Source organism: Pristiophorus japonicus, chromosome 19 (assembly GCF_044704955.1).
Source record: "Pristiophorus japonicus isolate sPriJap1 chromosome 19, sPriJap1.hap1, whole genome shotgun sequence".
Taxonomy (NCBI): domain Eukaryota; kingdom Metazoa; phylum Chordata; class Chondrichthyes; family Pristiophoridae; genus Pristiophorus; species Pristiophorus japonicus.
This window is the reverse complement of record NC_091995.1, coordinates 7,785,255-7,846,202: the sequence shown is the minus strand read 5'-3', so window position 1 is coordinate 7,846,202 and position 60,948 is coordinate 7,785,255. Positions and strand designations below refer to the sequence as shown.

General features: G+C 46.6%; 1 protein-coding gene across 3 annotated transcripts; it reads left to right on the top strand.

The window, feature by feature from the left end:
• Window positions 1-1,888: 1,888 nt before the first annotated feature.
• Window positions 1,889-44,710, top strand: LOC139229691 (butyrophilin subfamily 1 member A1-like). Of its 3 annotated transcripts, none has more exons than XM_070861217.1 (13): window positions 1,889-2,087; window positions 6,848-6,968; window positions 7,377-7,724; window positions 10,669-10,950; window positions 20,014-20,142; window positions 24,656-24,682; window positions 26,069-26,095; window positions 28,093-28,119; window positions 30,015-30,041; window positions 31,755-31,781; window positions 32,600-32,626; window positions 40,276-40,302; window positions 42,955-44,710. In XM_070861217.1, exons 2-13 carry the CDS (start codon window positions 6,914-6,916, stop codon window positions 43,479-43,481), a joined length of 1,530 nt encoding a protein of 509 aa, XP_070717318.1. In that variant the 5' UTR covers window positions 1,889-2,087; window positions 6,848-6,913; the 3' UTR covers window positions 43,482-44,710. The 3 variants fall into 3 exon arrangements, with proteins under 3 accessions (XP_070717318.1, XP_070717317.1, XP_070717319.1); XM_070861216.1 differs by having other exon boundaries at window positions 1,889-2,107; XM_070861218.1 differs by lacking the exon at window positions 10,669-10,950 and having other exon boundaries at window positions 1,889-2,107.
• The last annotated feature ends 16,238 nt before the right edge of the window (window positions 44,711-60,948 follow it).

Here is a 60,948-nt window from a genome sequence, read left to right as displayed (position 1 = left end):
ACGGTGTACAACTTAGGTCAGTTTATACATGGGTACAATGCTGGTTGAATACATGACAGGAGGGGCAGTACTGAGAGAGTGCTGCACTGTCGGAGGGGCGGTACTGAGGGAGCGTCGCACTGTCGGAGGGGCAGTACTGAGGGAGCATCGCACTGTCAGGGGGCAGTACTGAGGGAGCGTTGCATTGTCGGAGGGGCAGTACTGAGGAAGCGGCGCACTGTCAAAGGAGCAGTACTGAGGGAGCACCGCACTGTCGGAGGGGCAGTACTGAAGGAGCGTCGCACTGTCGGAGGGGCAGTACTGAGGGAGAGGGACATACTGAGGGAGAGCTGCACTGTCGGAGGGGCAGTACTGAGGGAGTGCTGCACTGTCGCTAGGGCAGTACTGAGGTAGTGCTGCACTTTTGGAGGGGCAGTACTGAGGGAGCGCTGCACTGTCGGAGGGGCCATACTGAGGGAGCGCCGCACTGTCGGAGGGGCAGTACTGAGGTAGTGCTGCACTTTTGGAGGGGCAGTACTGAGGGGGGCCGCACTGTCGGAGGTGCCGTCTTTTGGATGAGACATTAAACTGAGGCCATCTCAGATGGAGGTAAAAGATCCCATTGCACCATTTCAAAGAAGAGCAGGGGAGTTATCCCCGGTGTCCTGGCCATTATTTATCCCTCAATCAACATCACAAAAGCAGATTATCTGATCATTATCACATTGCTGTTTGTGGGAGCTTGCTATGTGCAAATTGGCTGCCGCAGTTCCCACATTACAACAGTGACTACACTTCAAAAGTACTTCATTGGCTGTAAAAGCACTTTGCGATGTCTGATGGTCGTGAAAGGCGCTATATAAATCCGCCTTTCTTTGTGAAAGGTCTGGCTCTAAGACCATGTCCTCTTAGTCCTAGAATCCCCAATCAGCAGAAATAGCCTCTCTCTATCCACCCTTATCTGTTCCCCTTAATTTCCTTGGGGATATATCATGGGATTTGAACCCATGTTGTTAGAAGTGCTGATCGAGTGTGGTCAGTGCTTCAATGCTGGGGATGTTGGCCTGGTCGAGGACGCTAATGTTGGTGCGCCTGTCCTCCCAGGGGATTTGCAGGATCTTGCGGAGACATCGTTGGTGGTATTTCTCCAGTGACTTGAGGTGTCCACTGTACATGGTCTCGTCGACAATGCCTGATCTTGTTGATAGGAGACTCCCGAGATATGGGCAGGTTACATTGTTCACATGCCAGACACGATACTCCCAAAGCAAGCGCTTTACTCGGAACTCCTTCACGGCAAACGAGCCAAAGGTGGGCAGCGGAAATGTTACAAGGACACCCTCAAAGCCTTCCTGATAAAGTGCAACATCCCCACTGACACCTGGGAATCCCAGGGCAAAGACCGCCCTAAGTGGAGGAAGTGCATCCGGGGGGCGCTGAGCACCTCGAGTCTCATTGCCAAGAGCATGCAGCGGAAGGAGCGTGCGGTAAACCAGTCCCACCCACCCCTTCCCTCAACTACTATCTGTCCCACCTGTGACAGAGACTGTAATTCCATAGAAAAAAAAAACATAGAAACATAGAAAATAGGTGCAGGAGTAGGCCATTCGGCCCTTCTAGCCTGCACCACCATTCAATAAGTTCATGGCTGAACATGCAACTTCAGTACCCCATTCCTGCTTTCTCGCCATACCCCTTGATCCCCTAGTAATAAGGACTTCATCTAACTTTCCCATATTGGACTGTACAGTCACCTGAGAACTCACTTTTAGAGTGGAAGCAAGTCTTCCTCGATTCCGAGGGACTGCCTATGATCTATGATCCCCTTAATATCTTTGGGCGGATATCACGGGATTTGAACCCATGTCCTTATAAGTGCAGACCTCTGGGTGATTTCCAGTAACAGCAGCACTTGACGCGAGGAAACGCCCCAGTTCTTGCGTGCTCCGTCTCTGGACTCTTCAGCTGTTGCAAGCAGATTTCTCCTTCCTGTGTTTGTGACACGGGGGCTAAATGCAGTGGGACAAGCTGGGAAAATCCAGACAAGACTGCCAAAGAAAGAAGGAAAGACGATTTGAGGCAGCCTCCGGCGGCAGAGTGTTGGCAATGTGAGTATCAGCCTGTTGAGGTGAGTTTCACAGACTGGGAGGTTTTGAATGTGGAGTGCGGGCTTGTGGCTAGGTGGGGTGGGGAGCGTCTTTCAGGGCCTGCTAGTCACAGTGTGCAGCCCTGCACCCTGTCCCCATTAGCCAACCCTGCAATGCCCCAGCGTCAGCCAATATCCACAGAGGGTGAGAGACAGTCACGTACATTAAGTCTCCCCAAATCCCCCAAGTTCAAGTTCATTCGGACAAGGAAGGAGCTCTAGCTCTTCCTCCCCCTCCCCCCACACGGAGAACTTCTCTCTCTCTCTCGCTCTCCCTCTGCAGGACTTTTTGTGCTGAAGAAGTTAGCCTACTAGTAAGTTTTTTTTTCAATCGAATTTCAGACTGAATTTTGATGTGATCGCCTACAATGTGTGGTGGACCTTGACCCCCCCCTCCCCCCTCCCCCCAGCTCCCTCCCCCGATGCCCAATAACGGTGTGCTGGTTTGAATTTTTTACTTTCACTTTCAGCTGAAGGCCTCAAACCAGTCCTTTCACAGAATCAGAGACATTTACAGCACGGGAGGAGGCGATTTCAACCCATCGTGTCCATGCCGGCCGACAAAGAGCTATCCAGTCTAATCCCGCTTTCCAGCGCTCGGTCCGTAGCCCTGTAGGTTATGGCACTTCAAGGACACATCCAAGTATTTTTTAAATGGGGTGAGGTTTTCTGCGTCTACCACCCTTTCAGGCAGTGAGTTCCGTTCCAGACCCACACCGGCCACTGCGTGAAAAATATTCCCCTCATATATCTCTAAACCTCCCCCCCAATTACTTTAAATCTATGCCCCCTGGTTCTAGACCCCTCTGCTAAGGGAAATGGGTCCTTCCTATCCACTCTATCCATGCCCATCATAATTTTATACACCTCAATCAGGTCTCTCCTCAGCCTCCTCTGTTCCAAAGAAAACAACCCCAGCCTATCCAATCTTTCCTCATAGTTTAAAATTCTCCAGTCCAGGCAACATCTTCATAAATCTCCTCTGCACCCTCTGCAATCAGTGCAATCACCTCTTTCTTGTAATGTGGTGACCAGAACTGCATGCAGTATTCCAGCTGTGGCCTAACCAGTATTTTATACAGTTCAAGCATAACCTCCCTGCTCTTGTATTCTGTGCCTCGGCCAATAAAGGCAAGCATTCCATATGCCTTCTTAACCACCTTCTCTGCCTGGCCTGCTACCTTCAGGGATCTGTGGCCCTGCACTCCAAGATCCCTTTGTTCCTCTAAACTTCTCAGTGTCCTACCATTTAATGTGTGTTCCCTTGCCTTGTTAGCCCTCCCCAAATGCTTCCCCTTTGTTACCCCTAGACTTGACTATTCCAACGCACTCCTGGCTGGCCTCCCACATTGTACCCTACGTAAACCTGAGGTGATCCAAAGCTCAGCTGTCCGTGTCCTAACCCGCACCAGGTCCTGCTCGCCCATCATCATCATCGGCAGTCGCTCGAAATCGAGGAAGACTTGCTTCCACTCTGAGTTCTTAGGTGACTGAACAGTCCAATACAGGAATTACAGTCTCTGTCACAGATGGGACAGACAGTCGTTGAAGGAAAGGGTGGGTGGGACTGGTTTGCCGCACGCTCTTTCCGTTGTCTGCGCTTGGTTTCTGCATGCTCTCAGCGATGAGACTCTAGGTGCTCAGTGCTCTCCCGGATGCTATTCCTCCACTTAGGGCGGTCTTAAATGCAACATCCCCAGGTATCAGTGGGGATGTTGCATTTTATCAAGGAGGCTTTGAGGGTGTCCTTGAAACGTTTTCTCTGTCCACCTTTGGCTCGTTTGCCATGAAGGAGTTCTGAGTAGAGCGCTTGCTTTGGGAGTCTCTCATGCCTGACACAAATGTGGCCTGCCCAGCGGAGCTGGTTGAGTGTGGTCAGTGCTTCAATGCTGGAGATGTTGGCCTAGTCGATGACACTATCGTTGGTGCGTCTGTCCTCCCAGGGGATTTGCAGGATCACATCACCCCCCCCCCCCCCCCTGTGCTCGTTGACCTACATTGGCTCCTGGTTAAGCAACGCCTCGATTTCAGAAGTCTCAACCTTGTTTACAAATCCCTCCATGGGCCTTGCACCTCCCTATCTCTCCAACTTCCTCCAGCCCCTAGACCCCTCCCCATCTCTCATCACCTTCAGCCCCAACTGTGCTCCCCTAATTCTGCCCTCCCTGAGCATCCCTGATTATAATCGCTCCACCATCGGTGGCTGTGCCTTCAGCTGCCTGGGCCTCAAGCTCTGGAACTCCCTCCCTAAACCTCTCTACCTCTCTTTCCTTCTTTAAGATGTTCCTCAAAACCTAACACTATCTGCTCTGTTAGCGCCTGACTGGCCTCTGTCAAATTTTGTTTTTTAATGCTCTGTTGAAGCACCTTGGGATGATTTACCATGTTATAGGTGCTTTATAAATACAAGTTGTTGTTGTTGTTGTTGCAGTAGTAATGATCAAGGGGTGATTTTAGAGGTGTTCAAAATAATGAGCGGTTTTACTAAAGTAAATAAGGAGAACCTGTTCCCAGTGGCAGGAGTTCGTTCAGCAGGCGATCCAGATTCAAGATCATTGGCAACAGAACCAGAGGGATGATGAGAATGTATTTTTAACGTTGAGCAATTCTGACCTGGAATGTGCTGCCTGAAAGGGCTGTGGAAGGAGATTCAGCAGCAACTTTCAAAATGGAATCCAATATACACTAGGAAAGGAAAAATCTGCAGGGTTCTGGAGAAAGGGCAGGAGTGCGGGACATATTGAATCGCTGTTTCGAGCCTCGCTCTCTTGCTCTTTCCCCCCCCCCCCCCCCCCCCCGGTGCGCTCCACCCTTCAGTCCATAAGAACCGATCCAGAGTCAATCGACTGTTGGAAAATGATCACCAATGCATCCACTATTTCTAGAGCTACTTCCTTAAGTACTCTGGGATGCAGACCATCAGGCCCCAGGGATTTATCCGCATTCAATCCCATCAATTTCCCTAACACACTTTCCCGCCTAATAAGGATTTCCTTCAGTTCCTCCTTCTCACTAGACTCTCGGTCCCCTAGTACTTCCAGAAGGTTATTTGTGTCTTCCTTCGTGAAGACAGAACCGAAGTATTTATTCAACTGGTCCGCCATTTCTTTGTTCTGCATTATAAATTCACCTGAATCTGACTGCAAGGGACCTATATTTTTTTTCACTAATTTTTTGCTCTTTACATATCTATAGAAGCTTTTGCAGTAAGTTTTTATGTCCCCAGCAAGCTTCCTCTCATACTCTATATTTTTCCCCCTCCTAATTAAACCTTTTGTCCTCCTCTGCTGTATTACAAAATTCTCCCAGTCCTCAGGTTTGCTGCCTTTTCTGGACAATTTCTATGCCTTTTCCTTGGATTTAACACTATCCTTAATTTCCCTTGTTAGTGTTGAGCCACCTTCCCTGTTTTACTTTTACTCCAGACAGGGATGTACAATTGTTGAAGTTCATCCATGTGATCTCTCTCTCTCTCTCTCTCTCTCTCTCTCTCTCTTGCCCTCGCCCCAGTTAGTTTCCACATGCTGATGACATGCAGCTCTTCCTCACCACCACACCTCTCAGTCCCTCCACAATCTTTAAATTGTCAGACTGCTTGTCTGCCATCCAGTTCTGGATGAGCAGAAATTTTCTCCAATTAAATAGTGGGAAGAGTGAAGCCATTGTTTTCAGTCCCCACCACAAACTCCGTTCCCTAACCACTGACTCCATCCCTCTCCCCAACACCTGTCTGAGGCAGAACCAGTCTGTTCGCAACCTTGGCGTCATATTTGACCCTGAAATGAGCATTCGACCACATATCTGCAGCAGAACTAAGAGCACCTATTTCCACCTCCATAACATCACCTGTCCCTTGTCTGAGCTCCTCTGCTGCTGAAACCCTCACCGTGCCTTTGTTACCACTAGTGTTGACTATTCCAATGCACTCCTGGCTGGTCTCCCACATTCTACTCGACATAAACTATGGTGATCCAAAACTCGGCAGCTCGTGTCCTAACTCTCTCCGAGTCCCGCTCACCCATCACCCTCTGTGCTCGTTGACCTACATTGTCTCCCGGGCCTCGATTTCAAAACTCTCATCCTTATTTTCAAATCCCTCCAGCCCTGCACCCCTCCCTATCTCTGTAACCCCCTCCAGCCCCACAACCCCCCTAGATATCTGCGCTCCTCTAATTCTGCCCTCCTGACCATCCCTGATTATAATCGCTCCACCATCGGTGGCCGTGTCTTCAGCTGCCTGGGCCCTGGGTTCTGGAACTCCCTCCCGAAACCTCTCTACCTCTTCTTTTTTCTCAAGATGCTCCTTAAAATCTCCCTCTTTGACCAAGCTGCAATAATTTCTACTTATGCAGCTCGGTGTCAAATTTTTGATCTCCTAATCCTGCTACAATAACTTTAATTTTATATAGCGCCTTTAATGTAGTAAAACATCCCAAGGCACTTCACAGCGGTGTTGTAAGACAAAACTGATACATTTGACACCGAGCCACATAAGAAGAAATTACGGCAGGTGACTGGGCGGGGAGGAGTGGGGTGGGGTGGGGGGGTGGGGGAGGTAGTGAGGGGTTGGGGAGGGAGGGGTTGGGGAGGAAGAGAGGAAGAAGAAAAAACTGCCCCCCCCCCCGGGGGCGGGGCCAGGAGTATTTAGCGTTAATATTGGTGTATAATGACAATCATCTCGAGTGGCCTTAAGTACAATTCGGTCTGAAATATTTATTACAGGTTCTAATGCGAATGCGATGATGCCAATGGTTTAGATGACTAGTTTCGCTGTTGGTCCTCTGAAAGATGAAGTGGAAATATTTTATTCTGATTTTTCTGAGGATCGTACCTTTAACTGGAGGTAAGAAGCATGATATTTTTCTATCTACAGAATGATACAACGCAGTAGGAGACCATTCAGCCCCCATTGTGCCTGTGTCAGCTTTTTGACAGAGCGATTCAGTTAATTTCCACTCCCCACTCCCCACTCTTCCCTCATAGCCCAGCAAATTTGTGCCTTTTCACTTCCCTTTTTTGTAACTTATTATTGGCTCTGTCTCCACCACCCTTTCAGGCAGCGCAGTCCAGATCACAAACCCTTGCTGCGTACATTTTTTCCCCCTAATATCGGCGGGGCAGTACTGAGGGAGCGCCGCACTGTCGGAGGGGCCGTACTGAGGGAGCGCCGCACTGTTGGAGGGGCAGTCTTTCGGATGAGACATTAAATGCAAGATGATTTGTTCTTTTTGTCCCGGATGATGATTTCTAGGAAAGTTTATTATCACCACGCCACTCGATGCCGTCATTGCCACTGTCGGTGGAGACATCCTTCTGGACTGTCAGCTGATACCCTCCGAGCGCCTCGAAGATATGGAGGTTCGCTGGTTCCGAACGGAATGGTCCAATCCAATACATCTATACAGGAAAGGGCAGGATCAGCCCGACGCTCAAGTGAAGGAATATGCCGGACGGACAGAACTGTTCCACGACCAATTTGTCAATGGGAATGTCTCTCTCCTGTTGAAGGGAGTGACGGTGCGAGATGACGGAAACTACCGTTGTTTTGTTGTCTCCAAGGCTCTGGATGCGGAGGGTTCGGTGACATTGAAAGTTGGAAGTGAGTAAGGGTGTCTCTTATTCGATGGCCAGAGGCCAAGTGTTTGTGGCTCCTGTGTATCGCGTTTCCAAAACAAATCTAGTTTAAGACTGAACGTTGTGTCAGTTTGAATCCAGAGTGAAATCAGGCAGCAGGGAAGTCTTGCTACAGTTATACAGAGTATTGGTGAAGCCACTGCGTGCAATTTTGGTTTCCATATTTACGAAAGGATATACATGCTTTGGAGGCAGTTCAGCGAAGGTTCAGAAGGTTGATTCCGGAGATGAGGGGGTTGATTTATGAGCAAAGGTTGAGTAGTTTGGGCCTCTACTCATTGGAATTCAGAAGAATGAGGTGATCCTATTGAAACATATAAGATTGAGGGGGCTTGACCAGGTGGATGCAGAGAGGATGTTTCCACTGATGGGGGAGACTAGAACTAGAGGGCATAATCTTAGAATAAAGTGCTGACCATTTAAAAGTGAGATGAGGAAAAATTTCTTCTCGGAGGGTTGTAAATCTGTGGAATTTGCCGCCTCCGAGAGCTGTGAAAGCCAGGGCATTGAATAAATTTAAGACAGAAATAGACAGTTTCTTAACCAATAATGGGTTATGGTGAGCGGGCGGGGAAGTGGAGCTGAGTCCATGATCAGATCAGCCATGATCTTATTAAATGGCGGAGCAGGCTCGATGGGCCGTATGGCCGACTCCTGCTCCTATTTCTTATGTTCTTGTGTTTATCCTGCCGGGTGAGATTTTTATACTGATGGCTTTTCACACAAAGGGTATTCAGATATTGTGAATGCTTCTGCAAACCTCCCCCCACCCCCCACACACACCTTTCCACACTGCGATCGATAGAATTTTGTTTGTTCGCTTAAGGGATCTGTAAACATTAAGAACATCAGAAATAGGAGCAGGAGTCGGCCATAATGCCCCTCGAGCCGGTTCCGCTATTTAATACGATCATGGCTGATCCGATCATGGACTCGAGTCCGCTCCCCATAATCCCTTATTCCTTTATCGCTCAAAAATCTGTGTCTCCGCCTTAAATATATTCAATGATCCAGCCTCCACATCTCTCTGGGGCAGAGAATTCCACAGATTTACAACCCTCTGAGAAGAAATTCCTCCTCATCTCAGTTTTAAATGGGCGACCCCTTATTCTGAAACTATGTCCCCTAATTCTAGATTCCCCCATGAGGGGAAACATCCTCTCTGCATCTACCCTGTCAAGCCCCCTCAGAATCTTGTTTCAATAAGATCACCTCTCATTCTTCTAAACTCCAATGAGTATAGGCCCAACATGCTCAACCTTTCTTCAGAAAACAACCCCCTTCATCCCCAGAATCAACCTAGTAAATCTTCTCTGAACTGCCTCTAATGCAAGTATATCCTTTTGTAAATATGGAAACCAAATCTGCGTGCCATATTCCAGGTGTGGCCTCATCAATACCCTGTACAGTTGTAGCAAGATTACAAATGGAATCTTGGCCTTTATTGCAAGGGGGATCGAAACATAGAAAATAGGTGCAGGAGTAGACCATTCGGCCCTTTGAGCCTGCACTGCCATTCAATAAGATTATGGCTGATCATTCAACTTTAGTACCCCTTTCCTGCTTTCTCTCCATACCCCTTGATCCCTTTGGTCGCAAGGGCCATATCTAACTCTCTTTTGAATATATCTAACGAACTGGCCTCAACAACTTTCTGCGGTAGAGAATTCCACAGGTTAACCACTCTCTGAGTGAAGAAGTTTCTCCTCATCTCAGTCCTAAATAGCTTGTTGCTTATTCTTAGACTGTGACCCCTGGTTCTGGAACTCTCCAGCAATGGGGACATTCTTCCTGCCTCTAACCTGTCCAATTCTGTCAGAATTTTTATATGTTTCTGAGATCCCCTCTCATTCTAAACTCCAGTGGATACAAGCCCAGTTGATCTAGTCTCTCCTCGTATGTCAGTCCTACCATCCTGGGAATCTGTCTGGTGAACCTTTGCTGTACTCCCTCAATAGCAAGAACTTCCTTCCTCAGATTAGAAGACCAAAACTGAGCACACTATTTGAGGTGTGGCCTCACCAAGGCTCTGTACAACTGCAGTAAGATCTCCCTGCTCCTATACTCAAATCCTCTAGCTATGAAGGCCAACATACCATTTGCCTTCTTCACCACCTGCTGTACTTGCATGCCAACCTTCAAATGACTGATGTATAAAAGCAGGGAAATCCTGCTACAGTTATACAGGGTATTGGTGAGGCCGCACCTGGAATACTGTGTACAGTTTTGGCTTCCATATTTACGAAAGGATATTCTTGCTTTGGAGGCAGTTCAGAGAAGGTTCACCCGGTTGATTCCAGGGATGAGGGGGTTGACTTATGAGGAAAGGTTGCGTAGGTTGGGCTTCTACTCATTGGAATTCAGAAGAATGAGAGGTGATCTTATCGAAATGTATAAGATTATGAGGGGGCTTGACAAGGTGGATGCAGAGAGGATGTTTCCACTGATGGGGGAAGACTAGAACTAGGGGGCATTATTTTAGAATAAGGGGCTCCCCCATTTAAAACTGAGATGAAGAGAAATTTCTTCTGAAGGTTGTAAATCTCTGAAATTTGCTGCCTCAGAGAGCCATGACATTGAATAAATTTAAGACAGAGATAGACTGCTTCTTAACTGATAAGGGATTAAGGGGTTATGGGGAGTGGGCAGGGAAGTGGAGCTGAGTCCATGATCGGATCAGCCATGATCGTATTAAATGGTGGAGCAGGCTCGAGAGGCCATATGGCCTACTCCTGCTCCTATTTCTTATGTTCTCATGTTCTTATACTTCATCCACTTTGCAATAAATGGAGTTGAGTTACAGATCAGCCATGATCTGATTTAAGTGGTGGGTACAGGCTGGAGGGTAATGAGATTTTAATTGTTCCCGGAACCCATTTGCAACCAACAAAATATGTTTTACATAATAGATGTTGGCCTGGAGCCGGTGATAAAGATGGCGGAATATACAGGCAGTGGAGTAAAGCTTGTGTGTGCGTCTGATGACTGGTTCCCTGAGCCAACCATTGAATGGCTCAATGGAAATGGAGAAAAGTTGCAGGGAGTGCTTGACAAGCCAATAGTGGACTCCATAGGCCTTTTAACCGTGGCAAGCAGCCTGCAGGTATCGGATGATTCTGAGAACAGATATACCTGCACTATCATTAATGCGCTGCTGGACAAACGGCAGGAAGCCAACCTTCAGATCGCAGGTTGGTACTTCCCATTGATTGAGAATTATGTTGTACACTTTCCCATTTGTTCATCCGTCTAGGTATTTGTCTGTTCAGTGATCCATTTGAAGGGGTAAATGTACAAGATTCATTTTAAGAATTCATGTTAAGTGTTTTAACATTAATATGCCATTATATCCCCCTTTTTCTCCCCTTCTGGCCAGTTCCAAAGGTATTGATTTCTTTCTTCTTATTCCATGGCAACAGCCACACTCTGCTACCTTGACCAACTGAATATTATTTACGTCTAAGGCTTAGCAGTGTGTCGGCAGGCCATCTTAGTGTGGGAGGCATCACATCCAAGCTGAACCCTGTCGTCAACCAGTATTCACAAACATCTTTCCAGCAAAGACCTGTGATTCCTGGCTGACTGCGCACCCCCTCCCTAATCTTGAGGCCCCGAATTCTCGCCTCCCCTGAGCCCCGATAACGTCACTCCACGACATCTCACCGCTCCTCTGCCCTGACCTCGCCATTCCTGCTGTACCTGCCCACGCTCCAATCAGCGACCTGGATTATAGTGACGTCAAATCCAGTCGCCCTCTTCACAGCCGTCGCTCTCCTGCACCATAAGAACATAAGAATTAGGAACAGGAGTAGGCCATCTAGCCCCTCGAGCCTGCTCCGCCATTCAAAAAGATCATGGCTGATCTGGCCGTGGACTCAGCTCCACTGACCCGCCCGCTCCCCGTAACCCTTAATTCCCTTATTGGTTAAAAATCTATCTATCTGTGATTTGAAAAGATTCAATGAGCTAGCCTCAGCTGCTTCCTTGGGCAGAGAATTCCACAGATTCACAACCCTCGGAGAAGAAATTCCTTCTCAACTCGGTTTTAAAGTGGCTCCCCCGTATTTTGAGGCTGTGCCCCCTAGTTCTAGTCTCCCCGACCAGTGGAAACAACCTCTCTGCCTCTATCTTGTCTATCCCTTTCATTATTTTAAATGTTTCTATAAGATCACCCCACATCCTTCTGAACTCCGAGTAAAGACCCAGTCTACTCAATCCATCATCATAAGGTAACCCCTTCATCTCCGGAATCAGCCCAGTGAATCGTCTCTGGACCCCCTCCAAGGTTAGTATATCCTTCCTTAAGTAAGGTGACCAAAACTGCACGCAGTACTCCAGGTGCGGCCTCACCAATTCTCTGTACAGTTGCAGAAGGACCTCCCTGCTTTTGTACTCCATCCCTCTCGCAATGAAGGCCAACATTCCATTCGCCTTCCTGATTAGCTGCTGCACGAACTCAAGAGTTTCATGCACAAGGAACGCTCGCGGCCTTCCGCGAGAGGTGGGCACTGGAGTGCATCATCACGCCCGGCAACCAAATTTTAATTTGATTTTAAGTTTTTAAAGTTTAATTTGTTTTAATTGCCGGTGCTTTTAGTGTCCCCCTTCCCTTTTTATAGGGGGCACTGGGGAAAAATTGTGATTTTAGTGCCCAAAAAAAAAAAAAAAAACACAAAAAAAAACAAAAAAAGGAAAAAAAAAAGGGCCTTGTAAATGTCTGGTGTGTCACCCAGGTAGGGTGGCACGGTTTAATGTCTTTTGTTTTTGCAGATAAACTCCAAAAAGAGTTTCATGCACAAGGACCCCCAGGTCCCTCTGCACCACAGCATGTTGTAATTTCTTCCCATTCAAATAATATTCCCTTTTACTGTTTTTTTTTTTCAAGGTGGATGACCTCACATTTTCCGACATTGTATTCCATCTGCCAAACCTTAGCCCATTCGCTTAACCTATCTAAATCTCTTTGCAGCCTCTCTGTGTCCTCTGCACAACCCGCTTTCCAATAATCTTTGACATTTGAAAATTTTGTTAGAATACACTCTGTCCCCTCTTCCAGGTCATCTATGTATATTGTAAACAGTTGTGGTCCCAGCACCGAACTCTGGCACACCACTAACCACCGATTTCCAACCCGAAAAGGACCCATTTATCCCGACTCTCTGCTTTCTGTTAGCCAGCCAATTCTCGATCCATGCTAATACATTTTCACTGACTCTGCATACCTTTATCTTCTGCAGTAACCTTTTGTGTGGCACTTTATAGAATGCCTTTTGGAAATCTAAATACACCACATCCATCGGTACACCTCTCCACCATGCTCGTTATATCAAAGAATTCCAGTAAATTAGTTAAACATGATTTCCCTTTCATGAATCCATGTTGCGTCTGCTTGATTGCACTATTCCTATCTAGATGTCCCGCTATTTCTTCCTTAATGATAGCTTCAAGCATTTTCCCCACTACAGATGTTAAACTAACTGGCCTATAGTTACCTGCCTTTTTGTCTGCCCCCTTTTTTAAACAGAGGCGTTACATTAGCTGCTTTCCAAACCGCTGGTACCTCCCCAGAGTCCAGAAAATTTTGGTAGATTATAACGAATGCATCTGCTATAACTTCCGCCATCTCTTTTAATACCCTGGGATGCATTTCATCAGGACCAGGGGACTTGTCTACCTTGAGTCCCATTAGCCTGTCCAGCACTACCCCCCCCCCCCCTCCCTTAGTGATTGTCTCAAGGTCCTCCCTTCCCACATTCCCGTGATCAGCAATTTTTGGCATGGAGTTTGTGCCTTCCACTGTGAAGACCGAAGCAGAATAATTGTTTAAGGTCTCAGCCATTTCCACATTTCCCATTATTAAATCCCCCTTCTCATCTTCTAAGGGACCAACATTTACTTTAGTCACACTTTTCCGTTTTTATATATCGGTAAAAGCTTTTACTATCTGTTTTTATGTTTTGCGCAAGTTTACTTTCGTAATCTATCTTTCCTTTCTTTATTGCTTTCTTAAGTCATTCTTTGCTGTCGTTTAAAATGTTCCCACTAACCTTGGCCACCTTATACGCATTGGTTTTTAATTTGATACTCTCCTTTATTTCCTTGGTTATCCATGGCTGGTTATCCCTTCTCTTACCGCCCTTCTTTTTCACTGGAATATATTTTTGTTGCGCACTATGAAAGAGCTCCTTAAAAGTCCTCCACTGTTCCTCAATTGTGCCACCGTTTAGTCTGTGTTTCCAGTCTACTTTAGCCAACTCATCCCACTGTCGTTCCCTTTGTTTAAGCATAGTACGCTCATTTGAGACACTACTTCCTCACCCTCAATCTATATTACAAATTCAACCATACTGTGATCACTCATTCTGAGAGGATCTTTTACTAGGAGATCGTTTATTATTCCTGTCTCATTACACAGGACCAGATCTAAGAAAGCTTGCTCCCTTGTAGGTTCTGTCACATACTGTTCTAAGAAACAATCCCATATGCATTCTATGAATTCCTCCTCCAGACTACCCCGTGCGATTTGATTTGACCAATCAATATGTAGGTTTAAAATCCCCCATGATTACTGCCGTTTCTTTTTCACATGCCTCCATTATTCCCTTGATTATTGTCCGCCCCACCATGAAGTTATTATTTGGGGGCCTATAAACTACGCCCACCAGTGACTTTTTCCCCTTACTATCTCTAATCTCCACCCACACTGATTCAACATTTTGTTCATTAGAGCCAATATCATCCCTCACAACTGCCCTAATATCATCCTTTATTAACAGAGCTACCCCACCTCCTTTCCCTTCTTGTCTATCCTCACGCTATACCTCCTTTAAGGCCCCAGTTTGGAGTTTGGGGTCCAGGAGAGGCGAGGGCCCAGGAGCATCTTGCGCCAGCCCACACTGCGATATGTGGGCGCACTGGGTCCGTGCAGCAGAGCTGGTCTCCAGTCGTCCTAGTTAATCCTTGCTATTGGACCAAGACCAAGCTCTGTCAATCCCATGTGGTGGCTGGTGTGCAACGGCCACCACAAGTTTAAAAAAAAATACATAAATAAATAAAAATCCTCCCTCCAACATGTAGTTTGGGAATTGGAATATCAGGTCCTTCATTGAAACACCTGTGAACTTGTCCCTTTTTGGCGTCGAAGCAAGTCATCCTCGTTTTGAGGGACCGCCTATGCTGATGTTCATCTGTCCTTGTCCACACACTGAAATCTCGGGTCGAGTGTTTATTGGCAGTTAACACCACCCCAGTCCTGAACAGTTGGGGAAATTCAGCGCAGAACCTGTTGGGTGATGCTCATCATCATAGTCGGTCCCTCGAAGGAGGATGACTCGCTTCCACACCAAAAGGGATGTGTTCACAGATGTTTCAATGGAGGATCCGATATTCCAGTCCTGAACTCGAGGTGGAAGGTGCCTGTGCGTGGATTTTTTTTAATGTGTGGTGGCCATTGCACACCAGTCACCACAAGGGCTTGACAGAGCTCGGTCTTTATCCAGTGGCAAGGATTACCCAGGACGACTGGAGACCTGCTCTGCTGCACGGACCTAGTGCGCACACATATCGCAGTGTGGGCTGGCCCGTGCTGCCCCTGGGCCCTCAGCTCTTCTGGGTCCCATACCATCCCTCGCTGCTCCTCCGCCCCGATCCCTCGCCACTCCTCCGCCCCATGTCCCAAACGGCGACCTGGGTTTTGATGACTTCGCCCTCCTTGAAGTCGTCGAACACTTGTAGCGGCTCGCGCTGGACACTGCAGTGCGTTGCTTTTTTATCCTCCTGACCTGCGATTGGTGCCCTCTTGTAGGTCGGGGTGGGTGATGCACACTGCGTTCAACGGCATCTGAGAGAGAAAAGTTCCTCTTTCAGGTGCCACCCTTCGGCAAGACATCTCGCCCAGGGGCTGATCCACTTACAGAGCATTTCAAATATTTTCCATCCCACCTGCCCAGCATTCATTGCCTTCCTACCCCTTGCTAAAAACAACTTGTATTTATATAGCACCTTTAACGTAGTGAAACGTCCCAAGGTGCTTCACAACACCGAGCCGCACAAGTAGAAATTATTGCAGGTGACCAAAAGCTTGCTCAAAGGGCGAGGTTTTAAGGAGTGTCTTGAAGGAGGAAAGAGAGGTTTAGAAAGAAAGATTTTCATTTTATATAGCGTCTTTCACGCCCACCGGACGTCTCGAAGTGCTTTCCAGCCAATGACGTACTTTTGGAGTGTAGTCACTGTTGTAATGTGGGAAACATGGCAGCCAACTTGCGCACAGCAAGCTCCCACAAACAGCAATGTGATGATGACCAGTTCATCTGTTTTGTTCTGATTTGAGGGATGAATATTGGCCCCAGGGCACTGGGGATAACTCCCCTGCTCTTCTTCGAAATAGTGCCATGGATCTTTTACGTCCGGCAGACGGGGCCTCCGACAGTGCAGCCCTCCGACAGCGCGCCGCTCCCTCGGCCCCGTCCCCTCCGACAGCGCGCCGCTCCCTCGGCCCCGTCCCCTCCGACAGCGCGCCGCTCCCTCGGCCCCGTCCCCTCCGACAACACGCCGCTCCCTCGGCCCTGCACTGGGAGTGTCTGCCTAGATTTAAATGCTCTAGTCCCTGGAGTGGGATTTGAACCCACGACCTTCTGACTCAGAGTCACAGCTGACACAGCACCACCAGTGATTTTAATTGTGGCATTATCGAGATGCTTATTCTGTTTGTACTTTATGGTTTTAGACGTAAATATTCCATTTATTTTGTAGAATGAGAAACATTAGTTATGCTGTGTGGGGGAAAAGCAAGAGCTGACTGATTTTTGTGATGCGAATAAATTCTCTGAATAATCACCCTTGTCTCTTGGACATGTGGAACTGATATGTCCCTTCAATGATGGGCTTGTTCCACGTGTACATAGAAAATAGGAGCAGTAGTAGGCCATTCGGCCCTTCAAGTCTGCACCATCATTCAATATGATCATGGCTGATCTTCTATCTCAACACCATATTCCCGCTTTCCCCATATCCATTTATGCCTTTTTGTTTCTCGAAATCTAACTATCTCCCTCATAAATATATTCAGTGACGTGGCCTCCACAGCCTTCTGTGGTAGAGAATTCCACAGGTTCACCACCCTCTGAGTGAAAAAATTTCTCCTCATCTCAGTCCTAAATTTCCTATTCCGTATCCTGAGACTGTGACCCCTTGTTCTCGACTTCCCAGCCAGGGGAACCATCCTCCCCGCATCCAGTCTATCCAACCCAATCCGAATTGTACACGTTTCAATGAGATCCCCTCATATTCTTCTAAACTTTAGTGAATACAGGCCAACTCGACCCAATCTCTCCTCCATAAGACAGTCCTGCCATCCCAGGAATCAGTCTGGTGAACTTTCGCTGCACTCCCCTCTATGGCAAGTATATCCTTTCTGCACCAAAACTGCACAATACTCCAGGTGCGTTTTCACCAAGGCCCTGTATAACTAGTAAGATATCCTTGCTCCTGTACTCAAATCCTCTTGCAATGAAGGCCAATATATCATTTGCCTTCCTAACTGCTTGCTGCACCTGCAGGTTTGCTTTCAATGACTGCTCGTGCTAAAGCGATTGCACGCCGCGAGTTCAGTTTTTGGTGTTGCAGGAGCTATCGTTGGGATCGCCTTGTGCAGTAAGCTTTTCCCATCCTTGCCTTTCCGATCTGCGTGGAGGGAATTCCTGTACAGGCTGCTCTTGCACACACTCCACTTTGCCATCCTCGTCTGCCGTCCAGACACGCCATGGCACACCATCTTGCCGTCCGGAGGAGGCGGGGTCCCAAACAGAGTGCTCTCTCTAAGCGGGAGTCCTCCCTTTATCGATCGGGGACTTGGCCTGGAGGGTGTTGCACGGAGCAGTCCCGTGCAATCGGTTTTTAAGTCGGTTCACGGACTCCCAGGCCGCTTGCAATTTCTGCGTCTGGAGGAGTCCGTGTTCCACGTGTCTGTACAGTGTGAGGTTGCAGCCATTCTTCCAATATTTGAAGAGGCTGATCATCATTCTGGTTGCACTTCAGTCCCATGCTCCTGATCTATGGGCACCCTGTGTGGAGGGGAACGGGCAGGTTGGAAGGCCTCCTCATGGCTGTGCTCAGGAGCAGTCCTAAGGTGGCCATCAACTGGCCCAGGCAGCGGGCGGTCAAGGGGGTCGTTCAGCCTGACTGCCTGCCTCTCTTCCGCGGTTACGTTTTAGCCAGGGTGTTCCTGGAGATGGAGCACGCGGTGTCCACTGGTATGCTCGCGGTCTTCTGTGAGAGGTTGGTGCCGGAGGGACTGGAGTGCATCATTTCAACAGGGGAAACAACATTTTCATTTAATTTGATAATGTTCCTGTTAATATTTAATTAATTGTTAAATTGTAGGTTTAGGTGTCCATTTAAAAAAAAAAGGGGAACTTAGTGGAAGTTATTTAAAAATAGTTGTGGAGCTGTTGAGTTGAGTGGCTTAGCCAGTCACGTGATGTTCACAAGACTCAATAAAACCTCAGCCAGTTGGGTCTTGGTCATCCACGGTGAGGTATGCAGTTGTGAGCCTGGTGGGTGAACTGGTAATGTGTCGTGTGATAAACTTTTTGCTAATAAACCAACTAGTTCTTAATAGCAATGTGTTGCTATGAATTCTGAAGCAAAGAACCCATGAAGCAAATACATTACAGTCGATGTCATAAGAACATAAGAAATAGGAGCAGGAGTTGGCCATACGGCCCCTCGAGCCTGCTCCGCCATTTAATACGATCATGGCTGATCTGATCATGGACTCTGGTCCACTTCCCTGAACGCTCCCCATAACCCGTTATCTCCTTATTGGTTAAGAAACTGTCTATTTCTGTCTTCAATTTAATCAATGTCCTGGCTGCCACAGCTCTCTGAGGCAGCGAATTCCACAGACTTCTGGAGCCTCGTCTGCTTCCGCAGAAATGCCTGTCTGCACCCCTGACTATTGAATCCCCTACCACTATAGCTTCTTCCCCCCCCCCCCCCCCTCCCCTCGCCCTCCGTGCAGCTAAGCCACCCATGGTGCCATGGATTTGGCTTTGGCTGCACTCCCCAGAAGCACCATCGCCCTCACCAGTGCTCAGAACAGAGTACCGGTTGGAGCGCGAAATGGACTCTGACGCGTGCACTACCTACCCAATCCCTATCATCTCACCATTCACACCCTATCTAGACTCACCTTTTTCTAACTTTCGCCATTACCATCTTGGTCGGCTCATCATCCCCTTTGTCTCTCTCATCTCCCCTGTCTTCCACTCTATCAGAGACCTTCCCTTTCCCTTCCCACTTTGGCAGAAAAAAAATCAAAGAGCAAATTATTATTTAAATGGAGAAAGATTGCAAAGTACAGCGGGACCTGGGGTACTTGTGCATGAAACAAAAGGATAATATGCAGGTACAGCAAGTGATCAGGAAGGCGAATGGAATCTTGGCCTTTATTGCAAAGGGGATGGAGTATAAAAGCAGGGAAGTCTTGCTACAGTTATACAGGGTATTGGTGAGGCCACACCTGGAATACTGCGTGCAGTTTTGGTTTCCATATTTACGAAAGGATATACTGACTTTGGAGGCAGTTCAGAGAAGGTTCACTAGGTTGATTCCGGAGATTAGGGGGGTTGACTTATGAGGAAAGGTTGAGTAGGTTGGGCCTCTAATCATTGGAATTCAGAATATTGAGAGGTGATCTTATCGAAACGTATAAGATTGAGGGGGCTTGACAAGGTGAATGCGAGAGGATGTTTCCACTGATGGGGTTGACCAGAACTAGAGGGAATGATCTTAGAATAAGGGGCCACCCATTTAAAACTGAGATGAGGAGAAATTTCTTCTGAGGGTTGTAAATCTGTGGCATTCGCTGCCTTAGAGAGATGTGGAATGTGGGACATTGAATAAATTTATTTAGAGATGGACAGTTTCTTAATGAATAAGGGGAGTGGGCAGGGAACTGGAGCTGAGTCCATGATCAGATCAGCCAAGATCGTATTAAATGGCGGAGCAGGCTCGAGGGGCCGTATGGCCAACTCCTGCTCCTATTTCCTTTGTTCTTTCCTCCCTGCCCCCTTACAGCACTCCTTTTTAAGAATGTGGTACATCTCAAACTGACGAAGGATCGTTGACCCGAAATGTTAACTCTTGTTTCTCTCGCCACAAATACTGCCTGACTGACCCGCTGGAGATTTCCAGCATTTTCTGTTTTTTTGACTTTACTAACAGGGCTTGCTTATGACCTCTGCCTTTTACAGGTGTATTCTTCCCCAGTGTCTCGGGCTGGCTTGTGGCTTTTTGGCTAATGTTCCTGGTTGCCCTGGTATCAGTGGGTGTGGTTTTATTCTTCTATTGGAAGCAACGTGAACAGGACAAAAAAGTACGAGGTAAGGAGCAGTATTCCTGAGCCGGGCAAGCTTGGGAGTTTGAACGCACTGGTTTTATTCTTGTAAGCCAGGGTGCCGTTTATCTGTTGGACAGAGGTGCTAACTACAGTTGTGATGGTTCAGTAGATTGGTGCGGGAGTTGAGATAGGTAAAATTGACACTCCAGGGGACAAGAATGCATTCTGTACCTACCTTCTTTCCTTGCAGCAGTGAGGTTGGGGCGAAGGAGCGGCGAGAATATGTAGAGGAATGCAATCGGGGCCCGAGAGAGGCGTGAGTTCGGAGCCCAGGAGAGACGAGGGGCCCAGGGGCAGCACGGACCAGCCCACACTGCGATATGTGTGCACACTAGATCCGTGCAGCAGAGCTGGTCTCCAGTCGTCCTGGTTAACCTTTGCCACTGGACCAAGACTGAGCTCTGTCAAGCCCGTGTGGTGGCTGGTGTGCAACGGCCACCCCACGTTAATTAATTAAAAAAAATTTAAAAAATCCACGCACAGGCATCTTCCACCCTTCAGCATGTAGTTTTGGACCTGGAATATCAAGTCCTTCCTTGAAACACCCGTGAAAACTTTTTGATGTGGAAGCAAGTCATCTTCGGTTTGAGGGACTGCCAAAGGTGGTGATGATGAAAAGGAGAGACTGCATGGAGGAGAAAGGGCGCCCCTGGCTTTGTTGATGCATTGTGATAGTTAAATGGCCAGTTCAGCAAATCCGAACCTGATCTCATCCTCCCCCGCCCCGCACACCCAGCACCTGCACCCCGGTACCTGTCAGTGTAACAGTGATCGGCAGAGTCCCTGCTGTTGATTCCCAGTCAAACAACAACAGCTTGCATTTATATAGCGCCTATGAACATAAGAAATAGGAGCAGAAGTAGGCCATACAGCCCCTCAAGCCTGCTCTGCCATTTAATACGATCATGGATGATCTGACCATGGACTCGGATCCACTTCACTGCCTGCTCCCTTATTCCCTTATCGTTTAAGAAACTGTCTATCTCTGTCTTAAATTTATTCAATGTCCCGGCTTCCACAGCTCTCTGAGGCAATGAATTCCAGAGATTTACAACCCTCAAAGAAGAAATTCTTCCTCAAAGGCGGGCCCTTATTCTGAGACTATGCCCTCTAGTTCTGGTCTCTCCATCAGTGGAAACATCCTCTCTGCATCCACCTTGTTGAGCTCCCTCATAATCTTATGTTTCAATAAGATCACCTCTCATTCTTCTGAATTCCAATGAGTAGAGGCCCAACCAACTCAACCTTTCCTCATAAGTCAACCCCCTCATCTCCAGAATCAACCTAATGAACCTTCGCTGAATTGCCTCCAAAGCAACTATATCCTTTTGTAAATACAGAGACCAAAACTGCACACAGTATTCCAGGTGTGGCCTCACCGATATCCTGTATAACTGTAGCAAGACTTCCCTGCTTTTATACTCCATGCCCTTTGCAGTAAAGGGATGGCTGTTGTTACCCGCTTCCCAGTCAAACAACAACAGCTTGCATTTATAAAGCACCTTTTAACCTAGTGAAATGTCCCAAGGAGCTTCATAGGGGTGTTATGAGATTTAAAAATGTGACACCGAGCCGCATAATGGGGCTGAATTTGGGTTCGGAGGCTTCCCTGCGGGCAATTGGCTCCGACCTGAAACATTTCTGCGAAGTTACCTGCTGGTCCAGGAGGAGAGTGGGATTCTGGTAGGGAGGCCTTCTCTTCCCATGCTGTGAAGCGTGCTCCTGTCCTCCAGGTTCCCACGGAGACGGTGCAGTCATGTGTCACTGCTCAGCCAATCCGGTACAGTGTTCCACAGCTTTCTCATTAATAGCAATAACTCTATCTACCAGTTCTTATTGCTGTTAGTGAGGAAAAAAAACCCAAACACACTAAACATAGAAACATAGAAAATAGGTGCAGGAGTAGGCCCTTTGAGCCTGCAGCACAATTTAATATGATCATGTGACTTCAGTACCCCACTTCTGCCTTCTCTCCATACCCCTTGATCCCTTTAACTGAAAGGGCCACATCTAACTCCCTTTTGAATATATCTAACGAACTGGCCTCAACAACTTTCTGTGGTAGAGAATTCCACAGGTTCACCACTCTCTAAGTGAAGAAGTTTCTCCTCCTCTCTGTCCTAAATGGCTTGCCCCTTATCTTTAGACTGTGAGCCCTGGTTCTGGACTTCCCCAACATCAGGAACATTCTTCCTGCATCTAACCTGTCCAATCCCGTCAGAAATTTATATGCTTCTATGAGATCCCCTCATTCTTCTAAACACATATAATAAAAAATAAAAAAACACAACTCACATAATTAAAATTAATTGAAATTAAAGTTAATAAATGCCTTAGGGAAAAAAAACTCTTTTTTTTTTTTGTAATTCGGGTTTAAAATATAAACTTTTTAGTGGGCAGAGTTTTTAAACAATAAAATGTGTTTATTTAATATTTATGTATGCTTTTAAATTCTTACGCCTGTAACAGTAGGCTATACGCATGCTTTTATCAGGCGCAAGAATTTTGAGGACATTTGCTCGGCAAGATATGGGTAAATCCCGCAATCTTGCCCATGTAAATGTTCTCGCTCCCGAGATGCAGATGATCTGTCAAGCTCCAGCTTGACGGATCGGAAAAGCCAGTTTTTAGTGCATGCGCATTGTGCACTTGAAAACCGGCGCTTCCGATATCTTCCTGGGTCCGTAGAAATTTTGTACGGACCCTGGGAGGGCAGGTTTCCAGGCCATTGAGAAATTAGGGCAGGTGACCAAAAGCTTGGTCACAGAGGGAGGTTTTAAGAGTGTCTTGAAGGAGAAAGAGAGGTGTATAGGCAGGTGTAATAAATCGTGAATTGGAAGAAGTAAGTTGAGACCAAAAAAGTCTCTTCAGCCTGGTGTTAGAATTGAAGATTCATTCCATGGTACAATAACTAAAGCGACTTGAACAACGTGAACATAAATAACATAACGGGCAGCTCTAAACATCTAATGGCCTGTCTGTCTCCAACCTTGAAGATAAACGTGAAGGAGGGTTTCATGCAAGGGTTGAGCAAAGAACTCGACATGCCATGGGTCAAATGATCCTGTCCATATCCTACATCGTGCCCATCCCTAAAAAGAGAGAATAAAAGACCGAGACACGTTTCAGGGCAGATGGTTCAGTGAAGATAAGAACTGTTCGTCCCACCAGCCGTCTGTCCGATCGGAACTAGTACCAGCTACTGGCCGTATGTCTACTATGTCCATTCTGAATGTGTGTTGTGTTTGACTATATTTCAACTACCATTCCCTTAACAAAAATGCCTTATGACTCCGAAGACCCTTCGGGTATCTGTGTGTGACCTGTGATCCTAATCTTACACGGGGAGTTCCAGAGCTTGTGGGCTGAGGCAGCTGATGGCACGGTCACCGATGGTGGTGCGATTATAAGAACATAAGAAATAGAAGCAGAAGTCAGCCATACGAGCTTGCTCTGCCATTTAATACGACTGATCCGATCATGGACTCTGGTCCACTTCCCTGCCCGCTCCCCATAACCCCTTATTCTCTTATCGGTGAAGAAACTGTCTATTTCTGTCTTAAATTTATTCAATGTCCCAGCTTCCACAGCTCTCTGAGGCAGCGAATTCCACAGATTTACAACCTTCTGAGAGAAGAAATTCCTCCTCATCTCAGTTTTAAATGGGCGGTCCCTTATTCTAAGATTATGCCCCCTAGTTCTAGTCTCCCCTGTCAGTGGAAACATCCACTCTGCATCCACCTTGTCAAGCCCCCTCATAATCTTGTACGTTTCTATAAGATCACCTCTCATTCTTCTGAATTCCAGTGAGTAGAGGCCCAACCTACTCAACCTTTCCTCATAAGTCAACCCACTCATCTCCGGAATCAACCTAATGAACCTTCTCTGAACTGCCTCCAAAGCAAGTATATCCTTTCGTAAATATGGAAACCAAAACTGTATGCAGTATTCCAGGTGTGGCCTCACCAGTACCCTGTAACTGAAGCAAGACTTCCCTGCCTTTTATGCTCCATCCCCTTTGCAATAAAGGCCAAGATTCCACTGGCCTTCCTGATCACTTGCATACTAACCTTTTGTGATTCATGCACATAACCAGGGACGCTGAGGAGCACAGACATCTCGGGACAGAGGTGGTTGTGGGGCTGGAGGAGATTAGAGATGGGGAGGGGCGAGGGCCACCGAGGAATTTGAAAACAAGGCGTTGCTTAACCGGGAGCCAATGTAGGTCGGCGAGCACGGGGTGATGGGTGAGCGGGACTTGGTGTGAGTTAGGACACGGGACAGCACTGTCTGAGAGCAAGTCACTCATCACTGAGCCACCAGAGATGTTCTTGAATCCTTCACGTTACATAATATGGTGGGATTAGTGCCTCAGAGTCTACCCCTCAATAATATAAGAGCTCATTACTAAACCAGTACCCGCGATGGTTTCATATCCTACCTTGTATAAATCATGTGATTGCAACACAACTAAATATGTGTGTCTTATCTTTCAGTGTTGAAGTCACGACCTACAATCCATGGTAAGTCTCGTCTAATATTTATCAACTAAAATGCTCCACACTTAAGAACATAAGAAGTAGGAGTAGGCCCTTCGAGTCTGCTCTGCCATTCAATAAGATCACGGCTGATCATCGACATCGACTCCACTTTCCCGCCCAATCTCTATATCCCTCGAATCCCAAAATCTATCTCTCTCAGCCTTGAATATATTTAGAGATTTCACATTCACAGCCCTCTGGGGCAGAGAATTCCAAAGATTCACATCCCTCCGAGAGAAAAAATTTCTCCTCATCTCTGTCTTAAATGGCTGGCCGACCCCTTACCCTGAGACTGTGACCCCTGGTTCCAGATGCTCCAGCCAGGGGAAACATCCTCTCGGCATCTACCCTGTCAATCCCCTTCAGAAACTTGTATGTTTCATTCAGATCACCTCTCATTCTTCTACACTCTGAAGAGTATAGGCCTATTCTATATAATAGCTCATAAGACAGCCCTCTCATCCCAGGAATCAGTCTAGTGAACCTCCGTTGTATAGCCTCCAAGGCAAGTATATCCTTCCTTAGATAAGGAGACCCAAACAGTGCACAGTACTCCAGGTGTGGTCTTAACATAGATGGAGAGCAGAAACTTTAAATGCATTTCAATCACCTTTCAATGGTGAAACCCAACCTTTAAAACGCATAAGAACATAAGTAATAGGAGCAGGAATAGGCCATACGGTCCCTCAAGCCTGCTGCGCCATTTAATACGATCATGGCTGATCCGATCATGGACTCTGGTCCACTTCTCCACCCGCTCCCCATTATCGGTTAAGAAACTGTCTCTTTCTGTCTTAAATTTATTCAATGTCCCGGCTTCCACAGCTCTCTGAGGCAGTGAATTCGACAGATTTACAACCCTCTGAGAAGAAATTCCTCCTCATCCCAGTTTTAAATGGGCGGCCCCTTATTCTAAGATTACGCCCTCTAGTTCTAGTCTCCCCTATCAGTGGAAACATCCTCTCTGCATTCACCTTGTCAAGCCCCCTCATAATCTTATACGTTTCGATAAGATCACCTCTCATTCTTCTGAATTCCAATGAGTAGAGGCCCAACCTACTCAACCTATCCTCATAAGTCAACCCCCCCCATCTCCGGAATCAACCTAGTGCCTCCAAAGCAAGTATATCCTTTTGTAAATATGGAAACCAAACTGTACGCAGTATTCCAGGTGTGGCCTCACCAATATCCTGTATAACGTAGCAAGACTTCCCTGCTTTCATATTCCATCCCCTTTGCAATAATATCCTCTGATTGCAGCAATTGTTGTTTTGTAAAACTTTTCAGCACTCTTTGAGCTTTGACAGGGTTTTTACTTAGCATGGATGTTGGTGATATAAATCTTGTCTTTTTTTTTTTAAATTTTAGAGTATGAAGCATTAAATGCGAAGCTTGGTAAGTGACTGATAATCAAATCACACACAACATTTCTTTACTTTGAATTACTTTCCTGTCAAAGCCCCAGAGAATGGGTGTAAATTTTATGGCAGTCAACAACTTGCATTTATATAGCGCCTTTAATGTAGTGAAACGTCCCAAGGCGCATCACAGGAGTAATACAAGACACAAAATTTGACACTGAGCCACATAAGGAGAAATTGGGGCAGGTGACCAAAAGATTTGGTCAAAGAGGTCGGTTTTAAGGAGCGTCTTAAAGGAGGAAAGAGACCGAGGTTTAGGGAGGGAGTTCCAGAGCTTGGGGCCCAGGCAGCTGAAGGCACGGCCACCGATGGTGGAGCGATTTATAATCAGGATGGCAGAATTAGAGGAGCGCAGACATCTCGGTGGTGGTGGGGGGGGGGGGGGGGGAATTACAGAGATGGGGAGGGGCGAGGGCCATGGAGGAATTTGTAAACACGGATAAGAATTTTGAAATCGAGGCGTTGCTTAACCGGGAGCCAATGTAGATCGGTGAGCACAGGGGGTGATGGGCAAGCGAGACTCGGTGCGAGTTAGGACACGAGCAGCCGAGTTTTGGATCACCAAGTTTACGTCGGATAGAATGTGGGAGGCCAGCCAGGAGTGCGTTGGAATAGTCCAGTCTAGAGGTAACAAAGGCATGGATGAGGGTTTCAGCAGCGGATGAGCTGAGGCAGGGGCGGAGACAGGCGATGTTACGGAGGTGGAAATAGGCTGGTTTAGTAATGCTGTGGATATATGGTCGGAAGCTCATTTCAGGGTCAAATGTGACAGAGGTTGTGAACAGTGTGGTTCAGCCTCAGACAGGAGTTAGGGAGAGGGATGGAGTCAGCATATAGGGAATGGAATTTGTGGCGGGGACCGAAAACAATGGCTTCAGTCTTCCCAATAATTAATTGGAGAAAATTTCTGCTCATGGATGTCGGACAAGCAGATGACAAGTTAGTGTTTCAGTGTTCGAGATGGAAGTGTCAGTGTTGTAGTAGGGAGTGTTGCGAGACTGGAGTTCAGATACATCGTTATTATGAACCTGTTCTCCCTTATACCTGGGAGCACGTTGAGTGCTGTATGGAGAGAGCTTTCTTCTGCCTCTGATCTGTTCTATACAGAAACAGAGGCGATATGGGAAACATTTACAAAGCGAGTTGTGATCTGGATGATCAGAGATGAGGGCCAGCAGCAGCAGGTCAGGGCTTTAAAGGAGGTACAGCGCGAGCTGGCGCAGGAGAGTGATGGCTGTGAAGAGGGTGATTGGATTGGACGTCAGCCCCCTAGATTACGCCCCCTAGTTCTTGTCTTCTCTATCAGTGGGAACATCCTCTCTGCATCCACCTTGTCAAGCCCCTTCATAATCTTATACGTTTCGATAAGATCATCTCTCATTCTTCTGAATTCCAATGAACAAGAGGCCCAACCTACTCAACCTTTCCTCATAAGTCAACCCCCTCATCCCCGGAATTAACCTAGTGAACCTTCTCGGAACTGCCTCCAAAGCAAGTATATCCTTTTATAAACTTGGAAACTAAAACTGCATGCAGTACTCCAGGTGTGGCCTCACCAATACCCTGTATAACTGTAGCAAGACTTCCCTGCCCTTATACTCCATCCCCCTTTACAATAAAGGCCAAGATTACATTGGCCTTCCTGATCTTGCTGCACCTACATACTATCCTTTTGTGTTTCATGCACAAGTACCCCCCCAGGTCCCACTGTACTGCAGCACTTTGCAATTTTTCTCCATTTAAATAATAACTTGCTCTTTGATTTTTTTTTCTGCCAAAGTGCATGACCTCACTTTCCAACATTATATGAGTTTCCATTTCTCAGCGGGTCCACTCAACGTGATCAACACGATTAATACTTTGGAAAAAGTGTGTTACGTTTTTTTTTTAATGAATGCGTTTTGTCGGGCTGAACCAATTCCTGAGGTTTCTGCCACTTGTGGTAACATTTATGTTTTCTCTCTCTCACAGAGAAAGAGCAGGCACTGGCAGACCAAGGTATGATGGCAAAGTGGTTATGTTACTGGGCCAGTGATCCAGAGGCCTGGACTAATAATCTGGGGGACACGAGTTTAAATCCCACTACGGCGACTGCAGGGGGGGGGGAGGAATTTAAATTCAGTTCATTAAAAAATACCTGGAATAAAAAGGCTAGTGTCAGTAATGGTGATCATGAAACTACGGGATTGTCGTAAAAACCCAACTGGTTCACTAATGTCCTGTAGAGAAGGAAATCTGCCGCCCTTACCCGGTCTGGCCTACATGTGACTCCAGACCCACTGCAATGTGGTTGACTCTTCACTGCTCCCTAAAATGGCCCAGCGAGACACTCCGTTGTCATCATCCTTCATCAGCAGTCTCTTGGAATCGAGGAAGACTTGCTTCCACTCTTAACATGAGTCCTTTAGTGGCTGAACAGTCCAATACGAGAGCCACAGTCCCTGTCACAGGTGGGACAGATGGTCGTTGAGGGTAAGGGTGGGTGGGTGGTTTGCCACACACTCCTTCCACTGCCTGCGCTTGATTTCCTCATGCTCTCAGCGACGAGACTCGGTGCTCAGCGCCCTTCCGGGTGCACTTCCTCCACTTAAGGCCATCTTTGGCCAGGGATTCCCAGGTGTCGGTGGGGATGTTGTATTTTATCAGGGAGACTTTGAGGGTGTCCTTGTAACGTTTCCTCTGCCCACCTTTGGCTCGTTTGCCGTGAAGGAGTTCCGAGTAGAGCGCTTGCTTTGGGAGTCCCGTATCAGGCATGTGAACAATGTGGCCTGCCCAGCAGAGCTGATCAAGTGTGGCCAGCGCTTTGATACTGGGGATGTTGGCCTGGTCGAGGAGGCTGATGTTGATGCGTCTATCCTCCCAGGGGATTTGTTGTCTAAGGCAGCTCACCACCACCTCGAGGGGCCATTAGGGATTGGCAACAAATACTGGGCCTCGCCAACAATGCCCACATTTCCAGGAAGGAGTACATTTTTAAAAAGAGGGTATGTCATGCAGTTGGTTGGGTAAGGATTTGTGGTGTTGCCTTACGAATATTAACTTAATATTGCCTGAAAGAATGGGGCAGAAATTCTTCTGGGAGGCTTCCCGCGGGCAATTGCCTCCTCGTTGGAGAATTTTTCCGAAAGTACCTGGTGGTCTAGGAGACGCCCTTATTTCCGGTGGGAAGGCCTTCTCCTCCCGCGCTGCGAAGCACACTCCCGTCCTCCAGGTTCCTGCGCAAAAGTTGCAGTCGTGTGACTGCTCAGCCAATCAGCTAAGTATTTCACAGGTTCCCATGAATAGCACTGAGACTCGCGTATCTATTCATTCTCACTGCTATTAATGCGAACAAAACCAAACACACGCAAAAATAAAAAATAAAAAACAGACCACACATTTAAAATTAATTGAAATTAAAGTTATAACGCCTTAAAAAATAAAATATTGTCCCGATTTTTTAAAAGTTTTTTAAATTATGGTTACAAATAAACTTGCCGCATTGGGGAGGATTTTTAACAATGAACTGTGTGTTTATAATTTAATTTTATTGTGTTTGTGTGTTTTAAACACGCCTGTAACAGTAGGCTATTCGCCTGCTTCTATCGGGCAAGATTTTTGAGGACATTTGCCGGGCAAAATATGGGTAAATCCCGCAATCTTGCCCTTGCAAATGCCCCCGCTCCCGAGATACGGAGGATCTGTCCAGCTCCAGCTTGACTGATCAAAAGCTGGTTTTCAACACATGTGCATTGTGCGCTTGAAAACCGGCTTTTCCGATGTCTTCCCAGGTCCGTACAAACTTCATACGGATCCGGGAGGCTGGGATTTCCATGCCATTGTTTATAAATGTACAACAGAATTGTTAAGTTATTAAAAGAGCTGCCTAATCACCAGCTTCTCTTTCATTACAGACAAGAAGACATTGTTGCAGCAGATGGGTAAGGTGTCCTACCCATGCAATATTGTGCTATTCTTATAAGAACAGAAGAAATGGGAGCAGGCCATATGGTCCCTTGAGCCTGCTCCACCATTTAATAAGATCATGGCTAATCTGATCATGGACTCGGCTCCAATTCCACGCCTGCTCCCCATAACCTCTTATCGTTTAAGAAACTGTCTCTTTCTGTCTTCAATTTATTCAATGTCCCACCTTCCACAGCTCTCTGGGGCAGAGAATTCCACAGATTTACAACCTTCTGAGAGAAAAAATTCCTCCTCACATCAGTTTTAAATGGGTGGCCCTTTATTCTAAGATTATGCCCCCTAGTTCTAGTCTCCCCTATCAGTGGAAACATCCTTTCTGCATCCACCTTGTCAAGCCCCCTCATAATCCTAATACATTTAGATAAGATCACCTCTCATTCTTAATTCCAATGAGTATAGGCCCAACCTCCTCAACCTTTCCTCATAAGTCAACCCCCTCACCTGCGGAATCAACCTAGTGAACCTTCTCTCAACTGCCTCCAAAGTAAGTACATTCTTCCTTAAATACGGAGATATAAAAGAAGCTGACCTCTGTCAGCAATGCAGGTGAAGAAAAATAGAATTTGTGTCACTTCATGGGGGCAATTTTAACCGAACACGCCCATCAGGAATCCCCGGAATTATGTGGAACACTGTTTCAACAACCCGCCCAATGTCATCATTGATGTCCAGAGTTAAAATCGGGTTGGATGTGAAACAGTCAGTTTCCCGATGGGTGGTTTACAATAAATTGCCCCTGTGCTCGCTGACCTATATTGGGTCCCGGTTAAACAATTTCAAAATTCTCATCCTTATTTACTTATCCCTCCATGGCCCCTCGCCCCTCCATATCTCTGTAACCTTCTCCAGCCCCTACAACCCTCCCTATCTCTGTAACCTCCTCCAGCCCTGCACCCCTCTCTATTTCTGTAACCAAGCTTTGGAACTCCCTCCCTAAACCTCTCTCCCCCTCTTTCCTCCTTAAAGACGCTCCTTAAACCCTCCCTCTGTGACCCAGCTTTTGGTCACTAGCCCGATTTTCTACTTATGCGGCTTGGTGTCAAATTTTTAGCTCGATCCTCCTGTGAAGCGTCTTGGGACGCTTCACTACGTTAAAGATGTTATATAAATACAAGTTATGTCTTTGCATTCCACACTCCTAATTCATTTTTTTAATCCTCCTACCTCCCCCTCTCCTTCTCTCTACACTCTGACCCACCGCATCTCACCCTTGACTATCGTGAAGTTGCACTGTCCGACACGCGTATTTACACGCTAATACCACACAATGATTATTTCTGTGTATGGTTGTTCCAGCTGCAAAGTGTAGCGGGAGCAGTCGATAAATATGACGGTGCAATCACTGGGCTTGCTGCTCATCAGGGCAGCACAAGAAGCTGAAAAATGGATCCCGGCACCTCTGAGTTCAGAGGAGGACACCACTGGATGGTATCCTGCTCCAGATAGAGGGTGTGTGTGTGGCCCCTCCCCTGCCCCCACTTCCCTCCCGCTCCAAAAAATATAAAAGCATTGGTGCGACCGCAACACTTTGCAAGCAGCGTGTGCTTCTGGTTTGGGCCGGGGGCCAATCTTGGCCCTTATCTTTGCATCTAGTTTGGTGACCGTATCAAACGTCTGCAACCAAGCTCCGTGGCCTTGATTTGTGTTTTTTTTTCTTTTTTTCTCAGAAATGAAAGAACAAGCTGCTAAATTAGGTAGGACATGTTCTAACCAGAATTGGTATATTTATTGAGTTTCACGTACATCCAGTTGTCGGCATTAGTAGCTCAGTGTCAACACTTTCCCCCTGCGTCAGAAGGTCATGGACTCCCTCCCGACTACTGAAGTCACCCAGGTTTACGCCGGGGTAGTGCTGAGGGAGTGCCGGAGGGGCAGTACTGAGTGAGCGCGCACTGTCGGAGGGGCCATCTTTCGGATGAGATGTTCAACCGAGGTCCCATCTGCCCTTTCAGGTGGATGTAGAAAATCTGGTGGCCGCTATTCGAGGAAGAGCAGAGGGAGTTATCCCCGGCGTCCTGGCCAACTCGTCTGGCTCAACAAGCAACACCAAAAAAATAGATGATATTTATCTCATTGCTGTGTGCCATTCGGTTATAACAGTGCACTCCAGAAGTACTTCATTTGCTGCTCAAGTGCTTTAAGGTTGTGAAAGTTGCTAAATGAATGATGTAATGTATGCCCCTGTGAGGATGCTCAGTTTTGTAGAGCTGTTGAGTTGGGAGTGGCTTAGCCAGTCACGTGATGTTCCCAAGACTCAATAAAACCCCAGCCAGTTGGGTTCGGGGGATCCACGATGGGGCAGGCGGTTGTGAGCCTGGTGAATGAACTAGTAATGTGTAGTGTGATTGATAAACCTTTTGCTAATAAACAAACTAGTTCTTAATAGCAAAGAGACCAGGAAGCAAACACATTCCAAATGCAAACTCTGTTTCTGGCTGAGAATATATTGCTACGTTGCAGTGCACACTCATTTTAAAACATGAAATTATATCTCACATATTCTTTCTTGCAGCATATGAACAGCTTCTCCATACTATAGGTAAGCTGCTCTATCAGATGCACTTAAATTATTCTTTGTTAAAACCAGTTCTTCTTGTCACATCATGTGATCTTGTGATATTTAAGCGTGTGATGTTATAGAACTGAAGCCAGACCTTTTAATGGTGCTTTCTGCTCATCGGCATTTAAAATTTATCAGCAGCCTGTGGGGAAAACCGTTTCAAAGTTATATGTTGTGCCTTTATTATTGCGTAGTATTTTTATTTGATATTAACTTAATGCCTTAAGGAATGTTTATAAATTGATTTGCTTTGGTACTACTGTACAAAAGAAGATTTGACAGTACTTATAGTTAAATGGCAAAACCGAGCTGTTGAATCAGAGAATTTTACAGCAGAGAAGGAGGCCATTTCATCCCATCGTGTCCGCGCCAACCGAATCCCACTTTCCAGCTCTCAGTCCGTAGCCCTGTAGGTTATAACACTTCAAGTGAACATCCAAATGTGGTGAGGATTTCTGCCTCTACCACCCTTTCAGGCAGTGAGTTCCAGACCCCCACCTCTAGGTGAAGAAATTTCCCCATAAATCCCCTCTAAACCTCCCCCCAATTACTTTAAATCTGTGGCCCCCCCTGGTTGTTGGTTCTAGAACCATAGTAAGGTATCAGATGGGAGGGTAGATTATATAGACAAATGGCAAATTTATCTGCCCAAAACATTGCTGTGTTGTTATGTTACAAAGTCTCTGGATTGTATCCATGTTCTGGAATTCAAATTCTCTCTGCTAAAAATATAAAGTATACATGTATCCGCTTGTGATTTGGAGGAGATCTTATCGAACGTATAAGATTATGAGGGGGCTTGACCAGGTGGATGCAGGGAGGATGTTTCCACTCATGGGGGAAATTTCCTTTCCCCCTGTTTGGGGCTGGTTAATTGGAATTCTATGGTTAATTACCGGCGGAATACATGAGGTGGGGGGGGGGGGGGGGGAAGAAATAGAGGGAAATTGCCCTCTTTTCCTGGAAAAAAAAATCATCCAGTCGGAGAAAGCTTACCGCCCCATTACCCCCTCTTCGAGCCAATAACAGGCCTTAAAGATGGGGGCAATTTCATCCCATGTATATTCTATGAACAATCTTTGTTGGCCTCTAACTTTGCCCCCAGTAACTGATGTGCCTGTACTAATGTAACATAGAAACATAGAAACATAGAAACATAGAAACATAGAAAATAGGTGCAGGAGCAGGCCATTCAGCCCTTCTAGCCTGCACCGCCATTCAATGAGTTCATGGCTGAACATGAAACTTCAGTACCCCCTTCCTGCTTTCTCGCCATAACCCTTGATCCCCCGAGTAGTAAGGACTTCATCTAACTCCCTTTTGAATATATTTAGTGAATTGGCCTCAACTACTTTCTGTGGTAGAGAATTCCACAGGTTCACCACTCTCTGGGTGAAGAAGTTTCTCCTCATCTCGGTCCTAAATGGCTTACCCCTTATCCTCAGACTGTGACCCCTGGTTCTGGACTTCCCCAACATTGGGAACATTCTTTCTGCATCTAACCTGTCTAAACCCGTCAGAATTTTAAACGTTTCTATGAGGTCCCCTCTCATTCTTCTGAACTCCAGTGAATACAAGCCCAATTGATCCAATCTTTCTTGATAGGTCAGTCCCGCCATCCCGGGAATCAGTCTGGTGAACCTTCGCTGCACTCCCTCAATAGCAAGAATGTCCTTCCTCAAGTTAGGAGACCAAAACTGTACACAATACTCCAGGTGTGGCCTCACCAAGGCCCTGTACAACTGTAGCAACACCTCCCTGCCCCTGTATTCAAATCCCCTCGCTATGAAGGCCAACATGCCATTTGCTTTCTTAACCGCCTGCTGTACCTGCATGCCAACCTTCAATGACTGATGTACCATGACACCCAGGTCTCGTTGCACCTTCCCTTTTCCTAATCTGTCACCATTCAGATAATAGTCTGTCTCTCTGTTTTTACCACCAAAGTGGATAACCTCACATTTATCCACATTATACTTCATCTGCCATGCATTTGCCCACTCACCTAACCTATCCAAGTCACTCTGCAGCCTAATAGCATCCTCCTCGCAGCTCACACTGCCACCCAACTTAGTATCATCCGCAAATTTGGAGATACTGCATTTAATCCCCTCGTCTAAATCATTAATGTACAATGTAAACAGCTGGGGCCCCAGCACAGAACCTTGCGGCACTCCACTAGTCACTGCCTGCCATTCTGAAAAGTACCCGTTTACTCCTACTCTTTGCTTCCTGTCTGACAACCAGTTCTCAATCCACGTCAGCACACTACCCCCAATCCCATGTGCTTTAACTTTGCACATTAATCTCTTGTGTGGGACCTTGTCGAAAGCCTTCTGAAAGTCCAAATATACCACATCAACTGGTTCTCCTTTGTCCACTTTACTGGAAACATCCTCAAAAAATTCCAGAAGATTTGTCAAGCATGATTTCCCTTTCACAAATCCATGCTGACTTGGACCTATCATGTCACCATTTTCCAGATGCACTGCTATGACATCCTTAATAATTGATTCCATCATTTTACCCACTACTGAGGTCAGGCTGACCGGTCTATAATTCCCTGTTTTCTCTCTCCCTCCTTTTTTAAAAAGTGGGGTTACATTGGCTACCCTCCACTCCATAGGAACTGATCCAGAGTCAATGGAATGTTGGAAAATGACTGTCAATGCATCCGCTATTTCCAAGGCCACCTCCTTAAGTACTCTAGGATGCAGGCCATCAGGCCCTGGGGATTTATCTGCCTTCAATCCCATCAATTTCCCCAACACAATTTCCCGACTAATAAAGATTTCCCTCAGTTCCTCTTCCTTACTAGACCCTCTGACCCCTTTTATATCCGGAAGGTTGTTTGTATCCTCCTTAGTGAATACCGAACCAAAGTACTTGTTCAATTGATCCGCCATTTCTTTGTTCCCCGTTATGACTTCCCCTGATTCTGACTGCAGGGGACCTATGTTTGTCTTCACCAACCTTTTTCTCTTTACATACCTATAGAAACTTTTGCAATCCGCCTTAATGTTCCCTGCAAGCTTCTTCTCGTACTCCATTTTCCCTGTCCTAATCAAACCCTTTGTCCTCCTCTGCTGAGTTCTAAATTTCTCCCAGTCCCCAGGTTCGCTGCTATTTCTGGCCAATTTGTATGCCACTTCCTTGGCTTTAATACTATCCCTGATTTCCCTAGATAGCCACGGTTGAGCCACCTTCCCCTTTTTATTTTTACGCCAGACAGGAATGTACAATTGTTGTACTTCATCCATGCGGTCTCTAAATGTCTGCCATTGCCCATCCACAGTCAACCCCCTAAGTATCATTCGCCAATCTATCCTAGCCAATTCTCGCCTCATACCTTCAAAGTTACCCTTCTTTAAGTTCTGGACCATGGTCTCTGAATTTACTGTTTCATTCTCCATCCTAATGCAGAATTCCACCATATTATGGTCACTCTTCCCCAAGGGGCCTCGCACAATGAGATTGCTAATTAATCCTCTCTCATTACACAACACCCAGTCTAAGATGGCCTCCCCCCTAGTTGGTTCCTCAACATATTGGTCTAGAAAACCATCCCTTATGCACTCCAGGAAATCCTCCTCCACCGTATTGCTTCCAGTTTGGCTAGCCCAATCTATGTGCATATTAAAGTCACCCATTATAACTGCTACACCTTTATTGCATGCACCCCTAATTTCCTGTTTGATGCCCTCCCCAACATCCCTATTACTGTTTGGAGGTCTGTACACAACTCCTACTAACGTTTTTTGCCCTTTGGTGTTCTGCAGCTCTACCCATATAGATTCCACATCATCCAAGCTAATGTCTTTCCTAACTATTGCATTAATCTCCTCTTTAACCAGCAATGCTACCCCACCTCCTTTTCCTTTTATTCTATCCTTCCTGAATGTTGAATACCCCTGAATGTTGAGTTCCCAGCCCTGATCATCCTGGAGCCACGTCTCCGTAATCCCAATCACATCATATTTGTTAACATCTATTTGCACAATTAATTCATCCACCTTATTGCGGATACTCCTTGCATTAAGACACAAAGCCTTCAGGCTTGTTTTATTAACACCCTTTGTCCTTTTAGAATTTTGCTGTACAGTGGCCCTTTTTGTTCTTTGCCTTGGGTTTCTCTGCCCTACACTTTTCCTCATCTCCTTTCTGTCTTTTGCTTTTGGCTCCTTTTTGTTTCCCTCTGTCTCCCTGCATTGGTTCCCATCCCCCTGCCATATTAGTTTAAATCCTCCCCAACAGCACTAGCAAACACTCCCCCGAGGACATTGGTTCCAGTCCTGCCCAGGTGCAGACCGTCCGGTTTGTACTGGTCCCACCTCCCCCAGAACCGGTCCCAATGCCCCAGGAATTTGAATCCCTCCCTGCTGCACCACTGCTCAAGCCACGTATTCATCTGCGCTATCCTGCGATTCCTACTCTGACTATCACGTGGCACTGGTAGCAATCCCGAGATTACTACTTTTGAGGTCCTACTTTTTAATTTAGCTCCTAGCTCCTTAAATTCGTTTCGTAGGACCTCATCCCTTTTTTTGCCTATGTCGTTGGTACCAATGTGCACCAATGTGTTCTCCCTCCCATTTCAGAATGTCCTGCACCCGCTCCGAGACATCCTTGACCCTTGCACCAGGGAGGCAACATACCATCCTGGAGTCTCGGTTGCGGCCGCAGAAACGCCTATCTATTCCCCTCACAATTGAATCCCCTATCACTATCGCTCTCCCACTCTTTTTCTTGCCCTCCTGTGCAGCAGAGCCAGCCACGGTGCCATGAACTTGGCTGCTGCTGCCCTCCCCTGATGAGTCATTCCCCTCAACAGTACCCAAAGCGGTGTATCTGTTTTGCAGGGGGATGACCGCAGGGGACCCCTGCACTACCTTCCTTGCTCTACTCTTCCTGCTGGTCTTCCATTCCCTATCTGGCTGTGGACCCTTTCCCTGCGGTAAGACCAACTCACTACACGTGATACTCACGTCATTCTCAGCATCGTGGATGCTCCAGAGTGAATCCACCCTCAGCTCCAATTCCGTAACGCGGACCGTCAGGAGCTGGAGGCGGATACACTTCCCGCACACATAGTCGTCAGGGACACCGGAAGCGTCCCTGAGTTCCCACATGGTACAGGAGGAGCATAACACCCGACCGAGCTCTCCTGCCATGACTTAACCCTTAGATACACTTAAACTGGTAATAACAATGTTAAAAGTTACTGACCAATATAAGAAGAAAAAGAAAAACTACTCACCAATCACCAGCCAATCACTTACCCCCTAGGCTGTGACGTCACCTTTGTTTTTTTTTGCCTTCTCCCTGTAGCTGCACCGGTACGCCTCTCGCCGACCCCGGACTCGCGCTGCTCCGAGCTCCCGCCTCCTCGACTGACTGCTCCGAGCTCCCGCTGGCCTTTATAGGCCTCTCGCCGACCCCGGACTCGCGCTGCTCCGAGCTCCCGCCTCCTCGACTGACTGCTCCGAGCTCCCGCTGGCCTTTATAGGCCTCTCGCCGACCCCGGACTCGCGCTGCTCCGAGCTCCCGCCTCCTCGACTGACTGCTCCGAGCTCCCGCTGGCCTTTATAGGCCTCTCGCCGACCCCGGACTCGCGCTGCTCCGAGCTCCCGCCTCCTCGACTGACTGCTCCGAGCTCCCGCTGGCCTTTATAGGCCTCTCGCCGACCCCGGACTCGCGCTGCTCCGAGCTCCCGCCTCCTCGACTGACTGCTCCGAGCTCCCGCTGGCCTTTATAGGCCTCTCGCCGACCCCGGACTCGCGCTGCTCCGAGCTCCCGCCTCCTCGACTTGTAGTTCCAAATCATCAGAACATAAGAAATAGGAGCAGGAGTAGGCCATTCGGCCCCTCGATCCTGCTCCGCCATTTAATACGATCATGGCTGATCTGATCATGGACTCTGGTCCACTTCCCTGCCTGCTCCCCAAAACCCTTTACTCCCTTATCGCTCAAAAATCTGTCTATCTCCGCGTTAAATATATTCAATGACCCAGCCTCCACAGCTCTCTGGGGCAGAGAATTCCACAGATTTACAACCCTCAGAGGAAATTCCTCCTCATCTCATTTTAAATGGGCGGCCCCTTATTCTGAGACTATGTCCCCTAGTTTTACTTTCCCATATAGGTGGAAATATCCTCTCTGCATCCACCTTGTTGAGCCCCCTCGTTACCTTATACATTTCGATCAGATCATCTCTCATTCTTCTGAACTCCAATGAGTAGAGGCCCAATCTACTCAACTTTTCCTCATAAGCCAACCCCCTCATCTCCAGAATCAACCTAATGAACCTTCTCTGAACTGCCTCCAAAGCAGGTATATCTGTTCGTAAATATGGAAACCAAAACTGCATGCAGTACTCCAGGTGTGGCCTCACCAATATCCTGTACAGTTGTAGCAGGACTTCTCTGCTGTTTTACTGATGCAACATCACCTGATAAAAGCAGGAATATTGAAATGGAAAGTTTTAATTTTTCCGTCCATCTCTCCTGAGTACAGCTTTGTGAACAACATCTGGGCGCTCTCTCTCCTTTTTTTTTCTTTCTCTCTTTCTCTCTTTCTTTCTCTCTCTCTCTCTCTCTCTCTCTCCTTTTTCTCTCTCTCGGCCCATTCTTCAGCCTGGACACAGGTCGTTCAACTGTGGAGACTGACCCAAGTCTTGTTCTCACCCAATGTGCACCTAAACTTTAACAAGGAGTCGCTAGATAGCTACCAGGTTTGGGAGATTTGACTTCCTCTCCTCTCTAACTCGGCAACATTTAGCCGAAATGTAGCAGCCTGACATCTCCCTGGCCGAGCTCATCTTAATCAACCACATTTATATAGCACCTTTAACGTAGTGAGACATCCCAAGGTACTTCAAAGGAGGTTTATGAGATGAAAAAGTTTGACACCGAGCCGCATAAGTAGAAATTAGCGCAGCTTGGTCAGAGGTAGGTTTTAAGGAGCGTCTTGAAGGGGGAAAGAGAGGTAGAGAGGCGGAGAGGTTTAGGGAGGGAGTTCCAGAGCTTGGGGCCCAGGCAGCTGAAGGCACGGCTACTGATGGTGGAGCGATTTATAATCAGGGATGGTCAGGCAGGCAGAATTAGAGGAGCGCAGATATCTGGGGGAGGGTCTAGGGGCTGGAGGAGGTGAGAGATGGGGAGGGATGTGGGGCTGGAGGAGATTAGAGATAGGGAGGGGCGAGGGCCATGGAGGGATTTGTAAACAAGGAGGAGAATTTTGAAATCGAGGTGGGGTTTAACCAGGAGCCACTGTAGGTCAGCGAGCACAGAGGATGATGGGTGAGCGGGACTTGGTGTGAGTTAGGACACGGGCAGCCAAGTTTTAATCGGCACAAGACTAAGATTAAACCTAGGGTCTTTGAATCTGTATGGCTCAATACAAGTGGCAATGTGCTTAACCCAAGCTCAAGTATTTTTACCTGTGCTGTTAAAAATGTTCAATCATTGACCGTTTCACTGAGCTTTGAGACATCTGGTTAAACTTTGTGACGTGAGATTCACTGGGAACGCCCCAGTAACACCATAGTGCCGCTGATGTCCTTCCGTTCGTTCTGTCTTGTCATTTATGAAATGTACGGGTCACCATTAACGATGTGTATCTTACTTGCAGCGTGGGACAAGATGCTTCGATGTGCAGGTAAGCAAATGATCACCAAAGGATTTAAGCTTCTAGTTAATTCTAAGTCGACCCAGACACCTGGTGTAAAACTCCTCCTGCGGAAAGGTAGGGAGGGGTATCACGAAAGCGAGTCTGCTTCTGTTTCAAGTCGTCTTCTCTTTGGCAGTCATTTGGAGTCGAGGTTGACTTGTTTCCACACTAAGGGGGCATAGTTTTAAGGTGGTTGGTGGAAGGTTTAGAAGGGATTTAGGGGAGGCTTCTTTACGCAGAGGGTTGTGGGGATCTGGAACTTGCTGCCTGGAAGAGTGGTGGATGCAGAAACCTTCACCACTTTTAAGAGATGGTTGGATGGGCACTTGAGATGCGGTAACCTGCAGGGTTACGGACCTAGAGCTGGTAATTGGGATGAGACTGGATGACCTTTTGTTGAATGGAGCAGATATAATGCTAAGTACTGCAGGGAATAGAATATGGCCAGGGTGATCTCCTGGACTAGTTTGGATCGCCTGGATGGGTCGGAGAGGAATTTCCCCAGATTTTTTCTCCCGAAATTGGCCTGGGCCTTTATCTGGTTTTTGCCTCTCCCGGCTCGCATTGCTCCAGTTGGGGAGGAGTATAGAATATTTTGGTATAAGGGATGTCACAGTTGTATGGGGCGGACTGGTTGGGCTGAATGCTCTTTACTGTTCCGTCATTGTTCATAGATTTATATGTAACCTTCAGGGCTGCTGACCGAGGGCCGTGCGGCTCTTTGTCAGCTACGATGGGCCGAAATGACCTCCTGCGCTGTAAATTTCTATGTTTCTAATGAGTTCTCAGGTGACTGAAGAGTCCAGTGCGGGACCTACAGTCTCTGTCACAGGTGAGGCAGATGGTGGTTGGAGGGTGGGTGGGGGGCTTGGGTTGTCATGTGCTCCTTCCACTGTTTGCGCTTGGCTTCCGCATACTCCCAGCGAAGAGAGTCGAGGTGTTCGGTGCCTTCACAGATGCCCCTCCTCCACTTTGAACGGTCTTGAGATCAGGGGTTCCCGAGAGTCGGCAGGATGTTGCATTTTCTTCAAGGAGGCTTGAGAGTGTCTGTCCTTGAAGAATTTTCTCTGCCCTCCTAGGGCTGGCTTGCCGTGACGGAGCTCTGAGTAGAGTGCCTGTTTCGGGAGTCTAGTATCGGGCATTCAGACGATGTGACCCGTCCAACAGGTCAAGATACCGGGAACATGAAATGTGACGAGTGGTCCTTGACTAATGAGCTGCCACTGGTGAAATTTGAAGTTGAAAAGCAGAGATCACAACATAAATCTTTGCACCCACTTGCAGGGCACTTGAATTTCTTCTAACTACAGTTTCTTCCAGCCGGTCACTACTTCAGTGGCGCAGATAGAATCACAGACATTTACAGCAGGGAAGGAGGCCATTTCGGCCCATCGTGTCCAAGCCGGCCGGCCAAGAGCTATCTAGCCTAATCCCACTTTGCAGCTCTCTGTCCATAGCCCTGGAGGTTACGGCGCTTCAAGTGCACATCCAAGTACTTTTTAAATGTGGTAAGGGTTTCTGCCTCTGCCATCCTTTCAGGCAGTGAGTTCCAGACCCCCACCACCCTCTGGGTGAAGAAACTTCCCCCCCCCCCCCTCCCAGTTACTTTAAATCTATGCCCCCACTGGTTGTTGACTTGTCTGCTAAGGGAAACCGGTGCTTCCTATCCACTCTATCCAGGCCCCTCATCATCTTATTGATCTCAATCAAGTCTCCCCTCGGCCTACTCTGTTCTAAAGAAAACAGACCCAGCATCTCCAATCTTTGCTCATAGCCAAAATTCTCCAGTCCAGGCAACATTCTTGTCAATCTCCCTTGCACCCTTTCCAGTGCAATCATATCTTTCCTGCCATCATCATAGGCAGTCCCTCGAAATCGAGGAAAACTTGCTTCCACTCTAAAAATGAGTTCTCCGGTGACTGAAATACGGGAATTACAGTCTCTGTCACAGGTGGGACAGACAGTGGTTGGAGAATTCTTCTGAATTCCAATGAGTAGAGGCCCAACCTCAACCTTTCCTCATAAGTCAACCCCCTCATCCCTGGAATCAACCTTGTGAACCTTCTCAGAGCTGCCTCCAAAGCAAGTATATCCTTTTGTAAATATGGAAACCAAAACTGCACGCAATACTGTAGGTGTGGCTTTGCTAATATCCTGTATAACTGTAGCAAAACTTCCCTGCTTTTATACTCCATCCCCTTTGCAATAAAGGCCAAGATACCATTGGCCTTCCTGATCACTTGTTGTACCTGCAGACTAATCTTTTGTGTTTCATGCACAAGTACCCCCAGGTCCTGTTGTACTGCAGCACTTTGCAATCTTTCTCCACTTAAATAATAAATGCTTCTCAGCCTTTGGCCATTTTAAAACACATTTTGTTATACGGCCATTTTCTATTATTTATAAGTGAGTTTTACATAGAATCAATGCATATAAAGGAATTTACAAACATACAGGTTATTCATTAATTAAAGACATGTAAATTAAGCTGCTTAATTCTAACTTCTAACACCTGTCAATAGGCAATATATTACAGACTCCTGCTTCTATTTCTTATGTTCTTATGGCCATAGTTTATAATGTTGGTGCTTTGTGCTGGAATTCCACATTGAACGGATCCTAATAATGGCCTTGTTGTAGTTTCAGTCTCGCTGGACCCTGACACGGCCAATGGAAACGTTGATGTATCTGCGGATCGCACCACGGTGAGAGATAGCGGGGGCTGGAAGAACGTGGCTGAAAACAACAAGCGGTTTGACCGTTACCCATTTGTGTTTGCCACCAAGGGCTTTGACTCTGGAAAACACTACTGGGAGGTGGACGTGAGCCTCAGCTCCAACTGGGACCTGGGTGTGGCCAACCAGACGGTGGATCGGAAGGGAAGGATTACACTGGCTGGAGAGAATGGGTACTGGACCGTTGGCCGTTCCTGGGAAAAGTACGAGGCCAGGGACAAGGCACAGACGGCGATAACCGTCGGCCAGAATCCCACAAAGGTCGGAATTTTTCTCAATTATGACGACGGCTTTGTTTCATTTCATAACGTGGACACGAAAGTCTCACTCCATACCTTTAACGTCCGATTCACAGAGACCATTTTTCCTTTGTTCTGCCCGTGGAGGTCTCCAGAGCCAATCCAAATTACTCCGGTTGTATTGGAGGAATGACGGCTTATTTTGTTTTTCATCCATTTGTACAGTGAACCATTTGGAATATTTGGCGACAGTACTGTATGATGTGTGCACCTGTTTGTAGAGCTGTTGCGTCCGGAGGAGTCCATGTTCTATGTGTATGTACATTATGCATCAAGATCCACGGCATGACCCTGGACAATGTGGACTATTTCCCATACCTCGAGAGCCTCTTATCAACAAGAGCAGACGTTGACGACGAGATCCAACATCGCCTCCAGTGCACCAGTGCAACCTTCGGCCGCCTGAGGAAAAGAGTGTTCAAAGACCAGTCCCTCAAAACTGCCACCAAGCTCATGGTCTACAGGGCCGTAGTAATAACTACCCTCCTGTATGGCTCAGACGTGGACCATGTACAGTAGACACCTCGTTGTTGGAAAAATACCACCAACGACATCTCCTCAAGATCCTGCAAATCCTCCTGGCAGGACAGATGCACCAACGTTGGCGTCCTCGGCCAGGCCAACATCCCCAGCATCAAAGCACTGACCACACTTGATCAGCTCCGCTGGGCAGGCCACATTGTCCGCATGCCTGACACGAGACTCCCAAAGTAAGCGCTCTACTCGGAACTCCTACACGGCAAACTAGTCAAAGGTGGGCAGCAATGTTACATGACACTATCGGGGAGGCTTTGATGAAGTGCAGCATCCCCTCTGTCAGCTGGAGTCCCTGGCCAAAGATTGCCCGAAGTGGAGGAAGAGCATCCAGGAAGGCGCTGAGCACCGAGTCTCATCGCTGAGAGCATGTAGAGATCAAGCGCAGGCAGTGGAAAGAGCATGCGGCAAACCTGTCCTGCCCACCCTTTCCCTCAGCGACTATTTGTCCCACGTGTGACGGGGAGTGTGGTTCTCATATTGGACTGTTCAGCAACCTAAGGACTCCTGTTAAGAGTAGAAGCAAGTCTTCCTCGATTCTGAGGGACTGTCTATGATATCGTACGCACCCAGAGAGGCCCTGCAATTTATAGCCCAGTATTTTTAAAGTTCCTTTCCTTGTGCTTTCTAACTTATCCAGGGATCTTTGGGCTGATTCTCCAGACACTATTTACAAGCTGACCCAGTCTGTTAGCACAGGAGTGAATCGGCCCAAAATCTCTGTATCCTTTACTAAAAACGCCTTGCTTTTTTTAAGACCAAAACTACCTTGTGTACATAAGTGATCAATGCTGAATTTCCTGCAAATAAATTAAGGTTCATGTATTACATCTGTCAATCTCCTGTTTTTTTTCCTGATATGATCGGCTTGGTTTTGATGACCTGTGTAAATGTTTTTGCTACTTACTGATACTTTTTTCACGTGTCTCTATTTAAAAAAAAAATAATAAGTAATGATCAACGATCACAAAATTAGAATAATGACCAACTGCACTCACATTTAAAGCATTTTAATAATTGTGATGAGGCTGGCAAAACTTTAGCAGAGAAATTTTCTCAACATGTCGGGGTAGAAATTGCCCTCCGGCCCGAAACGTTCCGAGTGTTTTTACTCCTTTTCACCTCTTCAGCGACATTCCACTTTTTTTTTGTTCAGTTCCGGAAGTCGCTCTTAATTGGGGGGGGCGGTGAGTACACAAGAGGGCTGGGATACGGGTGGGGGGTAGGGTGACTACATGAGAGGGGGGATACGGGCGGTGAGTACATGAGGGTGGGATATGGGGGGGGGGTGAGTACATGAGGGAGGGATACATAGAAACATTGAATTTAGGTGCAGGAGTAGGCCATTTGGCCCTTTGAGCTTGCACCACCATTCAATAAGATCATAAAGAGTATGCGAGGAAGCTTGCAGAGAAGATAAAAACTGACTACAAAAGCTTCTATAGATATGTGAAGAGAAAAAGATTAGTAGGTCCTTTGCAGTCAATCAGTTGAATTTATAATGGGGAACAAAGAAATGGCAGACCAATTGAACAAATACTTTGGTTCTGTCTTCACTAAGGAAAATGCAAATAACCTTCTGGAAATACTAGGAGACTGAGGGTCTAGTGAGAAGGAGCAACTGAAGGAAATTCCTATTGGGCGGGAAATTGTGTTAGGGAAATTGATGGGATTGAAGGCCGATAAATCCCCAGGGCCTGATCGTCTGCATCCCAGAGCACTTAATGAAGTGGCCCTAGAAATAGTGGATGCATTGGTGATCATTTTCCAACATTCTATTGACTCTGGATCAGTTCCTATGGATGGAGGGTAGCTAATGTAACACCATTTTTTAAAAAAGGAGGGAGAGAGAAAATAGGAAATTATAGACCTATTAGCCTGACATCGGTTATGGGGAAAATGTTGGAATCAATTATTAAAGATGAAATAGCAGCGCATTTGGAAAGCCGTGACAGGATCAGGAAATCATGCTTGACAAATCGAGACGTTTTTTGAGGATGTAACTCGTAGAATGGACAAGGGAGAACCAGTGGATGTGGTGTATTTGGACTTTGAAAAGGTTTTTGACAAGGTCCCACACGAGATTAGTGTACAAAATTAAAGCACATGGTATTGGGATAATGTACTGACGTGGATAGAGAACTGGTTGGCAGAGAGTTGGAATAAATGGGTCCTTTTCAGAATGGCCGGCAGTGACCAGTGGGGTGCCGCAGGGTTCAGTGCTGGGACCCCAGCTATTTACAATATACATCAATGATTTAGATGAAGGAATTGAATGTAATATCCAAGTTTATAGATGAAACTAAGCTGGGTGTCGGTCTGAGCTGTGAGGAGGATGCTAAAAGGCTGCAGGGTGACTTGGACAGGTTAGGTGAGTGGGCAAATGCATGGTAGATGCAGTATAATGTGGATAAATGTGAGATTATCCACTTTGGTGGCAAAAACAGGAAGACAGAATATTATCTGGTTACAGATTGGGAAAAGGGGAGGTGCAATGAGACCTGGGTATCATGGTACATCAGTCATTGAAGTTTAGCATCCAGGTATGGCAGGTGGTGAAGAAGGCAAATGGCATGTTGGCCTTCATAGCTAGAAGATTTGAGTATAGGAGCAGGGAGATCTTACTGCAGTTGTACAGGGCCTTGGTGAGGCCACACCTGGAATATTGTGTTCAGTTTTGGTCTCCTAATCTGAGGAAGGACATTCTTGCTGTTGAGGGAGTACAGCGAAGGTTCACCAGATTGATTCCCGGGATGGCAGGACTCGCCTATGAGGAGAGACTGGATCAACTGGAGTTTAGAAGACTGAGGGGGGATCTCTTGGAAACATATAACATTCTGACTGGATTGAACAGGTTAGAGGCAGGAAGAATGTTCCCATTGCTGGGGAGTTCCAGAACCAAGGGTCACAGTTTAAGGATAAGGGGAAAGCTATTTAGGACCGAGATGAGGAGAAACTTCTTCACTCAGTGGTTAACCTGTGGAATTCTCTACCGCAGAAAGTTGTTGAGGCCAGTTCATTAGATGTATTCAAAAGGGAGTTAGATATGGCCCTTGTGGCCGAAGGGATCAAGGGGTATGGAGAGAAAGCAGGAAAGGGGTACTGAGGTTGAATGATCAGCCATGATCTTATTGAATGGTGGTGCAGGCTAGAAGGGCTGAATGGCCTGCACCTGCACCTAATTTCTATGTTTCTACCTCAGTACCCCTTTCCTGCTTTCTCTCCATACCCTTGATCCCTTTAGACGTAAGGGCATGTCTAACTCACCCTTGAATATATCCAATGAACTGCCATCAACAACTCTGTGGTAGGGAATTCCACAGGTTAACAACTCTGAAGTTTCTCCTCCTCAGTCCTAAATGGCTTACCCCTTATCCTTGGACTGTGTCCCTTGGTTCTGGACTTCCCCAACATCGGGAACATTCTTCCTGCATCTAACCTGTCCAGTCCCGTCAGAATATATTTCTGAGATCCCCTCTCATCCTTCTCCGGTGAATACAGGCCCAGTCGATCCAGTTTCTCCTCATGTCAGTCCTGCCATCCCTGGAATCAGTCTGGTGACCCTTCGCTGCACTCCCTCAATAGCAAGAACGTCCTTCCTCGGATTAGGAGTGCACGAGAGGGGGGCGGATACGGGAGGTGAGTAATCAAATACGTGTTATTATTCTGTGCTGGAGGCAATAAGGATATCATCCACATACTGCAAAAGAGTGCTTCCTTCTCCTACGTCTACTGGTTCCAAAATCCCTGACAATACTCTATGAAATATGCTCGGGCTATTATGGAATCTCTGGTCCATGTGTATTGTTTTCCCTTTACGGTGAAGGCAAATTTTCCTTGGGACTCTTTGTCTAAGGGTATGGCCCAAAATCCATTTGCTATATCCAGCACGGTGCATATCTTATGTTCTGGATCATGGCCATTAAAAATTGTGGCTGGACTTGCCACTATTGAGTGTTCTCGGGGAGTCACCTTATTCAGGGCGGTATAATTGATAGTTAATCGGTAAGACCTGTCTGGTTTCTTTACCGGCCACACTGGTGAATTGGTGGAGGCTATTACCTGTTTCACTATCCCTTGCTCCTCTAATTCCTGCACTATCTAACAGACTGCTGTCTCAGCTTTGGGTCTTAATGGGTACTGTCGGTGAGCTTTGTGTTTGGTGGGTAATGTCTCTGCTAATCCACAATCCTGCTTGTATTGTGCCCACAGAGTCGGGTATAATTGATGCACACTACCCCATACACCCTTTCTTTCTCACTCGGGCGAGATTGGGGTTATTCCGGCCTCTTGTTGCCGCTGGTGTCCCGGGTATTCGAACTTAATTTGGTTTTCGTGCTTATCCCCCAAATTATCTGGTTACACTGGGGATCTATCAGTATCTGTTTCCTTCGGATATCAATGTCCAATGTGTGTTCTGACAGCACCAGAACTGAGTAGATAACATTACCCCCTGTACTTCTAACAACAACATTTCACTTAGGGTTGCTTTCTGATATCCCCCACGCACTCATGTATGTTTACAGTCCTGTGGGTCTGGGGCAAATCTAACTTGGTTATGGAAATGGATGCTCCTGTGTCTAATAGCATATTGCAGTGATGACCCCCTAACACTGCACTAATAAACATCCTTGGATCCCTAGCTGCTGTCCCATACCTCCGCTGGGGGCTGGCAACCCCTAGCATGTACTGGCTAATAGGAGCATATTGATGATATCTTCGTTGGGGACTGTCTCAGGTTGGGGCGGTGGTGGCAGTGGTGCTGGTACCTGTCTGAGCATATCCATCAGCTCTTCCCTGGTTAATGGTGTTGCCGCCTTTGCCTGTTGGGGGCCTCACCTTCCCGTGCCTCCTCTTACTCCAACAATCTTTGGCCAAATGTCCAAGTTTACCACAATTGTGACATTTCCCTTTAGAATTTCCGTAACCTTTCCTTTTCTGCAGGCAATCCCCACTGAAGTGGCCTTCCTGATTGCAGTTAAAACCTATCGGGAGCTGCGTGGGGGTGTGTCTCCTCCTTCGTCTCTGCTGCTACCGCTGTTGCTGCTATTTTTGCTATTTTCTCCGTTTGTTCTAACTTTAACTCTTCTACATGTTCTGCCCATTCCAAAGTTTCATCGTAATCATCTATCTTAAATCCTAACTTAATTATCTTCAGATATGCCTCTCCTAATCCGTCTTTAAACATTTTCAAGAACGCTGCATCATTTTTGTCAGGGTCATCAGCCCGAGTGGTCTTTGTATTCAATCCACTTTCGTTCGACGTACTCCCCGACCCTTTCGCCTGCCGTTTGTCACATTCAGTATTCTACTCTAATTGGTCCCCAGCATCCTTGCATCCATATTTGAGGAACTCCAATCTTTGCACACTTGCTAGATCCGCTCTTCCCTTATTCTGCCATTCCCCAACTTGTACCTCTGGTGTCGCTTTAAATAACCTTCCGGAAATACTAGGAGACCGAGGGTCTAGTGAGAAGGAGGAACTGAAGGAAATCCTTATTAGGTGGGAAATTGTGTTTGGGAAATTGATGGGATTGAAGGCCTATAAATCCCCAGGGCCTGATAGTCTGCATCCCAGAGTACTTAAGGAAGTAGCCCTAGAAATAGTGGATGCATTGGTGATCATTTTCCAACAGTCTATCGACTCGATCAGTTCCTATGGACTGGAGGGTAGCTAATGTAACACCACTTTTTAAGAAAGGAGAGAATGAGAAAACAGGTAATTATAGACCAGTTGGCCTGACAACAGTAGTGGGGAAAATGTTGGAATCAATTATTAAAGATGAAATAGCAGCACATTTGGAAAGCAGTGACTGATCGGTCAGTCGGCATGGATTTATGAAAGGGAAATCCTGCTTGACAAATCTTCTAGAATTTTCTGAGGATGTAACTAGCAGAGTGGACAAGGGAGAACCAGTGGATGTGGTGTGTTTTGACTTTCAAAAGGCTTTTGACAAGGTCCCGCACAAGATATTGGTGTGCAAAACTAAGCACATGATATTGGGGGTAATGTACTGACGTGGATAGAGAACTGGTTGGCAGACAGGAAGTAGAGAGTCGGGATAAATGGGTCCTTTTCAGAATGGCATGCAGTGAATAGTGGGATGCCGCAGGGCTCAGTGCTGGTACCCCAGCTATTTACAATATACATTAATGATTTGGATGAGGGAATTAAGTGTAATATCCAAGTTTGTAGATGACACTAAGCTGGGTGGCGGTGTGAGCTAAAAGGCTGCATGGTGACTTGGACAGGTTAGGTGAGTGGGCAAATGCATAGCAGATGCAGTATAATGTGGATAAATGTGAGGTTATCCACTTTGGTGGCAAAAACACGAAGGCAGAATATTATCTGAATGGCGGCAGATTAGGAAAAGGGGAGGTGCAGCGAGATCTGGGTGTCATGGTACATCAGTCATTGAAAGTTGGCATGCAGGTACAGCAGGCGGTGAAGAAGACAAAAATGGTATGTTGGCCTTCATAGCTAGGGGATTTGAATATCGGAACGGAGTGTTACTGCAGTTGTACAGGGCCTTAGTGAGGCCTCACCTGGAATATTGTGTTCAGTTTTGGTCTCCTAATCTGAGAAAGGACGTTCTTGCTTTTGAGGGAGCGCAGTGAAGGTTCTCCAGACTGAATCCCGGGATGGCAGCACTGACATATGAAGAGCGACTGGGCCTTTATACATTGGCGTTTAGAAGGATGAGAGGGTTTCTCATAGAAACACAAAATTCTGACCGGACTGAACAGGTTAGATGCTGGAATAATGTTCCTGATGTTGGGAAAGTCCAGAACCAGGGGACATAGTCTAATGATAATGGGTATTTCACTTAGGGTTGCTTTCTGATATACCCCAGTCACTCCTTGTATGTTTACAGTCCTGCGGGTCTGGGACAAATCTAATTTGGTTGTGGAAATGGACACTGCTGTGTCTGCTAGCATATCGCAGCGCCGGCCCCCCGACACTGCACTATAAACATTCTTGAATTCCCTCGCTGCTGCCCCATATCTCCGTCGGGGGCCAGCAGTCCCTAGCGTGTACTGGCTAATCGGAGAATCCTCGTTGGAGGGTGTCTCAGGTTCTCCACCTTTGCCAGAATTCTGTATTCCAACTATTTGCTTTAGGGGTTGGTGACTTAAACAATAGAATATGTCTCTCCTGTGGGCTGAGGGGTACCTCCTGTATGGTAATCTGGGCTGCTGTAGGCCCGCTGGAGGGAGTGGTGGTAGTGCGTATCGGTGCCGCTGATAGCCATTATCATGTGCCGGGGGCCATTCTACTCCGTGCTTGTTATCCCAGTCTGGTTGACTGTTAGATTGGGGTTGTGGACTACAATTACCCACCGTGGGGTACTTTGGCTCTATTACCGTAGGTGATGGTGTTATGGCTGTGCACTGCACTATCTGTCTGGTTCTGTCTTTATCTCTTCCAGCTTATTTATCTTGGCTTCTTACTCTTGAATTTGTTTTGTTTGAGTATCTATCTGTCCTCTGTAGCAGGCGAGTATTATTACATAGGCTTTCTTTGTTTTATTTTTATTCTGACTATCCCACCATTTCCTCTGTCAGGTGAGTCTTTCTTTTATTAAGAAATCCAAATTAATAATGTCCAGTATAAAACAGCTGTCAATGGAAAGGGTGAACTCCTTTAAAGGTTTGTAAGAAGGCCTGACGTCATTATATGACTTTGCGTAATCATCCGAAATTTTTTTCCCCAAGTCTTTGTGCTTTCAAAATTGCTTAGAAATTAGAAATCATTAGTAAAGTTGTCATAATAAAACCTTCTCATCGGGAAAGACAGCATTTTAGATTAAACTCCAATTTCTCTAAACTTGCCAAAGATTTTTTAACCGATTTTTAAAACGAGACTGTTATATATGTAAACTTGTGTTTACTCTGTACAGCCACCAGAGGACTCATCCCCTGGAGTCCCAAGGGATCCCATAATCCCTTGGGAACACAGGTATTTAAGGAGGTCTCACAGTTTGGAGAGGCACTCTGGAGATTTGCAATAAAAGACCCGTTTATCCCAACTCTCTGCTTCCTGTCTTTCAACCAGTTCTCTATCCGCGTCAATACATTATCCCCAATATCATGTGCTTCAATTTTGCACACCAATCTTTTGTGCGGGACCTTGTCAAAAGCCTTTTTGAAAGTCCAAATATACCACATCCCTGATTCTCCCTTGTCCACTCTACTAGTTATATCCTCAGAAAATTCCAGAAGATTTGTCAAGCAGGATTTCCCCTTCATAAATCCATGTTGACTTGGACCGATCCGTCACTGCTTTCCAAATGTGCTGCTATTTCATCTTTAATAATTGATTCCAACATTTTCCCCACTACTGATGTCAGGCTAACCGGTCTATAATTGCCCATTTTCTCTCTCCCTCTTTTCTTAAAAAGTGGTGTTACATTAGCTACCCTCCAGTCCATAGGAACTGATCCAGAGTCAATAGACTATTGGAAAATGATCACCAATGCATCCACTATTTCTAGGGCTACTTCCTTAAGTACTCTAGGATGCAGACTATCAGGTCCCGGGGATTTATTGGCCTTCAATCCCATCAATTTCCCGAACACAATTTCCCCCCTAATAAGGATTTCCTTCAGTTCCTCCTTCTCACTAGACCCCGGTCCCCTAGTATTTCCGGACGGTTATTTAAAGCGACACCAGAGGTACAAGATGGGGAATGGCAGATTAAGGGAAGAGCAGATCTAGCAAGTGTGCAAAGATTGGAGTTCCTTAAATACAATGCAAGGATGCTGGGGACCAATTAGAGTAGAATACTGAATGTGACTCAAACGGCAGGTGAAAGGGTAGGGGAGTATGGGGAATGAAAGTGGATTGAATACAAAGACCACTCTGGGGCTGATGACCCTGACAAAAATGATGCAGCGTTCTTGAAAATGTTGAAAGACGGATTAGGAGAGGCATATCTAAAGATAATTAAGTTAGGATTTAAGATGGGAGATGATTACGATGAAACTTTGGAATGGGCAGAACATGTAGAGGAGTTGCAACCTATTTGCAACTTTTATAATTTATCCCTTACACCATAGAAGGGAGTGCAATGAAGGCTCACCAGACTGATTCCTGGGATTGTGGAATTATCCTATGAGGATTGAGTAGACTGGGCCTATATTCTCTAGAGTGTAGAAGAATGAGAGGTGATCTTATTGAAATATACAAAATTCTTACAGGGCTTGACAGGGTAGATGCAGGGAGGATGTTTCCCCTGGCTGGGGAGTCTAGAACCATAGGTCACAGTCTCAGAATAATGGTTGGCTGTTTAAGACTGATATGAGGAGAAACTTCTTCACTCAGGGGCTTCTTTAGAATTTTGTACCCCAGAGGGCTGTGGAGGCTCAGTCGTTGAGTATATTCAAGACAGAGGGTTAGAATTTCCGATCAGCCCGCAGTTCCGGATCACCTCCCAAAAGACCGCTAAAACTGGGAAGATTATTGCCGGTGAAAACTTCCCCCGAAAAAAAAATCTGCCGGGAGAAAAACATGGGCCTTGCACCCCAATTCTAAGCAAAAAAAAAGTGCAATTTAGGTCAATTTGGTGATTGGTAAACAGAATGGGCGAAAATTTTTAAAAAATGAATAAAAATTTGCCCCGAGGCTGCGGGTTGGGTGTAACACCAGAAAAACAATTAAAAAATTTCAAAAAACATCAACTAAGAAAATCAAAAAACATTCCCAAGACACTTTAAAACTAAATCACCACAACACATTTTTATAATAATTAGTAAAAAAAAAAAACAATTACTAACCTTTTTCTTGCAGAGGTACTCACCTGCCGCCCAGCTCCGCTGATCCTCGTGGGCTTTTTAAAAACTTACCTACGGGTCACCACTCAGCCAAATATCTCGCCAGGGCGATCTCAGGATGTTGCACGCCGGCGGTCTGCTCCCCAGCGGTACCTCGCAACCGCCGGCGTAACTCAGGTAAGGACATTTTCACTTACCTGATTACTGTCCACAATGGCTAGAAACCGGGCGGTAAGCCACAGAAAATTCTGGCCCATTGATCGATCAGATTTTTGAATATTAAGGGAATCGAGGAATATGGGGATAGTGAACGAAAGTGGAGTTTGGGTAGAAGATCAGCCATGACCTTATTGAATGGCGGAGCAGGCTAGAAGGGCCGAATGGCCTAATTCTTGTTATGTTCTACTCTAACACTCTGCATCTGTGTGTCACTCTATCTGTCTGCAGCACTGTCCCACCATTGCATCACTCTGTATCTTTCTATCACTGTGCGTCACTCTTTATCACGGCATCACCATCAGTGTGTGGCATTCTGCATCACTCCATCACCTCTGTCGCTCTGTATCACATTGCATCACTCTACACCTCTCTACATCACTGTGTCTCTGCATCACTGTATCTCTCTATCACTGTGCATCACACTGCCTCACTGCGTCACTATCACTCTGAGTCACTATGCGCCACTCTATCACACTGCTTCAGTCGATCACTCTGAATTTCACCTCTGCATTGCTGCATCACTTTGCGTTGCCCATCTCCATTTGCCTAAATCCATGGACCACTTACAACCGAGGGACCAAATGCAGAGACCACTTACACCCAGAGACTAAATCCATGGACCACTTCCACTGAGACTGTAAAATGAGAATCAGAGTGCCTCAGTGTGGGTTATAGCCACGTTGGGAAAGCAGCTGGACTGACAGTGAAAGGGGGGAGGGGAGTACCATGATGGGACCAAACAAAATTAAATGTGTGTGTTAAACACCTGCGGTAACTAGCTTTTTTTGATCTGCCCACAGCTGCAGCCTCGAGCTCCAAACTGCTCCTCTGACTGTTGGCCAGTTGGTCCACCCGATGTTGTGGCGGCATGTAGCTGGCGGGTTGCTGGGGAGCTCAATTTCCAATCGCAGCCCAGCATCCCGATGCTGAGAGATCCTGTCCTTAAAATGGAGATCCACCCAAAGTCACTCTGGGTGAAAATCCACCCTTGTATCGAGAGGAATTTCCCGATATCGGTCCTAAAATTATGGTTTTCTAGTTTGAACATATGTCCCCTGATTCTACTCCCGCAGCATAATTTATAGTAGTATTCTAGGTAAGCCCATGGGATCCAGGGCAAAGTGTCAAGTTGGATCCAAAATTGGCTGAGGTAGGAAGCAAAGGGTAATGGTTGATGGATGATTTTGTGACTGGAAGGATATTTCCAGTGGGGTTCTGCAGGGCTCAGTACTGGATCCCTTGCTTTTTGAGGTATACATCAATGATCCAGATTTGAATATAGGGAGTATGATGAAAAAGTTTGCAGATGACACTAAAATTGGCTGTGTGGCTGATAATGAAGAGGAAAGTCATGGACTGCAGGTGGGTATTAATCTACTGGTCAGGTGAGCAGAGCAGTGGCAAATGGAATTTAATTCGGAGAAGTGTGAGGTGATGCACTTTGGGAGGACTAATAACGAAAGGGTATACACATTAGGCGGTAGGCCACTTAATAGTGTAGATGAACAAAGGAACCTTGGAGTGTTTGTCTACAGATCCCTGAAAGTAACAGGCCAGGTGGATAAAATGGTTAAGAAGGCATACGGAATGCTTGCCTTTATTGGCTGAGGCATAGAATACAAGAGCAGGGAGGTTATGCTTAAATTGTATAATACACTGGTTAAGCCACAGCTGGAGTACGGTGTGCAGTTCCGGTTGCCGTATTATAGGAAGGACGTGATTGCACTAGAGAGGGTGCAGAGGAGATTTACAAGGATGCTGCCTGGAATGGAGAATCTTAGCTATGAGGACAGATTGGATAGGCTGGGTTTGTTCTCATTGGAACAGAGGAGATTGAGAGAAGACCTCATTAAGGTGTACAAAATTTTGAGGGGCATGGATATAGTGGATATAGGGCCTATTTCCCTTGGTGGAGGGGTGAATTATGAGGGGGCATTGTTTTAAGATGGTTGGTGGAAGGTTCAGAGTGGATTTGAGGGGAAGCTTCTTCACGCAGAGTTGTGGGGATTTGGAACTCACTGTCTGGAAAGGTGATCGAGGCAGAAACCCTCACCACATTTAAAAGGTGCTTGGATGGGCACTTAAAGTGCCGTAGCCTGCAGGATTACAGACCCAGAGCTGGTAAGTGGGAGTAGATGGGATAACCTCTTGTTGGCTGGCACAGATACAATGGTAAGTACTGCACGGAAGCGAATACAGCCAGGGTGATCTCCTGGACTAGTTTCGATCGCCTGGATTGGCCTGGGTTTTTATCTAGTTTTTGCCTCTCCCAGATCACATGGCTCCGGTTGGGGTGGAGTGTAGAATGTTTCGGTGTAAGGGGTGTTGCAGTTGTGTGCGACGTACTGCTTGAGCCGGGTGCTCTTTATCTGTCCGCCATTGTTCATAGGTTTATATGTAACCTTCAGGGCTGCTGACCGAGGGCCGTGTGGCTCTTTGTCGACCGGCACAGACACGATGGGCCGGAATGGCCTCCTGCGCTGTAGATTTCTATGTTTCTGTGTTTACTACACCTTTAACAATCCTGTATATCTCTATTACCTTTCAGCCACCTACTTTCCAGTCTGAAGTACCCAGACTTTTCTCGTAGCTCAGACCCTTGACATAGATCCCAGCTTTGTGGCTCTTCTCTACACTGGCCCCATCCTTTGAATGTCTCTTTTTTTCAATGAATAGAACTGCATGCTGTAAGTCAGATTTTGCATTTATATAACGCCGTTCACAACCTCACGACATCTCTAAGCGTTTTATAGCCAATTATTCTCAGACATGAGAGTGCTACCCACTGAGCCAAAGCTGACTTTTTTTTTTTACAAGTATTAAAGGTATTCTGACCAGAGTACAATATAGTTTGTTTATTACTTCCTCTGACTTGTTTTATTATTTAGATAATGTAGCTTCTTCATTGCTGTTCTGCATTGTTTAGCCATAATTAGCAGGTTTGCTCTCCTAGGTGTCTCAACTTTCTCCTCAGCTATTTTAGCCCCATTCACAGTGTGCCTTGGCCCACTGACAGCCTTCATTCAGTGGGAGCACTCTTGCCTCTCTTCAAACTCCACATACTTCAGCACATAATCTAAGCTGACACTTCAGTGCAGTACTGAGAGAGAGCACGGCCCACATTTTAATTCTCCTCTGTCTGTGTCCTGAAAATTCTCAATGTTCTTGAGGTTTTTATTTAATTTTACAGGGGTCTCTGGAGCAGTTGCCAGAAGTTTGTTCCACAGCAATGATTACATAAACAAATATCATCAACAAGACAATGGGGCAGATTTTGCCACTAGAGGCCTATGTATGGAGTACACTGCCAGCATCAGAATAGAATACATACATACCTAAGGGGGACTTTGATCCTTCACAAACTTGCTCTCTGACGCTGTCTACTCAAGGGTAGCGTAATGGCCCATGGATCCCAGGGGCGCAGTGTATGAGGAAGCGTACCTGTGATCACATGGGCTTTGTGCTCCAATCAGGGGAAGTGCCGAGTTTTCTCTTCAGATAATCTGGGAACCAGCATCGGGGTTTCACAGTTAATGGTTCAATGGGATGTGATAACTGGTACACAGAGGAATAAAGTTACAGAATAAGGCAACAGAGGAGAAAGGAAGGCACTTTTATATATAATGGGGTGGGAAGATGCAAATTGAGCTTAGATTTTTTCTTTTCATTAATTAAAATGTATGACAGTAAATTGCACTGTAATTATTTAAGATTTCAAATTATATTACTGCCTGTCTAAAATGAAAAACCTTTTGATAAATTAAAAAAATACACTCCTTCGAGCATTTTAGCTATTGCACGACGTCTGAAGCGGATTTTGTTTTTCTTCGTTCACAGGATCTGGGCATCACTGGCAAGGCCGGCATTTATTGCCTATTCCCTAATTGCCCTCGAGAAGATGGAGGTGAGCCACCATCTTGAACCGCTGCAGTCTCCGTGTGGTGATGGTACTCCCACAGTGCTGTTCGGGAGGGAGTTCTAGGATTTTGACCCAGCGACAATGAAGGAACGCCGATAAACTTCCAAATCAGGAAGGTGTGTAACTTGGAGGGGAAATTGGAGCTGATGGTGTTCCCATGTACTTGCTGCCCTTGTCCTGCTAGGTAATAGAGGTCGAGAGTTTGGGAGGTGCTGCCGAAGAAGTCTTGGTGAGTTGCTGCAGTGCATCTTGTAGATGGTACACACTGCAGCCACGGTACGCCGGTGATGGAGGGAGTGGATAATGTTGAGCTTCTTGAGTGTTGTGGGAGCTGCACTCATCCAGGCAAGTGGAGAATATTCCATCACACTCCTGACTTGTGCCTTGTAGATGGTGGAAAGGCTTTGGGGGTGTCAAGAGGTGAGACACTCGCCGCAGAATACTCAGACTCTGACCTGCTCTTGTTCCCAACGTGTTTGTGACTGGTCCAGTTAAGTTTCTGGTCAATGGTGACCCCCAGGATGTTGATGGTAGGGGATTTGGTGATGCTAATGCCATTGAATGTTAAGGGGCGGTGATTGGACTCTCGCTTGTTGGAGATAGTTATTACCTGGCATTAGGTTTGCCATCATACTCACCGTAAAGTCTGCCCCATTATCACTTGGTTGTACCCACCCTGACCTCAGGTGACATTTGGACCATCCACACCACCTGTGACTGAGACTGACACCCATCAGTTTGCAGCTGGCAGGAGGCAGGGTGAAATTATGGGATGGAGCCTTTAGTGACCTTTATCAGATTGTCAGAGGTGCGGAGCTTTTCCCTCCATCATTCGATCCGGGATCAAAGATGGGAAAGATTCGCTCAGTGAAAGTGTGGAGGTGGGACATGCTGTCCGCATTGTAAAATGACAATTGTCTGCCCTCATAGTCCAGGTACAGGCCGCTATTCTGAGGCTTCACACTCTGGGTGAGCAGGATGATTGAGCAGGTGGTGTAGGCAAAATATTCACTTGGGATCGAGCCCCACAATCCAGTATCAGGGCTCAGAGCAAAATCCCCTTTTCTCTCTGCAGACTCTCGGGCCACTCCAATCTCCCCCTCAGTCTTGTTCCCCACCTTCACTCCCAGTAGTGTCGCCTTGATGTGAATCCCTACAATCCTAGGATATAGGTCCAGCGATTAACCCTCTCTGGGGTGTGAGGAAGCCTCTGCCATTTGTCTTATTGTCTTACACCCGTCCGATGAGCTGGCAATGAGCTGTGTTCGGATCCAGAGTCAGAGAGGCTGGAGCTGGGGGAAAGGTAAAACAATAGTGAGTTTTTTAGGTTGTAGCTGTGAATTATTCAAACATTCTCCTTTTTAAAGTGCCCACTTGGAGGGTTCCCGGGAACTCAGGTATTTATAAAGGGTTCTTGGTCCTGTTATTGGAATCTTCTCCCACACGGGTGTTTACACTCCTGGAACCACTCTGGCTTCCCAATCAGCTAAGTGCAGAGCAGGGATTGAGCGGGGTAGAAATTAGTCTTGGGTGGTAGAGTTAAATTGGTGGTATCACACCGACCACTGTTACACACCACGTGTGATATTCAGTTCTTTGAAGGCAATGGAACTGAATATCGGGCTGGGAGTATAATAGATATTCGATACGATATCACCACACAACAACAACTGCATTTATATAGCATCTTTAACATAGTAAAATGTCTCTAGGTGCTTCACAGGTTGCGCTATCCAACATATTTTGACACCGAGCTATATAAGGAGGTATTTGGACAGATGACCAAAAGCTTGGTCAAAGAGGTGGGTTTTAAGGAACATTAGAGTTTTTTGAGTTTATAACTGACAGGGTGGATAAGGGGGAACCAGTGAATGTAGTGTATTTGGATTTTCAAAACTCATTCGATAATGTGCCACACAAGACGTTATTACACAAAATTAGGTCCCAAGGGATTGAGAATAATATATTAGCATGGATTGTGGATTGGTTAACACAGCAATTGGTGTATAAATAGGACATTCTCAGAATGGCAGGCTGTAACGAGTGGAGTACCACAAGGACCAGTGCTTGGGCCTCAGCTATTTACAATCTATATCAATGACTTGGATGAGGGGACTGAGTGTAATAACAACTTTTATTTATATAGCGCCTTTAACGTAGTAAAATGTGCCAAGGTGCTTCACAGCAGTGTTCTAAGACAAAACAGATAAAATTTGACACCGAGCCACATAAGAAGAAATTACGACAGGTGACCAAAAGCTTCATTAGAGGTAGGTTTTAGGAGCGTCTAAAAGGAGGAAAGAGAGGTCGCGAGGCGGAGAGGTTTAGGGAGGGAGTTCCAGAGCTTGGGGCCCAGGCAGCATGGCCACCGATGGTTGAACAGTTATAAACAGGGATGTTCAAGAGGGCAGAATTTGAGGAGCTTAGCCATCTTGTGAGGGTTTTGAGGCTGAAAGAGGTTACAGAGATGGGGAGGGGCGAGGCCATGGAGGGATTTGTAAACCAGGATAAGAATTGTGAATTCGAGGCATTGCTTAACCAGGAGCCAATGTAGATCAGCGAGCACAGGAGTGATGGGTGATCATGACTTGGTGAGAGTTAGGACACGGGCTGACGAGTTTTTGATTACCTCAAATTTATGTAGTGTTGGAGTAGTCATGTCTCGAGGTAACAAGGTAACAAAGGTCTGGTGTAGCGAAGGTTCACCAGAATGATTCCGAGGATGACAACACTGACGTATAGAAAGACTGGATCGACTAGGCTTATATTCACTGGAATTTAGAAGAATAAGAGGGGATCTCATAGGAACATATAAAATTCTGACGGGATTGGACAGGTTAGATGCAGGAAGAGTGTTCCAGATGTTGGGGAAGTCCAGAACCAGGGGTCATGGTCTAAGGATAAGCGGTAAGCCATTTAGGACCGAGATGAGGAGAAACTTCTTCACCCAGAGAGTGGTGAACCTGTGGAATTCCCTACCGCAGAGAGTTGTTAACCTGTGGAAATCTCTCCCACAGAAAGTTGTTGAGGCTAGTTCGTTAGATATATTCAAAAGGGAGTTAGTCATGGCCCTTACAACTAAGGGGATCAAGGAGTATGGAGAGAAAGCAGGAATGGGATACTGAAGTTGCATGATCAGCCATGATCATATTGAA

Bases quoted from the DNA above. Each gene is read 5' to 3' on its own strand.
- LOC139229691 (XM_070861217.1), top strand. From the start codon at position 6,914: ATGAAGTGGAAATATTTTATTCTGATTTTTCTGAGGATCGTACCTTTA. The intron at 10,951-20,013 runs GTTGGTACTTCC...TGCCTTTTACAG, and splicing joins AGCCAACCTTCAGATCGCAG to GTGTATTCTTCCCCAGTGTC. The intron at 31,782-32,599 runs GTAGGACATGTT...TCTTTCTTGCAG, and splicing joins AGAACAAGCTGCTAAATTAG to CATATGAACAGCTTCTCCAT.